At 40.6% G+C, this 72089-nt stretch overlaps 1 protein-coding gene and 2 long non-coding RNA genes across 3 annotated transcripts in view; 2 read left to right on the forward strand and 1 right to left on the reverse strand.

Annotated features, from left to right (window-relative positions):
• Positions 1-5669: 5669 nt before the first annotated feature.
• Positions 5670-7921, reverse strand: LOC118163267. Its single transcript, XR_004748957.1, has 3 exons — positions 7373-7921; positions 7133-7216; positions 5670-6626 (listed from the first exon to the last, which is right to left on the reverse strand). It is a non-coding gene; the product is annotated as an uncharacterized LOC118163267 (long non-coding RNA).
• Positions 7922-32583: 24662 nt separating this feature from the next.
• On the forward strand, positions 32584-55969 carry RAB12 (RAB12, member RAS oncogene family). The gene is made up of 6 exons (XM_035318035.1): positions 32584-32833; positions 44954-45014; positions 52307-52445; positions 52976-53065; positions 54038-54142; positions 54670-55969. The coding sequence occupies exons 1-6, from the start codon at positions 32584-32586 to the stop codon at positions 54781-54783; spliced, it is 759 nt and encodes a 252-aa protein (XP_035173926.1). The 3' UTR covers positions 54784-55969.
• Positions 55970-67890: 11921 nt separating this feature from the next.
• LOC118162508 overlaps positions 67891-72089 on the forward strand; it is an 11418-nt gene continuing 7219 nt past the window's right edge. The window contains exons 1-2 of the long non-coding RNA XR_004748490.1: positions 67891-68716; positions 69805-72089. The exon at positions 69805-72089 is cut by the window's right edge and continues 7219 nt beyond it. This is a non-coding gene — a long non-coding RNA (uncharacterized LOC118162508). The remainder of the gene's footprint in view (positions 68717-69804) is intronic.

The following is a 72089-nucleotide window of genomic DNA, read 5'->3' on the forward strand; positions in this document are numbered from 1 at the left end:
AATATGCCTAAACAGTTCTAAATATGGCCTTGCTTGTCTTAAAATGAATAGGGTTGCTTACTTGCATAAAATTAAGCACATGATTTAAGCATGTCATTAAAATAAACCTAAATAAACACCAAAGTCAAGAGTCTAGACTGAGAGCGTCAGCAAGGCATTCATTTATAACCAGGCCTGGAGGCAGGCTGACCCATTCACTTAAAATAAGAAAGAATTGAATTGAGTGTAGCAGAAAATTTGGGGATGATACTTGGCCTTCTCTCTATCCACACAGTATTCAGCAGCTTTTAAGTGTTATCTGTAACCGGCAGTTACTACAACAAAAGCTCTGCTTGTATTTCTGCTCTGCCATGAATGAACAGTACAGATGCACAAGAGCCCTGCCTGTGATCTCCCAGACCTGCATGAGTGTAGATGTTGTACAAGGAGGTGGCATTTGACCCTGACGAGTTGCTTCCCCAGAAACTATTAACTTCAGATAACTCAGAAGACAGAGCACCATGCTGGATCACGTATTTAATCCTCGCATTACTCATGGGGTTAGTAATTACAGCCTCTGAAGGAACATTGGGACATATCCAACCTCGACTTACTCTCTGTGCTTGTAACTTTTAGAGGTTCACTTGAACTGACAGAGAACCAGCTGCTGTTGTGCCCCCTTGAAATTCTGATTTATATGGCATATAACAATCAGCCTGTAACATAAAGCCTTCTGGGGATGAAAAGTCTTGGGAGTGAAATATAGTTACTGCCTTGCCACATGCGAAGCGGGATTAAATTTGATGCTGGTCCTTGAAGGCTTCATTATCCGCGGGTCTTTGTGTTCTTTATTCTGTGCAGGTCGGTGCGAATGCCTGTGAAACTCTCGCAGAGCCAGGCATAAGGAGAATGACCTTTGTTGGCCATGTACAGGAATTTCATCGGCATTACACGCTACATAAACCACAGTGCAGCCTGGACGTTACTCCGTACGGCCCGATGGTACCGGAGGAAGGGGAGGGGAACGGCACAGATGCAGTTGGTGGATTGCAGCCTTGTGTTTGGGAATGGTTACAGTCTCTATCTGAAAACAAACAGTTCTTGAGGAAATCCTCAGGGACAGCACCACTAAAAACATCTGCCAAAGGCTTTGCAACTCTTTTGCTTCATTATTTTCAATTTGTGTATACATTGGCCTTCTCCTGGTGAAATATGAGCAAAGTACAAGCCATTCCCCAAACCAGCTATTCGCATCCTGGTACGGCTAACGCTCATGTAACAATCTCTGTCGTGATCTGGCAAGAAGATAGCACATGCCCAAATCCCCAGCTCTTTCAGTAACAATAAATGAATGACCAGTTTGCCTTCTGCCTTCTCCAGGCTGCCTCACATGGAACTACACCACTGTCTGACAGCCAAAAGGGGCAGCAAGTGAGTGCTGTTGTAATTGATTTGAGTAAAAGCTTCTGGTATGTTACACTGCGCTGCCTTCCTACCAGATGACAGAGCTTGTTGGTCACACTGTGCTGGGGCCCCCCCCCCCCCCCCGGTGTGGAGTCCTTCCTTCCTCACCCTTGCCAACGTCCTCTGTTGCCAAATTGCTCTGACCCACATTCTGAATCTCTGAGTACACTTCAAGGACCAGTTTGTGGTCATCTCGCGTCTGTTTCAACAAACAGCTTTGCCAAATGTTTTTTCTCCAGCTAGGGCCCTCGTTCACGCTGACAGCACCGCTCTTCCTCCCGCTGTCCCACTGCACTTGTCAGCAGGCAGCGCATCGGCTGCTGGAGATGGACAGGGTTTGGCTGGTTCCAGTGGCGTTCACCTTCCCTGTCCTTAGACACAGCATTCCCTCCCCTCCCAAAATCTCCTCTGTGAATACTCTCTTTCAACATTCATGCTTGCTGCATGAGGTTTATGTTTAGTTGCAATGCTTGTGAAGAATTAGATGCCCTCCACCAACTGGTACTGCAACGACAACTGTATATTTATTTGTTACACTTCATCTCAGCTACCCAGATATAATTTAGTCCAACCTGGCACATAAAGCTACTAAATACTTTTTGTAACCAAGCAGTCAGAACAATATTGCAATGTAATTTTCCACAATCAGCTGTGTCAATGTGCTGAGGTTATGCTGGTTACCTCTAACGGCGTCCAGACAAGAGCAGCATCTTCCCATTACAACTGATAAATGGCTACATGATTTGGCACCAGATTATTCAGGCAGACAAATTAACTTCAAATATTAATACATTCAGCAGCCAGGCAAATAAATTGCTTGTTCTGCTCATGTCAGAGTGGTCATGGGAAGGGGTTGCTTCTGCTTTCAGGAAACCTAACCTTCAGAGCAGAGCTCAGCCAGGCCAGCAAGGCCATCAATCAGATAATGAAGTTGGCAGCCATTAAATGGATCTTCGTTTCTCCCTGGAAAAAGAAAAAAGAAAATAATAATAATAAAAAAAGACTCAGCCAACCTGGCTGATGTGTACCAGGACTGTCAGAAAGCTGTATTTCAGATGAAACACACGTGCCGAGGCTCTGTCCGAGGAGCCTGCGAGAATCTGCCTACCCTGAGCCTGTATTTTACACCTAACTTCTCTCAGAAATGATGAATAAAGGCCCAGTGGATAAATTTAAAACATCTCTCCATATGGTGATATGATTTAAACAATTGGGAAATGGAGTAATTAAGCGACTATACAGAAATATATATCTATATAGTTATATAGAGTTCAAATTTGAAATGCTGTGCTCAGCTGATGAGAATGGAAAATCCCTGGATAACTTTAACTCTTTCCAATTTTCAAACTTTGGCACACTCATGTATTTCTTATCTAACAAAAATACTCTCTTAAAGCTGCCAGCAACTGAGTTGAATATAGAATTGTAAGCCAGTCTATCAGCGTAGCATATCGCTAGATCAAATAAACTAAAAGGAAGAAAGACATTAGCACACATGACATGATACTGGCTGTGTTAAGTAATTATTGTGCTCTTTGTACTCATTTAATTGTCTGGTTGTAGAGCTTCAAAAAATACTTCTAGTGAGGGAATATTTGAAGAAAGCCTTTAGGGGCGAATATAGAAGCCAAGTTGACTGTTGTAACACAACCAAGATAAGATTACAGATATAAATTCTGTGTTCAACAGGCGGAAAATGTGTTTATAATTTTATCATTGTACTCAAGGCTTCCTTACAATTTATATCTTGGTTGAGTATAAATACATTTTATATACAACATATGGCACTGAATTTAGCCAATCAGGAGGCATCATTTGTGCTGTGAGTACTAAAGCAATTTCATAAATTATGCAATATATTTTGTCAGTAAATGTATAGATGGGAAAGTCATTAACATCACAAATCACCCCTTATTGCTGTATATGTTAGCATATTTTTTATTACAACTCACAGGTGCAAAGCTCTAAATACATTTTGCATGGTGATGAGGTATTTCAGTCAGATTCCGGAAGACTTTTAATGGGACCAACCTACTGGCACGGGCTTGTTCCACCACCAGACCTGGAATTACTTGCACTGCTCCTCCGGATCCAGAGGTAAGCTAAAGCACACCATGCTCTGCAACCATGGGGTGCATCCGCATCACTGACCGGTGCCACTCACCCCATGCCACCTCCTGGGGTGCCATACAGGACCCTCAGGGAAGCCCCTTGGCCAACTGCTGGGTTCCTGCTGGGGTGGTGGGATGGGCCCTGGCCACCAGAACCTGCCCTAATGAGCCCACGGGGACACACAGCTTGGCCCAGAGATGAAATCAAGATATCTCTCCCCACGATCTGCCATCCAAGGACCCCGCTGCAGGTGACTGTATTGTGTTTTTACTTGCTGCTGCTCTGGGGTGGTGGCAACAAAGGCTGTTGACAGGAGCAAATGGGCAAAATGGACATCGCTCAAGCTTCAGAGGACAAGTGCAAGTGCTTGGTGGCATACCCAAGCATATCCAAGATGTGAATACACTTTCAGACCTTGACCTTCCCTTGTCCAGTGCTATAGCAGATAAATAGGACTAGGACATATATGAGAGGTGTGTATCTTCTCCAGACTTGGTCCCACACTATGGATTTCTTTAATTTAGGAGAAGTAAACAGCAATGATGCAATGTTACTTTAAACAAAGAGCTTTTATATCTCTAACAGCAGGGATATAGTATAGAAGATCTAATTTTTGAACAACAAATGGTCAATGTACACATTTAATTTGATTAAGAGATTGCCTTCCCTCAGGATAGACTGAAACAAGGCAAAACCTGAACTCTGCTGATTGCTTGAGATCAGAAGTGCAGTTTGGTGCCTCAGGAACATGGATGTAGTGCAGGGTGTGGTGAAGAGCTTTGAATCTTCACAGCCCTTTTGCTCTCTCCCTGGCCCAGGATCCCACTTGGAGAAAGCTGGCCAGAAAAAACAAAGGCAAGTCACTGCAAATACCTCCCATCTTGCTGAAGTTCGTGCTCGGACTGTTAGGACATCGCCTATTCGGGATGCTGTTGCAGACAGATCTGGCTGCGGGTTGCAGGGCAGGCCCTGCAGGCCCACGATGCAGCCCACGAGGCACAGGCCCACGGCACTGGCACATCTCCTGTCACAACAGTGGGCAGCAAGGGGACCGTGGGGAGCTGCAGGTCCCCTGAGGGCTCCTGGTGATTCCCGGGATCAGGGTCCCAGCAGCAAGGCTAGGACATGGAAAACCATCTCTTGCTGCTGACCCCAGCGGCACTGGTGGCTCGTCATAAAGCAGAGGGTGGGGAGGAAATGCTGCACACAGCGTGCGGACTTTGTTTTCCCTTTGTGGGGTTCATGCCACTCGCTGCTGTTCTTCTTGGCTCCTTCCCAACGTATTTCGCCAGCAGCTATGCAGATGCTTTGTGGAAATAAGGGGTAGCATCCAAATTAAACTCTCTCTCTGCAAGGTACCATAAATTGCCCTCATCCGCTTGCTGGCATCAGACTGTGTAGTGCTGCCATTGTGGGGTTCTTTAAATGCAGCTCACTTACCCTAAGCACATCCACGTATATCTACATTTGTTTTGACATAGATTTTTTTGCTTATGGAAAAGGGCAACTGCATATGACTAGTTTAACTCATTTGTATTACTTGCTGCCCAGACAATTCTTCATAGATTTGTTTAAAAAAATGTTGTGACTTCTAATATTTATTTCACAGGAAATTATTTTTTTTATATATGGAAAATATATTGTTATATATTATTTTTGTATATATAACTATATTTTCCACTGCACACACCCTTACCCCATCTATTCTAGCCCACAAACAGGTTTTATTTCTTGTTTGGAAGGAGGACCCCACCACCACCTCCACCATTCTTGAAACTATGAGCAGTGTTCAGAATTTGATTTTAAAGAAAAGGCAGTGGGGAAAAAAACTTGGAAAATTTTCAAGGGAAAAAAAAAAAAAAAAAAAAAAAAATTGCAAGCACCCCCCTGTGGTCCAGAATTACCAGACTTGAGACGAGCTCACATTTCTGACTTCGTTTCTGGGAAGCACCAAGACAGCCTTGCTCTTGTACATAAAACCCAGAGTTGTCAATATTTTTTCCAACAGATATTCATGGTATTAAAGAGTTTTAGAGAGATATCAATCTTCAAAGCCTGGCCTTCATCAGTGAAATGCATTTACAGAAGTAGCCACTTCTCTGATTCCCCATCTCCCAGGTTAAGTAGCTTTGAGCCTTGATTCGAGGCAAGAGGGAGGTCAAAACCACCCAGCTTCATAAGGACACTTTACCTCACTGTATTGCAGAGTGTTTGTAGCTGATGCCAGCACGCTCAGCTGGAACAGCATCACTGATGTGAGCATTGTGCTCCTGTTTGTAAGGATTTCTCTGAGCCTCTGACAGCAGCGAGGCAGCTCGCTCCTCAGTGTGTCCCCCCTGCCTGAAGGCTGCAGTGGGCTTCACTTGGTGTTGCGGTGACCCAAAGAGAGGACATCACCATTTGTTCAGCCTGAAGCGGCTGCAGTGGGTTTGTGGTGCAAAGCACAGCATCATGTGCTGGGCTTACTGACCTCACTGATGAGTCTGATGAGAGGCTGTTGGTGCCGGCACTCGGCACGCTGGCACCCGCACCCTTGTCCTGTGCAGCAGGGCAAAGGGAAAAGATTCCCCTCTCATACACAGCAGAGCAGGAAACACTTCTGCCACTCTGAAGGATGGCTTTGAATGATAAATGACATAAGCCAGAAATGTTGGCAAATTAAAAAGTTTAATTTATGATGATGCATAATTCTAGCTGTTTAGCAGGTGCAACATTGCTGGCTTATTTGCAAAACGGTCGAGGTAAACTAGATGGAAACGTGCTTTTCAGTGAGGTGTTAACCAGGACAGACCCCTGGCTCCTGCTGAACCCCGTATTCGCACCCAGTGTGCTGTGCCACCAGTGGAGCTCACCGTCGACCCCACAGGCTCACGGCCACCCACAGGGGCTGCTCGCCTTGTTGGCTTTGGCTGCAGCTGGCAGGTCTTCAGCTAGCCAGCTTTCTCTTGGAAGGGCTCAGCTCCTACAGCATTTTCCCCCAGCACAAGAGCTGATGGCTGATTCTCAGCAGGAACTGGCACGGCTCCTTGGCTTATTCAGTATCCTACAAATAGCTGCTGAGTGAAGCGATTCTGGAGAAAGACAGAAAATAACCGTCTGGAGCCATTCCCTCCCAGTGTCACAGCAAAGTTCATCAGCCAAGAGATTTCTTTTGTATTCATAAAGAATAACATTAATCTTTGTAACAGAAGAAAATTAGTCTCTCTGTGCAGCAAGGTTTTACTGTCACTCCTGGTTGCTTCTATACTTGCTCAAAAATCTAAAAACACCTGAAAAAATGAGTCACGAGAGGTCCAGGACCTTCAGAACATAAATTGCTGCACCACTTATGAGGAAATAAAAGGCACTTTCCAGGTCTACAAGTGGCTGTAGCCAACCACACTCCAGATTAAGTGTTAATATTGGGAGGAGGGAGGGAAATAAGTGCTTATAAGAAGCTAGAAGAAGCTGGCATTGACAGTTCATGTGAGGCATCAAGGGCTCAGGGCTGTGCTACAGACCCAGTCGGGTCCTACACTTTGGTTATTTCACCTCTTTCCTCCAGCTGTAGGACACAAAGAAATAAAACACTACCTACCCTATTTAGTAATTGCTTGAGAGAAGCAGGTAGGGCAGATGGCATATGCACAGCAATGAGATATCTTTAATTCAGCAGCAGTGACTGCAGGAAAGAGCAAAGCGAAGCAACCACATGGCATGGTGTCTTCCCCTGGCAGGGAGCAGGTCAGGCACTGCCACCCCACCAGGGCTAGCTGAGGATGTGGGACACCTGCGTGCTGATTCGCAGCAAGTGCTCTTTCTAAAAGATGCAGCTTACCTGAGAAGTGGGTGGGAAGAGGATGCTGTTCATTATTGAACAGATGGAGAAATAAGAGCAAAAATGAGTACAGTAAAAGCTGCATTTGAAGTCTGGTTTCATCAGCAGTCTGCAGGCAGGACCTTCCTGTGACATGGTATGAAACATTCCTGCATCCTCCTTAAAATACCCTCTTTGTGTGCTCTGTCAGTTGCGTTGCTAATTTTCCTTCTCTTCAGTTCCCATCTCTGCAGGTCTCTGCTGGCTCCTCAGCCTTACAGGCAGAGCACCGCTGTCAGATGAAGGAAGCGTTGAAAGAAAGCCACAGCCTGGCACCCAGAGGGGGCCCAGTTAGAGGATGAGATGTGTCGAACAGGTGGTCAGCCAGTCACAAGGGCTCCTCTCATCCTCTGCACAAGCCCTAACACACCACTCCTTCCAGGCACATCCTGAAATGCTTCAGACAGGTGCACTTCCTTCCTCTGCACCCTACATTTGCTTTGGTTTTTGGGGATGCTGTCACTGAGTGAAGCTGAGACTGAAGGGAAACTCATCTTCCTACCAAGTCCTGCTCACATTGCTAACTCAGCTGAATCTCCTAATTATTGTCTCCTCCGCCTCCCATTAGCAGCTCCCTAGTAGGGCATGAAAAAGGAGTGAAACAAGCACTGGATTTTGGAGAGCTGAGTAAATTCCTCCTTCTGGTTTGTCATTGTCATTTATTTTTGAACTTTCTTTCCCTCTCTTTAAGTCCTTGATTCAATCCTCAGCTCCCATGACACTTTCTTTGCAGCCCAGATGGATATTCATTTTTCACACAAGATTTTGTGACACACTATATCAAATACCTTACTGAGAGCTCAGACTGTTTAATCGATTTCATTCCAACCATCCATTAATTTAGTAATTCTATCAAAAAACAATCTAGCTTGGGTGGTACAATTTGTTCTCTGTAAACCTGCACAGATTATTTCTTGGGGTTTTATATCTCCCAGACATTTATGGAGCTCTTTTCCCCTTAGTATTCCATTATTTAATGTCAGGCCGGTCCTAGACTCACCAAAAGGTACACTCTGACAGCTCTGGCAGGTAAGGAGAGGTTGCAGTATCCTTCCCATCATTTATCTGCAGTATGGTGGGAATCAGCAGACTCCTGACTTCAAACAAATGATGTCCTACAGCACATGGGGAATCCAATGGTTTCAGTCCTGTCATCGCAAGAATCCCGATTATTGTTTTCTCTCCCAACAGTTTTATATCGAAGTCCCCCCTGATTTTGTCACCATCTCCTGAAATCCAAGCATCTATTTCACAACACGCTACACAGACTTTGCACGTAATCCTGTAGAGTAACACTCAGTGTTCCCAAACAGCAAAGCCTCCTGGTATTTTCATCAGACTATCAACAGATTGCAGTTTCTAAGAGGAACATTTTTAAGGGGAAGTAGTTTTGTTTCCTTACACTGAGAACTGGAGCGTACCAAGACAGGATAAACACAGTAAGCTTGCAGACATATTTGATACTCTTGCACACGTTAGTCAAGGAGCTTCCATTTTATCTTCTAGGGCAGAAAAGCAGCATAAAGCCCGATGGTGCAGCTGAGCAACAAACTGCAAATAGGCACTCTGCTTCATCAGACTGCAACATTTGGACTCTGTTGTGGTATGGGCTCTTCATTCCTCAGCCAGGGTATTGAGCAGCTGGGGTGTTTCACAACCAGGCTCTCAATGGTGCTCACCTGTGACTGCACGCACTGTCACGCACTGTTGGCCGCTGAGCAACTCAACCTGCAGTGGGCTGTGTCTGAGCTGTTTTCTTCTGGCAGCCCTTAGAGAACCCACTTAGGCAGGATTAACAATTTTCAAGCCCAGTTACTCATGTGGCAGGTCTGAAATGCAATTGTTGGAGGGTGAGGGTTGTGTTTTATGCTCCCTTTAATGAACAGGAGCTGATCGTCACATTGACACATGTGGGAACAGATAGGCCTGGGGCTTGGATCTTGCTCTGAACTCTGCTGGGTGAGGAATTACAAAGCTGAGTGCCCACTGTGAGGTTCTCAGTTTAGTCAATAAGAACACTAGAATGACTCCATGCCAGGTGTCTGGTTTATCCACCAGCTAGAGGAGGACAATAAGGGCTTTTTGCTGAACACAGTCGGAAAAGGACAGATTTGAGGGGCCTGTGATCACTGCTCCTCCTGAACAGCAGGAAGAAAGGAGGTCCTGCAACTTGTTTGTTGGCACTGCCTTTGGGCTGGTTTAGGGCAGGCTGGCTGAGGTGCGGATAAACTCACTCCTAGAGAGAGGTTCCTACAGTTCCTCCTGATCCAGAAGCAGGTGGCACAGGTTAGTGTGGGCTTAACAGCTCAAGTCAGAGTCAGCTTAGGGACCGTCGTGCTCCAGTTTTATTGGCTTTAGTTCCTTTCCCCATTTTATTTATTTATTTACTTTTAATGAAGGTTCTAATAGCTTAACAGCCATATGGTTTGCATTAGCTACATTTTTTCTTCACACGGGACATCCTACATCTCTATTAGTATGGGTAATCAAGTACTGCTTGCATGATGCCATGGGGGACAGAAAAAGTTGAGAACAAATGGTCTATAAAGCATGCCTTATCCCCCCGGTTCCCTTTGCTGTTTTCTGGTAGCAGTCCAGTTTTTTTTTTTTGCCCCTAGCTAGATATTTTTGAGAACCAGTCAACTTGAAAAGCACCTCCAGCACGGTGACTTCAGCCTGGCAGAGGCTGAGGATTATAGAGAGCTGAAAGATGGAGCGGGGGGAGGTTGGGGGGGAGGGGGGGAGGGGGAAGAAAGTGTAATGTATTTCTCAACTCTTACAATAACTGGAAAAAAAAAATGGGCAAAAAGATAGAAACTGCACTTGAAAAGATCTGTTAACATTTTATTTCCAAGGTAGATTTTCCCCCACATCTTCTTCTGACAAGACCAGAGATGGTTCAAATGTACCGCAGAGTCTGTGGTCACAAATCACATTCATGCTGAACAACCATTTTGATTTCTGTGTGCTGTCTCCTTGTCATACAGCGACACTATCAACACCCGCATACAGACCATGGACCTCAGCCCAGCAGGAAATCCAGAGGCGTTAACAAATCTCATTTAGCCTCCCCAGACTTTGGTAGGAAGCTGTGATTTTCAGTGTAAATAACAAAATGGCCTATGCATGCTCTTTCTGAAATGTGAGGACAGCGAGACCTCAGAACTGGCTGATGCCCGGCCTGATGTTTGCTATGACTTTGTGTAAAAGATCCCCATCGGGAAAGAGATTGAGAGCCCTCTTCCTGGGAGCGAGCCATCACAAACAGCACACTCGCTCCTTCCTGTCAGCCAGCTTCGCAGAACTTGCCTTCTGAAGCTCTCGAATAGTTCTGCTCTGCTTATTTGCACAGCCCATCACACAGCATGGTGGGAGGCATTAACTATCATTTATCCTCCCGCTTCCCCTGCACCTCTGCAGCGAGGTTAACGCATGTCTGAAGGGCAGAACCATCCCCCTGAGCCTCGCAAAGGTCCCCACAATGACAAGAGGCATTTCCAGGCTGGGCTGAACTTTTTTTATCATTCCCTCTGTCCCCGCTGTCCTAGGCCATGGCCTTTGCTGGGCTGTGTGCCCAGAGACGGAGTTTTTCTCATGAAGGTGCAGACAGCAATGCCTGGATTTTCCCTTTTCATGTCAGAATGGCTCCAGGCTTGAAATGATTAAAGGTGATTATTCCGACCACTAAGGCATTTGCTGCAAGGTTGCCAACTGGATCCCATCTGATTTTCATCAAGGAAAACAAAGCAAACCACCATTTCAGTGGCTTAGACTGAGGTGCTGATTTATATTTATTTCAGTAGAAAATTTAAACCTTCATGAAGAGGATAAACTTCTGCTGAGACTGAGTGACAGATCCGAGCATAAGAAGCTTTAGCATTTTATTCATTTATAAAGTGTATTTGTATTCAGTGAAATGTGCAACAATTCCAAATAACCATCTTATTTTTTAACGTATATTTATTGAAATAGAAAAAAATACATTAACAGAAGCCTGTGTTCAGAAATCCACTATTTGCAACATATTTTATGCAAACAGCTATCTTCAAGGCCACTGTCTGGCCCGTTGTTCTTCAGAGGAGGGGAGAGAGCTGCTGCCAGAGCAAGAGGCTGAACCTGCCACCAGCAGGAGAAGTGGGGCCAAGTCCTGATTTCACCTTGGTGCAGCTGATGCAATGCACTGACACGAGTGCTGACAACCTAATGCAGGTTTAAATAGGTTTGCTAGCATTAAGAAGAGTTTCCCTTGCAATGGTATTACTATTACCTCACACCGTGTCTCTGCTCCAGTTCTGGCCTGTGTTTCCTCCTGCTGTTTGTTTCCTCATGTATTGTGGTTTATGACTAAATAAATAAAATGGGTAAATATGAAAGGCTTACATCTTTATTCAGCTCTTCAGAGGTGAGGAGCCAATGTCCTAACCAGCATCATCACACAGTAGTCATCTTGAGAAAAATGAACAGAAAATAGGAGGAAACCAATGTTTTGAAAAATGACCCATAACTTCAAAAGAACATCAATCTCCCTACAGATAAAAGTACTGAGGTTAGAGAAAACTGGGGATATTTAGTGGTTCAGTGGGAGAGCTTTTCAAAGCCAAAATTGAAGCAATTGCCTCCCTGACATTCATATTTATTATTATTGTTTTTATTATTGACTATTTGTGCTTCAAAATTTCCTCTGCAGTACCTAAAAGAGATGATGACAGACACTAAAGGAAGCCCTAAAATAGATATTTTAACTAAAAGGATGTGAAAAAATAGAAGCTGACTGCAGAAAATCAGCTACATCATCTTTTTTTCTCTGTGTGTGTCTTAGGTGCTGAGTTACATCTCCAAACTAAATGTCTCCAAAAGTTGACCGCAGGATGACACATCTGTTTTGTGGCAGCAGCTCTTCAGGTTGTGACATTTATTGTTGCTGCTGTTTTTTTATTCTGTACTAGGATAAAAACAAGCTGTTTATTCCGTTGTTTGCACAAAATGGAAGTGTGTTAAAGTGCCTGTTTTGAAAAGCAGAGTTTCTGGCTTGGCACGTGTGTGCAGCTGTGCTTCCTGGCGAACACAGCGCTGTCCTGGGGCATGGCTCTCCCTCTTGTCGTTCGGACCTTCAGAAAAACTCTCACCAAAACCAACACCTTTCTGTAAAACGTCTGGCTGGTGAAGCAGCCTATTTCCCGTATGATAAATGAATAGCGTGTCCTAACCAGCCCTAATGTGCAGGATATGGGTGAGTGGCTTGAAATTGGTATAAGAATAGGAACAAATGGAATGGACTGAGGGATAGGAAAAATGCCCATTTACAGTGCATTTCTTGTCACAAGAATAGAGATGGATTTCTCTAAGCACAGTGATACCTCTTCTTGCCCCAGTGATAGCATTTTTTAAGAGGGTGTTGCCACTGCAGTCCCTGATTCAATGGGAACTGAACGAAAATGACACCAAGCATATTTAAAATTCACATCCCAAATATTTTTCCTTTGCATATTTACACTCTTGATTGGCATTAGCATGCAGTCTGGTACCAGATGAAAGCACAGACTAAGTTCATCAAAGATAACAAGTAATTCTGAGTAATGACTAAATGGCACTCCCAGGTATCTACTTTTAAAAAATGAAATGAATAGTTCTGGTGCTAATTACCAACTGGGGCTCCATATACAAAGATAGCATTTATGAATATAGAACTAAGCTCTATTTAGCTATGCTAGGTATGTGTCAGTTTACTTTCCTAATGCAAAAAAAAATTAGTCATTATCACTAGAACTGTTTGTTAAAGTTGAAAGTAGATAAATCATTAATAGAGATGTCATTTATTCATTACAGTTAAAATATATATATCCACTTGTCACTTTGATGAATCTAGTTTCTTGCCTCAGCTTATTGACATCACAGATGAAAAGAGCTTCCTTACTGCATTCCTGTTGGAGCTTAAAGCCTTTACAATGGTTTATTGATGAACTACTATTTTGAAAATCAAGACTGCTGAGGCTTAAGATTGTAGTGACAATTACATGGTGTTTTGTTGCTAAGCTAACAATTTGCATGGGACTGATGATAGCTTGACATTAAGCAAATAAAGTATTATTATTGTAATTTAGTACAGAATTTTGCAGAAAACACTCTCTTGGACCAATGCACAGACGTCAACTACAGTGCTATGGTGTCTCTTTCATGTGAGAATTTAACCACTTAGACACCATTACACTTGGCGTTTGTAACTGCATGATGCAAATAGAGAACTGCTGAGTCCTGTAAGCACTGAGGCATGCAAGCAACTACTTCCAGGAGATTAGTTCTGCTGCAGGTTATTTATCTGTATAAAGCAACTTGTGCACCTCCATGTTTAGAGGCTGACCCTGGAAGCCCTGGTAGGAAGGTATTTGGCAGCATACGAGCCTGAAAGATATTGTTCCTAGAGTAAGAGGTTTTTCATATTTTTTTTAGTACATTTACTGCTGCCTCTGCTAATAGCTATATCCTCACTAGAAAACACCTCCAAGACATTAATTATACTGAATGTAATTTGATAGAGCACTGATTTTAAAAGTACATCTGATAACCTAGGCACAACAACAGAGAACCAGGCAAGACCTGGTACCTCCCAACATACCCAGTATAAGGTGTCATGAACGGCTTTAAGACACTCAAGGTAAGTCTAAAATATAACATATGTCTGTCTTTATATCTACTGATAAGAAAACAGAGGTACTCAATGCACAAAATATTGTGCACTAAAGCAGGATAAAGCCTAGGAAATTTGAACCTCGTCTCTTACACCTACAGTTCTTTCACTGATGGGAAATTCATGTTGTAGAGCAGAAAACATTTGCTCTTTCTCAGGAGATTCCGTTTGGGATTCAGTACTACAGCCTCTCCGCTTTTGATACATAACCCTCAGTGTGATATAGGCAGTCCCATTCAGTGCCAATACTTTTTTTTTTTCTCCTAGCTGGAGAGAGAAAAAACCATAAGAACATCGACCACGCAAGTGCTACTTACTCAAGACCAGTCTGATGGTGACGTGCACCTTCATGGAGTGCAATTTGATGTCTCAGTGGTGAGCTGGCAGTCCAACCTTTAGTATTTCATCTCCTTACTGAAAATTAGCAGCTCTGATGACTGATCAGACTCAATCGTATGAGGAGGTATAGGCATCCCAGGTTCCAATATTTGTCACCGGAAAATTGTCCATTCCATGTATCCTTGAGTGAACGTCTTCACTGATATCAGCTTTGAATTATATCTTTTAATTAAAATTGGGAATGTGCTTATGCCACTCCTAAGCAGTAATGATGAACAAAGAAGGGTCTCTGGTGCTCTGTCAGCTGTCTAGGAGCATAAGCTCCCCATGCAGAGCAGGGAAAAAACATTGCCTCTTCTAATTCTTATTAGTGGTATGACAGCATCCTGGAGACTGCCAGATCTAACAAAATACACTTTGATAAACCACATGCATCTACATAACCTCGTGTGGCACTGGGGGCATTTATAGATATACAAATCTCACAAGATGAAACACATCAAGTAATGCTTTAATACCCTGAGAAAATTATTCACCCCTAAGTAGTTTTATTTTTTTTTTTTAAGAAGGAAATATTTTTCTCAAATATGTATCTGTACCTTTGATCCCCACTCCATCTCTAAAAGCAATGAGGACATCTCCATAATTTTATTTCCTCTTGTTCCCCATTCTTTTCTTATGTGTTGATGCCATTTCTATGTTCTGCACAAAACGAGCCATTGTTTTGTGCTTTATCGCTAAAGACTTTCAAGTATCATTATGTGAGTCACAGAATGTAAATTTCATAATAAAGGGGCAATACCTTTGAACCTCACTGATGAAATTAGTGTTTTACTTTCATTTATAGTTAATTCAACCAAATAGCTGATTTGTGAGCATGCACAGCGTGTATTACTACACTTTATTTACAAGGCATTGTTACTGTTTTCATTATTAATATTCTATTATGCAATCATAATTTTAAAATTATTTTCCTTCATTTAAATCTGCGAAGATTTCATTTTTCCTTCATTTAAATCTGCAAAGATTTCTGAATTTTAACCTATTACAGGATTGTGAGATTTCTACTGTATCATACATTTTTCCGGTCATCTCAATGACACACCAGCTGTAATGACAATTTGTCCTGTCCACTCCAAAGCATCACTTGACAAAGAGCAATGCACCACGTTCCAATTGTCCAAGCTACCACTGTCATTTTAAGTTTCAATATAAAATTGATAAAAAGACATAAATGGAACAACAATGCAACGTATTTATCATGGCCTTTCTCCTTATCCTTCAGATATCAAAAAAATCCATTGTTCTTGTAAATGTATGGCAATAGATGGGAAAAGTCCATTTGGATTTACCAAAAATAAACACAGGAGAGGGCTGTCACATCTTAAAGGCAGCAAGTTTGCTTCGGATCACAACACAGTGCTGCAGCTACTGTGCTACATTGCAGCGACATCTGGGCCTGGGAGCCCTTGTGCAGCCTGTGCTGCATATTGTGTCGATGATCCAGCTGGTTACAAACTGCTCTGCTGGGTTTTTGCTAAAGTACTTTCAGGAGGTATGACAGGTAGGTGTACAAGTGGATGCAGGGGCAGGTGTCCAGAAGGAATATACAGTCTGATCTTGCAAGAAATAGGGTTAGAAAAGCCAAGGCTGACCTGGAATTGAACCTGGCGAGGGATGTGAAGGGCAAACTTGATGCCTTCTAAGCCTTGGTCTTTACCAGAGAAACCACTCTTCAAGGATCTCTGACCCCTGAAAACAGAAGGAAAGTTTGGAAAAATGAAGACTTACCCTGGTGTAGGACCAGTTTAAGGATTACTTAAGCAAACTGGATGTATGTAAATCCAGGGGGCTTGACAGGTGGCACCCATGATTGCTGAGGGAGCTAGCTGATGTCATTTCAGGGACACTCTAGATCTAGACACTCTCATGATCTAGAGTGCTCATAGCATTTGGGATAGGTTTCTGAAGACTGAAAGAGAGCAAGTATCACTCCCATCTTCAAGAAGGGCAAAGAGGACTCTCATGAAGTTCAACAAGGCAAAATGCAGAGTCTCCCACATAAAGAGGAATAATCCCAGGCACCAGAACACACTGGGGAGCAATGGGCTGGAAATCAGTTTTGCCAAGGTGTCCTGGGAGACAACAAACTGACCATGAGCCAGCAAGGCACCCTTGTGGCAAAAACTGACAACACTACCCTGAGCTCCATTAGGCAAAGTGTTGCCAGCAGGTAAGGTGATCTTCAGTCTCTACACAGCACTTGTAAGGCCATGCCTGGAGTGCTGTGTCCAGTTCTGGGCTCCACAGTACAAGAAAGGCATGGACTTACTGGAGCAAGTCCAGCTAAGGGCCAGTTAGATGATGAAAGGACTGTAGTGCCTCTCCTATGTGGAAAGGCTGAGAAAGCTGGGACTGATCAGCCTGGAGAAGAGAAGGTTCAGAGGGTTCTTTCCAATTTATACAAATAATTTACAGGAAGGAATTAAGATGAGTAAAACATGTTCCTCTCAATAGTGCTCTGGTACAGGATGAGAGAGGAAGGACACACATTAAAAACCATTAAATTCCACCTGAAAACAAGAAAACATTTTTTTCTGTGAGGATGGTCAAACACTGCAGCAGGTTGCCCAAAGAGGTCGTGAAGCCTCCATCTGTGGAGCTATTCAAAGCACGACTGCAAATGGCCCTGGGCAACCAGCTCTGGGTAGCCCTGCCGGAGCAGGGCACCTGGACCAGATGGCCTCCAGAGGTCTCTTCCCACCTCAACCATCCTGTGATTCCGTAACAACAGATATAATCCGCCTCATCCACCCCACAGACCGAGGGACCCTTTATGCTGCTGTACCACTAGATGTGGGCCATTTTCATCAGACCGAGTTTGCAACAGATTGTAAATGGATGTTATCCTTTTGATGAAGAGAACTATCAGGGTGTTTTAAGAGTAGTAGGGAAGGGATATTGTGTGGAAAATACAGCTGTGACTTCCAGTTTAATCCAGCCATTTCAGGGTCTCACTTGGTGTCAGCCAACAGACATAGTCTATCCCATGATTTCCCGTGGGCAACCAAATAACGCTCACATTATAACCATGTAGGAGAACTCTCCTAGCCTTGCTGGTAACCTTAGCTCAAGACAGAGCAGGTACCCCCGTGAAAAGATGATTTATCTGAAGGGCAGTAACAACAGAGGTCATCTCAGCAGCAGGAACCCGTTATGAGGAACCCGGACAGGGTTGGGGTTGAGGAACTGCAAGGCAGAGCTTTTGTCACAGTAATTTTGCCGGACTGCTCCACGGGGAGTAGCGCAGACTGCCAGGGAGTCTCAGAGAGTTTCAGTTCTGTGGATCTGTTGATGTTTATAAACATTTTGCCTGAACCAAAGTCTCCATTCAGAACACTGCTAAACTTTGGGAAAGTCTAGATCCCATTTTATGTGGCTTAGGACCATTTCTTATTAGAGCTGGGAAGACTAGATATAAATCTCTGTCCAAAGCAGTAATCCTCTTATATTTCATTACTAGCACCACAAGCCTCTGTGCAATGGTCTCTATCAGAACCATAATAACAATGGGTTGTGGCTAAGCTCTCTATCCCAAGTTCAGTCACAGCAAACACACTAACACATTGAATCTGTGCCTGCCTTTGATTTATTAGCACCCACTAAGCCTTTCCACACAGCTGCAGTCAGGTAGCAGACCTGAGGCAGCAGCCAGCAGCTGAGAGGGAAGAAAAACTAGATTCTACATCACATCTCTGCTATGCCTGACTATGGGAGCGCTTCATTTCAGGACATGTTATCTTAACAAGCTGCTGAAGATAGTTCAAACTAATCTGTTATTTTGCCTTGCTATGAATTGGATGGGTATAACTCTTAGCTGAGAGCTGTTAACTGACTACAAGGGCTCTTCTGCTCCATCTAGGGGAAAACTCAAACAGGTGAATTTAATCCATTTGATTTTTGTCCTCACATGGAACAGAAGTGCTCACGTGGGCAATTACTGAATTACAGCCAGCGGCCATGGCGAACAGGTGAGAAGCAGATAAGGACAATTTCTGGTTTTCTTCTCTTGGTTCTGTATATCCTGACCAGCTCAAACAAGAAGGGGAAAATCAGCCTTAGACGTTGAACCTGTTTCTTCTACTGCCCTATTAATTTTGCACATACACTCCAAGGTGAGTTCAGCTAGACTTGACTTGCCAAGTCAGACTAGATTCTTTGCCTTTTGGGTGTCCAGCGCTGGCATAGTGTAGACCTGAAAATGACCATTTTCTTTAAAAGAGCTGAAGTTTTTTTAGCCATTGCTACAGTCAGGCAAGTTCTGCTTTTAGGCAGTAACCTAAAAGATGAGGGATAAAAATAGAAAAGTTTCTCATCTCCAGCAAAATCAGTGTATGCTTTTGGGAGATGGCCTTTTCTAGTAGCTACTTTGGATCATACACACCTAAGACTACTACTGCACACAGCTGTGGTTGATACTTTTACCAGGTATTTCCTACATGCATATTATCAATCCACACTTCTGAACATAATTTCTGTGTTCCTATCAAGCAAATCTGGACATTGGTCAGCTAATAACTATGTATGTAATTTCAGTAAATAAATGGAAGTTTGGAACATGCTTATCTTCCTTTCAAAATGATAGTAGAGAACAAAATTGTATAAATTAAGAACAAGTATTTCATTTTTTTATTCACTCTACATTGGGCATAAGTTATTCTGAAATTATTCTTCAGCTAATAATGCCAATGGGTTCTTGTGCTGTTGCACTCAGCATCCACATAACAAATATACTCTTAACTTGTCACAGGTAGGTATGGCTATTTACCATTGAACCTCTGAGTGCTATTACATCCTAACTGCTTCCCGTAAGCAAATAACATCATGCAGGATGGGGGGGTACGGGCAGGGGTGGGGGGACGACACAACAAAATCAATGACGCATTTGATATTGTAGGGGTAGCTAAGCTGTTTTTCCTGAGTTCCAACAGCACCACGCACAGGTCTGTGCCCATGAACTTGCTCCCAATCAGAGCTCAACAACTGTTTTTAAAACTAGCTTTGGATTTTTTTATTTTTTATTTTTTTGACTATTTTTGTTGCTAGAGAGCCATCTTGTGGTGCATCTTATTAACAATAAATAAAATAAAAGTCTATTATGGTTCAGAAATTGTGGTCTACAAAGACTCTGGTGGTTTTGCATCTTCCACATATCCATTTTTCTCAAAGCTCCTTTTGAAATGGAAATAACCTAATCTCAAATTGCATTTCTGAGTCATAGTAATATTTGTTAGGGACTGGGGAGGGTGTCATATTTCTCTTTGCTTTTTAAAAAAGCTGATTTGAAAAGATTTGGAGTGCAAACAAATAGCTACAATTTACAGTACAGATTTATCCCTTGCCTAACAACTAATGTATTGATCAAGGAAGGAGGCAGATGGTCTAGGTTTATTAAAGCAATAAGTAGAGGGTTTTTTTTTGCAGCCAAAAGACTTATTAAATATTCCAAAAACTGTTTAAATTCAAATACTATCTGTTGTTACTGGAGTTATATGAAAATTTGATCTTTTAAAATAGCAAAAATGCATATTGAAATGTTATTTGGGAGGCAGGTAGATTGCAAGAGTTTTCCAGCAGCGATAAAACTTTATATCATTCTTTAAATTCCTGTATTTCAAGTCTGTGGTTAAGTAAAAAAGATAGATCCACCTGAACAAGAGCCAATAAAACAATTCCAAAAGTGCTTTGAATGTTGGTAGATTTCTCCTTCTGTAAGATGGAAATCCACACATGACATTAAATAACACAATAATGCAGTGTGCAAAATGTTACTGAGCCTCTGAAAAAAAAAAAAACAATGTTCAGAGGAAAAACAAAAAAAGTCTGTCCATAAAACAGAATGCATCTACACATTGAATGTTTTCCCTCTGAAGCTTTGAATAAGATGCTAATGATTTTTTTTTCTGTATGTATATAACAGTTCTCTTGTCCATTAATAAGCTATAATTATCTTTTGTCCTTTCATTGAAAGGAAAAAAGCACTGTGTAGCCAAAGATCATTACTGGTCCACCCTCTGCTATCAGTTAAGTCACTGAAAATGAAAACGTAATTACAGAGTGTCCTTAAACTAGTATACAATAATTAACACCTTCTCTTAAAAATTCAGGTTTAAGTTTTAAATGCATAATATTATGCAGGTGCTTCTGCAGGACTTAGCTAATCTCCTTTGCTCATCTTTTCTGTTGTTTGTTCTAGGTAGACAACAGGCTTTCATAAAAAAAAATATAAAAAAAAAAAATCACAAGATGAAGACCATTTAAGAATCAAGTAAGAGAAGGGAAAACACAAGGAAAAGGAGCAACTGTGGGGTGAACTCTAGAAAGTTGCTTTGGGACACAAGTTGGAGACTGGACAGATGTGATTCTCAGAAAAATGCTGAATTAGCTCGAACTTTTTTCTAACCAAGTAATGAGCAGTCCACTCAAGTGAAGCTGTGAGATGGTCACTGGTAGAAAGGCATTCTGCTTTCTTTCAAACTCCCTACAAGTTAACAGTTAATAATCCAGGCATGGATATCCACAGAGCTCATCGTAACATTTCCAGTTGGCAGAGGCACCCAAAATCCACCTAAAGAAAACAGAAAGGAAAAGAAAGCTTTCCGAGATAGATCTCTGAGCTGAAAGGAAGACCCTGAAATGCTGGAAGAAAGATCCTTAAATTTTCTTGTTGCTTAAGGAACTGAAGTCCAGCAGAACTGTCTTGCCTTCATGGCAATGGCTAAGTGAAGAGCTGAGGAAATGTAGATACGGTGCAAAATACAGCAGTCCTTCAGGATGTATTTCTGTGGTTCTGAATAACCAAGAATATGACAATCTCTGTAAGAACAATCTCTGCTGTCTTAGAGGATTCTTTGAACAAAGAAAACATGTTCTACTTGAGGCTTGGCTTTCTATATAAAGTCTAATAAATTACCTTTCTAGTGTATAAAATTACAAAGCTAAGCCATTTTATTTAGGAAGTATAAATGATGAGAAGCTGAGACACCTCTTACTTGTGCTAAAGAACTGTTGTAGGGCATTCCATTGATGTATGAAGTCCTGGAGGGAAGAGGATCCTGTTGGTGCCAATGCTGTAAATTGGCAACAATTCTAGTTTATTCAGTTGTTCAAACCCATCTTTTCTGAGTTAAGTGGAACTCAGGGTAAATATGTACGAAAGCACACATAACAAAGATAATTCTGTAATATGATCCATTGTTCTACGCAGGTTTGAGAGGCTTGGCTCCAAAGTTTTGAATGTTGCGTTTGCTCCATTGTGAAGAATCTGAAAACAGACTATTATGTTTTTCACCTCCTAGATAGTCTAAGCATTGAGTATTGCTCAATATTTTTCTGGAATAAGTCACCTTCAAGGGTACAAAATGCTTCTAGCTTCACAGGAAGGTAAGAAGGGATGTGTGCTTGGGTGCATGAAGATAGACATGCAGTGCCGATCCTCAGCCAGCAGAATGGCCTCTGCAGACTGTGGCAGAAGGGGTAGGTAGTATCTAGAGATATACATGAGCCATTTCCTTCCCTTACGGTCCTTCTCTTTTTGCTCCTTCTTCCTAAAATCTAGCATCAAGACTTGATTTTGAGATGATCACCTATAGTGAACTTCAACTCTTTTTCAAGTCACTTGTCTATCAACAGAGAGAGTAAGCAACCCTGCAAAATGTACTACAGACATACCTGAGGTGGCACCTAAAGAGTTAATTTGAATACTAGAGACAGCATAGCCAAAAGCACAGGGCATCCAGCCAAGACTAAGTAGTCCTCCTGAAGAGCAATCCAAACTGGCTTCAATTTTGCTGTGCCCTGTAGTGACTCCTATTTGCAGATGTGGCTCTTCTGAAACATATTTTTTTTTTGGCCTGAGTAACTGCATTTAATTATGTAACTGAATCCTCTTTTTATAGCATCTTATTAATACTTATCTACTTCCTGGACAGTCTCTGTCATCTTTAAACCATTCAGGTGAAGGTTCTGCATCATCATCTACACAATCGATTTATTTATTTTTAATCTATAGAAAAGAGTTGTTTTGATGACCTCTTCAAAACCTGCTGGAGACACCCAGCTCTGTCAGTTTGCTACCAGTTGCACTTCAGTAATCTAGTTTTAAATGTATGTGCTGTGCTTGCTACTTGTCCAATATGAAGCACATCTTTTATTCAGAAAGTTTGGTGTTATATCAAACACACCGGAGAAATCAACACTACTGTATCAATACACATCAAATGCATAGTTCACCATAAAACAAACACACCAAGTTTGGTTGGAAAGAAAGATCTATCTTCACTGAAAATATGTTTATTGACAGCTTTTAATGTTAACAAATCAACTGTCTTGCTACTTTGTATAGGATTTAATCAAATAAGTAGAACCCTGAATTCCCTTCACTTTCCCTAGAACAGTGCTGGAAATCCTCACTAATATGTCTTCAGAATTCTTAAGATAATTTGAAACTTGGTGTTATTTAATTACATTTCAAGAATATATTTAACAGTGCATGAATTATTGATATAAATATGTTTAAGTTTAGAAGATGCTTCCAGTTTGTTACAGTGATCTTACCATCACTGTCATAAAGAAGCCAGCTTCACTACAAAGAAAGGTCTGAACCTTGTAACTCGGGCAACAGTGTGATCAGACACAAGCCTGGCATTTAAACGTTAATCTCTGAACAGTGACATGCACTAAGCAGGTCCTTTGGTCAAGCTTGTCATGTGTAACTGAAAAATAACCCACTTAGATAGCTGATGGGTTTTCAGGAGCTTGGAATTTAAAGCTCTGACACCATACAACTGGTCATTGTTCTTTGGCCACCAGTACCTCTTCAGGACTCCAGACATGATGTAAAGCTGTTTTTTTCTGGTAAATAACCTAGAGAAATGAACGATGTGGACAATTAGAGTCTTCCCCAAATTATGCTCATCTTTAGAGCTGAGGAAGAGAATGTGCGCTACAATAAAGTAGTGACATGGAACAGATGAGCTTGACTGCTCCCACCTCCAGTACATACCATTTTTCTTTTGTCCACCTTTGTATAAATGTCACGCAATGCTGCCAGTATGAATAGTTGATGCCAAGTCTTTTGCTCTGCAAAAGGAGAGAACATCTGCAGCAGAGAATACTGTGACTGCGTGGCCCCAAACCTGGCTGTAGCTTTGAAAAATGTGAAGTGTGGTTGGGAATGTCGTCCCTGCTCCACGCAACCAGTAGCAGCCTGCATGTCTTATCCAGTGCTTCAAGTGAAAGAAAAGCCAAAGCAGTGATGGATGAGACCTCGCCAGACTGAAATCAGAGGTGAAATCCAATTAGCTTAAATGGAGGTGGGATTTCTAGCAGATAAATGTAACATGGAATGTGTTATGATTCACATTCCAAATCATAGCATCATTCAGAGATGTATGATTTCCACAACACTATTAAAGAGAGGGGGGAAACTGGAAGCTGAACATGCAGGATTTTATGTTTTCTAAACTTGGCTTCAGAATCTTACCTGTGCTTTTATTGTTAGCCTGCTCTCCTGGCTGTTCGGTTGCTTGATTACTTATTCCCTTCAGACAATCTTTACGTGAGGCATTAATAGACAGATTTTTTACAGAGGTGATAAATCTCTCTACCCTAGCTACTAATTTACTGTATTTATTGTTTACTCAAGTATTTCTTTTCCAAACCTTGCAAGCAATGTGGGTACAGCTTCAACCTTAGTATCATTCTACTGGCATTGAGAAAACAAGTCTTGCAATTTTTTATCTGAATCTTTTCATAAACTTTTGATAATGCTTGGTCTGTCTTTCAACATCAGTATCGCATCTCCATTATTCTTGCTACTGAACAAAATGGTCTCTCTGAATCAAAGGAACAATGAAATGTCATCTCTTCCACACTAAAAAAGAGAATAGTGATATCAAACACACAAAACAGCAATAACTCTGCTTTCTTCTTACTGCATGTTTTATTTCAGTAGCAGTTTCATTTATCGTAATATGCTAAAATTGACACACTATCCATGCCCTTATTTCTATTTCTTGTCCCATGTTTATTCTCAACACAGTCCATCTTCTAGAAGATAGGAATATAGATTTGTTAAGAACAGCAAAACCACAAAATATTCCAAGCTGTTTCAGGCAGCTATGAGCTTCCATTTGTCTGTGGATAGGTTACTCACATGTTATGACTGCTACCGGCATTTAATTCTTAAGCATATTTGCAACTATTATAGGCAGGCTCCTTTAAAGCTAGAGATTTGTACTACTTCTTTCTGTTATAGCCATGCAGAAAAACTTCCTTCTTCTCTTGCTGCCTGTCCTTAATCTGCAGTTGCATGTGCAGAATTAGCAGGTAATGAAATATATTAGGAAGGATTGAGCGTTAACTGTAAGAACCCAGCTCTTCGCTTGTTATTTAAGAAACAATGGATGTCACATTTAAGATGATAATGAGCGTCAGAGCTGAAGTTAGATTAGGAACTTTTAAGTGAACCTTAATTACATTTTTCAATTTTCAGTAATCGCCTGACAGCAAATCCCTACTATGCCAGTCAGACCAGAATACGAGAGGGCTTTTTGTGTTTTCCTTTCTTAAAACATTGGGAGGGCTTTCTGCAGGATTTTCTTGATAACTTTTATTCACTATGTCACTAATTAAGGGTTCAAAACTAAACGGCTGAGAAAATGCCTCCTCTAATTACACATCATAAGCCTTCTGCTGTATTTTTAGCTTTATTCTCAGTTTTTCAGACTACATTTGGAAGCAAAAGGTCTCAAATTCAGTTTGGTACCGTGAATAATTCACATACTTCCTCTTACTGTAAGAGGCTGCCTAGGTTTAATATACTGCAGTGAATAGGCAGCACCTAGTGGTCTCAAAATGCATAAACATTGCAAGTTCTTAACAGTTCAAGATCTTGAAATATTGATTATCAAACCTGAGATCACTTCTGTTAAAATGATTTTTTTAAAAAAATAAATAAATAAAGCTGTCTAACAAATAGCTCCCTGGAATTGCTGGGAGAAGAACAGAAAAATATAATTAAAAGGAGAAAACTTGGTCAGTTAAGCTTATTATAAAAACCTGAACTCCATTAGATTACATACCTTGAAGGTATGTTCCATGTTTTATCACATTACAGTAGTCAAAACATTCACTTTAATTTTATTCCAAGAATTTGCTTGAAAATCCTTTTATCTGTATGATTTTTTTCTCTCTACTTAGTTTCTCACTTTAATAGCAAGTGTATTATATCTGTGTCTATTTGAAGCATTGCTGGAAGCAGGACTGAAGTAAATAGGCTTGCATCTGCAAAACCATTCTTTACATTTTTCAGTGCTCTTCTCAAGTTTATTGCAAACTTTGATTCAGAAAAAATAAAGCATGCACCCATATAAATCCAGTCTGATTCCACAGAGGTCAATGAATACAGCCTCTGCTTCCATTTTTGGGTACCATGGAGTGGCCAAGAGCAGAGTGGTAAAGCCAGCTTGACAGGGACAGATAGATGAATGGGTGGAGTTTCATATTTCTTTGACATATACTGAAGCTTTCAAAAGTGCTATCTTCTTTTAAAATGAAACTTGTTACATTTAAAACAAATATAAAACTGGAAGACTGAATGTACAACATGACTACAGAATTAAGGCCAAAACTGAAGGCACCGTTTAATTATGAAGTCATTCCACTGAAACCAATGAAAGGAAAGATGTTGCTCCTTTATGACTGTAATTCTCTGTGAAGCAAGGAATACAGCAAAATACCTTTCTAAGATGCCTTTTTGTTGGTGTTGGGAGCTGCTTGCCTTTACAAAACAGTCCACAGTTCTTGTGGCAGACCCTACAAATCTATAGCAAAAGCTAGTGTATTAGGTGTTCTGCCTTCCCATATTCATTAAATACAGGGACTAAGTACCTGTTTCTCCTATCCCTTTTCTAAACAGTGTCCTACTTAGAATCATAAAATCACAGAATATCCCAAGTTGGAAGGGATCTGCAAGGCTTACCAAGTCCAACTCCTGGACTCGAGACCAACAGGGCTACCTAAAAATCAAATCGTATGTCTGAGAGCATTGCCCAAATGTTTCTTGAACTCTGTCAGGCTTGAGGTGAGGCCATGCCAGTGCAGAGCAGAGGGGGACAATCCCTTCCCTAGACCAGCTAGCCATGCTATGCCTGATGCACCCCAGGGTATGGTTGGCCCTCCTGGCTGCCAGGCCACACTGATAACTCATGTTCAACTTGATGTCAACCAGAACCCCCAGATCCCTTTCTGTGGGGCTGCTCTCCAACCTCTCATCCCCCAGTCTGTACCTACAGCCAGAGTTGCCTTGTCCCACGTGCAGAATCTAGCACTTGTTCTTTTTGAACTTCTTGCTGTTTGTAATTGCCCAGCCTCTATTTTGTCAAGATCTCCCTGAAAGGCCTCTCTGCCCTTGAGGGATTCAACAGCTCCTCCTAACTTAGTGTTGTCTGCAAACTTAGTATGCATTCGAGTCCTGCATCCAGATCATTTATAAAAACATTAAAGAGACTTATTTCCTTCCAGCTCTCCTGAGGGTCCCCACATGTATAGAAATCAATCCTGATCCCAGGATGATGTGGAAATCTGTGGCATTGCCCGTTCACTCCTGCATAAAGAGATGTATGAATTATACGTGTACGGCCTGTTCTCTGTCTGCATGAGCTGCATCATCTGTTAAAGGAAAACTCGTGCAGAAGTGAGCGATCAGAATATAACCCATTAACTCTCACACCAATGGTAGTAGTGAAAAGGCCCTCCCTCACATAAAATCCCTTTATTGTCTTTGTACAAATTTTGAGGTGCAATCAAGAGGCCATCTCATACAATTGATTTTTAACCAAACTCCCCACCAAAATCAATGAGAAGACCTGCTTAAAATCAATAGTGCAATAAAGACTGTGCAGAGCTGTTTGCAGCAGGACTTTTTCTAATTTTTGTTTGGTTTCTACTTTGATTTAATCATACTTAATCTGACATGCTGATACTGGATGATAAATATCCCATGTGCGTATGGAATCTGTCAAAAATGAGAACAATATGGATGCAATAATACTTATATTGAATTTTCAGAGAAAAAAAATATATCAAGGAACTGAAATACAGTGTGACATCCCTCAAAACTGCTAACCTTTCCAATCCAAGAATGGGTTCTGATAGCCTAGGAAACAGGCTCTTCCAGTTCACTCAAACAGTAAGTAAAATATTCAAGTCTGGAGAAAAACAAACATATTAAAAAGAGGTTTTATTGCTCAGAATAAAAATCTTTTAGAAAGTGTATCTCAAATTCACATGAGAATAACATCCCTGTAAAATGATGGAAAACTGTTTAGAGTAGATGAAGTTTCTGAATATAGGAAAAAGGTAATTGGTAAATTCCAGCCCTCTCACTCCACCCCCCCCCCCAAAAAAAAAAAAAAAAAAAAAAAAAAGTTACTGAAAGACAGACTGTTGATATCTTTTCACAAATTTACAGAACAGATGAAGTTAACAGAAGATAAGATTCAAGCTTTCAATACAGAAGTCACTGACTTCAGTATATGTGAGAAAAGATTGTCCATTAAGCACTCATTTGTCTGTAAAGCACACTTTTTTTCTTTTTCTTTTTTTTTTTTTTTTCCAAGCGGAACGCTTAGGTTATTAATCTAGGAGGGAGGATCTGGATTCTGCCTTGGACCTCGAAGAAGCTGTCTAAAATTTCATGTGTGGAAGAGATGCTAGGGATACTTCCATGCTCAGCCTTTCCTGCTGAGATGCTCAGAACAACTGTTTCTTGGATTGATCTTCTGAGGTGCTATAGCTTTTACCACATGCTTCAGTGCAAGCCTTAAAATCCTGGTTTTGAACTCCACTCTGGTGGCACGTGCAACTAAGCTTGTGGCCCCTCTCTTGTATTCATTTTGACTGCCATAGTCTTAAAAAGCATTTTGCCACCCATTCCAAAACAGCAAGTTCCAACCAGTTTACAATGGAAACCCTCAAGACTTGGCAGATAAAATAATCACCTAAAATTTTTCAAGTCAGTGTAAAATGGTCCACAGCCAAAACACCAGTGCCTCAGTCTCCCATCTATAAAATAGGCATAATGATACTTTAAATAGGTATTGAAAAGATAAATGAATTATAATAGTAACATAGTTCACATTAAGTATTGCAGAGCAGACTATGGGAAAGATTGATTAAATATACATATAAATTAACTGTACTACTGTCCTCAATTGAGTAGCGAGAGTTCCTGCCACTGGAAAGACGACCGGTCTGTCAATAGTCCATCAATATCCTCCAGGCTGAGCGAGGCTGGTTTTAACATCCATTTAGGCTGCTCTAGCTAATCAGCCCTGTTCTCCCCCCACTTCCCAAAAGAATCCTTCTTTATGTATTTTCTTTTAAATATTTCTCTTGAAATAAATTCAACCTCGATCAAACCTGAAAAAGCATGAGATATGGTGGAAGGTGAAACAATCTGCTTGAAAAAAAGAAAAAAATAGTCAAAATAGCTGAGGCCTAAAGGGTGATAGATAACATATGGGGGACATACACTGATATCTTCAAACACCTCATCACATTGCAGCCATTCATCTGTCACATCTAAAAACATAAACACATGTACTAGCTGCACTATGGTGTCTGGGATGTAGAGGAGGGATGGGAGTATTAAATTTGTACTACAAACACAGCGGAAAAACATATTAAAACAGCCTTTTTTTCCATACTTAGTAAGAAAATTGTTTTGTTTTGTTTTGCCTTTTTTTCTTTTTCATTTTGCTTCTTTGCTTTTTAAAAGGTTGGAAGCTCTTGTTCTCTGTCAGCCATGTTGCTGTGCCAATCCTGTGAGATTTGCCCCAAGCTTTTTTCTGCTGGCCAATACCAATTTCATTTGTAATGAAAACATTGCAACTCCGACTGCACTGCCTACTACATATTGATTGTTTTTCACCAAACAATTATGAGGAAATCAAAATTCCATCTCTTTCTCTGCCTTTTGAGCTAGCTTTTGTTTGTTTTCTTTTTCCATGTTGGTATTTTACTTGTGTGCATAAATGAGATGAAGTGTAGGCCAAGGTATCCATAGAGGTTGCTCAGCTTTACGGGAAATTATCTCTATAGTAATATCAGTACATTCTTCTGGTATAGATATGATTCTACTCATGCACGTATGCTTAATACATCAGACATGCATGCTCCCATTTAGGGAAAATATACAAACAGTACCAATACAAAACTCTGTAGCAGTAAAACAGTATCCACAGTATGAATGGTAACAATATTAATAGTTTAAAAAATCATACCCTCAGTCAAATCGATGTTATAGCTGTGTGCAATTCAGATCCTAGCCTTTTTTTTCTTTTTTTTTTTCTCTGAAATCAAAAACAAATGTTTAAAACTTGGAAAAGTTAAAGAATCTTGCCTATGATAAACGGAACTAATTAAACTTCCATTTAATCCTAATTCAGAATAATCTCTTAATGCCATAGAGCACACTTTGCAGTTCCTACAAAGTGTCATCTACAGTTCCTAATTCCCATCCCTTTTTGGCTCAGCCAACAAAAACATTCTTTGTGTTTTCGATAATGATTTCCACTAATGATTGCTTTCTTGTGTGGGTAGGAGAGAAAGGGATCTAGATGAAGGCATGAGCCTCAGCTCTCATAGCCAGAGCGATCAAAGTGCTGATCAGGTCACCCAAAGATGGCAAGCAACACCAAAAAACTAATATTGTGGAATATGCAATTCGTGGGATAAGGAATTATATTGCAAGCAATGCATGACGTTGTCTGACATACAGCAGCAAAATTCGGACCATTTGAAAGTCTGTCCAAAGTTCTTTTCCATCAGCAACAACTGATCGACTGTTTTTTTAAAGAAAATCCAAGCCTAGCAATTCAATTAAAAAAAAAAAAAAAAAAAAAAAAAAAAACTGCAGTAAAAATACTTGTTTTGTCTGGAGTAAAATAGAAAATACTTGTTTTGTCTGGAGTAAAATAGTTGAGGAATGACAAACGAATATCTGCAGAATTGCAGATTGTCCAGGTGCCTTTTATTCTGCCTCACGTTTGTAGTTTGACCTTGACAAAAGAGGACATATTGCTATACCCTGTAGTTGAGTACATGTCTCTGAGTGGGAAAGCTGAAAACAGATGCTGAAGGAAAAGTTTTGGTGCCTCCAACTCGCTAACTTGAATAATTTTCACATGCGTGTTGAGATTGTCCCAAGAAGTAGCCAGAGACGAATAAAAAATAAGCTAGAAAACACATGGCAGATTGGAGACACAAAAGCAGGCACTTGGCTCGTGTGGGTAAGGCACTGCTGTTGACTACCCAGGAAAAAACTCTCCTGCTGAACAGAACTGCACAAAAAATAACACGCACACAATTGAAACCTGGTATTCCCAGCTTGGTTCCTCTAACGAGGGACTGAAAATGAGCACTGATGTTGCTGACTACGTGCAGGTACAGAAATAGAGCAGTCAACCTGGATTTGTTTGAATTACCTTGTTTGAATGTGAGTTAGTAGGGCATAAAATAATACGTGGAATTGGGGCTATTCTAATGACTGATAACGGATGTGCGGAAACAGACTACACAACACCTAGTGATCAGAACAGTTTAGGAAAATTCGAGCAATCTTGTGAATCTATCAAAGTTAGAGATGTGCCAGAGCAAACGCCTGATTTTGGAGAAAATTATAATTCTAGAAGAAGGGCCTAAGAGAAAAAATGAAATAAAATAATAAATAAGTAAATATATAAAATAAAATTGTTGTCTGATATGATGCTCTGCTTGCTAGATTATTTCACTCTTGGTGGTGGATTGCCCCTTTAAATACCTAATCATAGCAGTGGAGATGATCAATAAGATGATGGGAGGAGAGTAATGCAAAGGACGTGCTGGGATCGATGTGTTAACTGTTGTGGTTTGGTTTTGTTTTAAGTTTTAGTCCTTATTTGCTTGTAGAAGTGCCACTATTTCCAGTGATGTAAATTGGTGGAAATTAAGAATGATGTTAAAATAGTTCTTGGTCTCTTTTCTTTTTCCTTTGTTCTTGACAATATAGCCTCACTGTCAAGCTGTCTCGTTTCTTCAGGAAAATTAGCTCTTGAAAAAATCATTCCTGTGCAGCAATGGTTCCTTAAGTGTAAATCCCACTTTGTTATCCCCTTCTGGAATTGTGTAATTTTATAATTGCAGTGAGAACCAAGGAAATGGGAGTAAATCTTCCCAAATACCCACTAGCTTTGGGTGCTCTTAACCTTGACGTCCAGAGGAGCACGGCACCTACCCGTGGGCCAGTTAAAGCTCAATTCCCCACAGCCCCGACAGGCAGGCCTGTACCTTGGTAGGGGGCAGTTTGGAAAAACCCAGCTCCTGTAACCTCTGAACAGTTAGAGAAGGTGAAACTTCCTCAGAGTTATGGGGAGCAAGCACTTGTTATGATCATTTACACAGTTTATGGCATTACTTCTCCCAACACTTTATTTTGTTTCCTTGCAATTTGTATTGGAGATTAGTGAATTGGTGCGTGTTGCTGGAAGAGGTTCGTGCCTACAGAGGTTGGGCTTACAGCGAAGCCCACCCCGGGCGAACATCTCGGTGCCGGGACGCGCAGGGAGGGCACCGGGCCACGTCCGTGTCGCCACCACAGGATCACGCCCGGGGCCCGGCTCAGCCTGCAGCGGGCTGTGGCAGAGCCCACCATGACCCGTGCCGGTCCGACGGGGACAAACGGAGCGCGGCCCGGGCTCCGCGATCAGCCAGGCCCCGCTCCGTGCCCTGCCCGCGGGGCGGAGCCGTGCGGGCCGCCCCCCGCCCCCGGCACTGCGGCGCGGGGCCGCGGCTCCGGCGCTGTAGAGGGCGCTGCGCGGCCGGGCCGGGCTCGGCGGCGGGGCCGCCACGGAGTTGTTCCGTTCCCGTTCCCGTTCTCGTTCCCGTTCCCGTTGCCGGCGCCGCTCCCCTCGGGCCGGGCGGCGGCGGTGGCGGGGCGGCCGCGGGCGGTGGTGGCTTGTGGGCGAGCCGGGGCTGGGCAGGGTACGGGCGGAGGGCGGCGGCGGCGGGGAGGGGGATCGGGAGCGCGGCGCCGCATGCGGCGCTGATGGAGCCGGGCTCGGGGCTGCCGCAGCGCAGGGTGGCGGGGGGCGGCGGCGGGCTGGAGCTCGGGGCGGGCTCGGCGGGGGGGTCGCCGGCTCTGTCCGGGGGGCAGGCCCGCCGCAGGAAGCAGCCGCCGCGCCCCGCCGACTTCAAGCTGCAGGTGATCATCATCGGCTCGCGGGGGGTGGGCAAGACCAGCCTGATGGAGCGCTTCACCGACGACACCTTCTGCGAGGCCTGCAAGTCCACCGTGGGTAAGGCCGAGCCGTCCCGTCCCGTCCATGCCCCGCTGCTCCCGGGCCCACCCGGTGCCGTGTGGCCGTGTAAACACCGGCCCGGGCCTCGGATCCTCGCCCCTTTTTCCCCGCGGCCACCACCGGGGTGGGTTGGGGGGCGGTGGGATACTCCTGGGGGGCGTCTGCTCCCAGGGGAGCCCCTGCGCAGAGCCCTGGCGCCAAACTTTACGGTGCTCGGTTATAAAGGTATGGGGGGGTCCTTGGTGTCCTAGCAGGTCTGGAGAAGGTGTGTGGCACCCTGCTTCGTTCGTGCTAACAAAAAAACGCAGTTTAAAGAAGATAAATGAGGGGTGGTTGGTGAAACAGGACGCTGTGGTGTTGTGTGTAAGGAAACAGGAGTATTTCAGGAGCTGGGGAGTCGTGCAACACAAGCTGATGGGACTTCAGATGCTATTCCCGGTGATAGTCCGATTAACTCCAGATTGTTGTCGTACCTCCATCAGAAAACCCTCCACAATATCAGATCGGAGGAAGCTAATGGTTTGTTTCTTGAAGAACACCTCTTGAACATACTGCATGTTTTGCTCCAGTACAGCAAACCGGAGGGCAACCTCCTAGCGTTGTAGAGCAGCGTCTTGCGCGTGGTTTAGTCACCGGTGCAAGCCTTTGAGGTAGTGTGATGCCTCCTGTCTCAATGCCTGAGTGTGTACAGGGCGGAAAACAAGCTAGTGAGTCCGTGTTATTAGAGACCAGCTCTTGGGACTGAACTCCTGAGTGTGGCAGCAAGGTGGTTGTTAAGTCTGTGTCATTGTAAAGGACGTGTGCGTAGTTTAATTGCAGCTTGAAATGTGGGGAAATGTATAGCATCTGACAGAAAGTGACTGTATTGCCTTTTAGAAGCTAAATTGTTACTTTTCAAGATGATCTTCTTCCTGTGACAGAATAATCTAGTTACCCGTATTTTAATGTGTGTTCTGTCAGTTCTTTTGTTCTTATTCTTTCCTAGGTCCTTTAAAAATCCAAATCTGATAGAGCTGTGGCTCCTCTTCTTAGCAGCCTGTTAGTGTTGACGTATTTAAGCTGCTAACTTAACTTTTCAGAAGTTAGAAAGAAGTGATAGCATGTCAGAAACATAATCCTGAAGTGATGTGTTGCCATGAAGAAATGTTGAGGACTTGTGTAGATGGGCTGGTTTGGTTAAGCATATGGTGAGCTAGGGAAGTAGAACTGACAGTGGACGGTATTTTTTATAAATTCTCCAGGATTATGTATTGTTTTGAACTCGAGTGCATCTCCTTTGGGCTGACCTACATTCAGTGCTCTTTTGGGGCCGCACTGCTCTCTGTTAACTCGGGTTAGTTTCCTGACGCGGATCTTGAGAAGTGAGAGGACGCGCCCTAGACCCCAGTCCAGACTTGCAGTCTGGTGCCTTGTAAGCAAAACTGATTTGCTAGATAACCGAGACAGTGATTGAGGCAGAGAAGCTTCCTTATTTTACAAAAAAATAAAAAAATAAAAGCACAGGAAATAAATGGTGGTATGCTGCTAGACAGAAGATTACGTAATGTTTGATGTACAAAGCGTGCCAACATAAAGCAGCATAGGGAAATCAGCTTGTGCCAAAACACGTGTAAGAAAGACTTGACAGTAATGGCATTCTTGCAAGGCCCTCTGACTAAAGTTGAGAGCTGTTGAGATTCCCCCAGATCCTTCAACTGCTAAATGAAAGAGCTTTTCACAGTCATGACTGAAAGCTTGCACCCCGCTGTTTTGCACCATAGAGTAAGAAAAAGTAACCTCCGCTGTTTACGTGTTAGGTGGATGGAAAATAACCCACACTCAGAAATGAGCTGAGGTCAGACTTTGATACGCAGTTGAAATCATAAAACTCTTCCTTCGTAACTACTTAATGCAATGATTTTCAAGTGTAAGTGTAGAACGTTTTTTTTAAACGTTATTGAAAACAAAACAGTGTGACTGATCTAATTCTGAGAAAGTTACGTAAACAGAATATACCTCGAGATTAAATTTGAAAAGGCTTTATTATAAAAGAACAGTTAAAATCTGCTGTATCTACCTATTTTATTGAAGATGTAACTCCCTTACCTTGTTATTAGTAGTCTCCACCTTACTGTGTATGTTTTTACTAAGCCTGTGGAAGTATAGGCCAAGCAGTATGATATTTAACACCTTAACCTCTTGCATGAAAATGTGCAAGCTACTCAGAAGTCTTCTGTGACAGTGATGTCCAAAAACTTTCCTTGTCCAAAGCTTATTAGAAGTGACTGGCTGACTTTTGTCCCTAGGTGCTGCTTAGGATAATAACGCCAGGTAATTGGAAAAATGGAGTGTTTCTTCATGAATGGGGCGGTGTGGATTCAATTAAAAAAGATTCAGTACTTCAATGTTAATTTACAAGGACTAAATTTGCCAGATTGGTGAATAAGTTCTGCAATAAAAACAAAACAACGTCTTCTGTCTCATCTCAAAACACTGAAGTTCTTTGAAAGTGTTCAGAAATAGCTTGGCAGATTTTGGCACATTATTCATAACAGCACACGATGTGCTGTTGATCTAAAATTCTTTTGATGTATTTATTTTGGGCATTAAGTTGCATAGAATATTATGTCTACTTAATCTGCTATTTACATAGCACTGAGAACGCTCACTGTGCTCAAATATTTACTGACTTTTGCACACTGTTGTCAAATGAGAAATGGAGGCTGCTGTTTACAATTTTACACGCTAGGTTTGAATATTCTTATTATTAGGTTATAAATTATTTTTATTATTTCTTTGGGCAGAGAAATTTTCTTTAGAAGTGCTGCTCTGTATCTACAGTGATGTAAAATTGCTGGGTTCATCCCAGTGTAAAATCCAAAGTAGTTAAGGTAACTTCCATGGAGGAAGAATGTTTATTCAAAAGTAATACTGGCATTATGTTAATTTTGTCAACAATATATATATCTACACACATAGACACTTCATTTTAAAATAAAAATCGTTCCCCATTTATGAGTCTTTATCTGATCTCCACGCACCTGTGTTTTTCACAAAGGAGAAGGATCCAAGACTATCACTTGGAGGTTTTTCAGACAGTTTTTTTTTTTGACAATGAAAACCAAATTCGCCAAATTAGGCATAAAAAAGGGTGATCTTTCCAGAGACAGTAGACAGATACTCATTGGCATGGTTGTGAGGAGGTTTGAAGATGGGTGATGAAGGAGGAGTCTTTGCTTTTGCTTCTTGCCCCGCTTCCTTAATTTCCCGAAAGTACTTTTTATCCCCAAAGAAATACATCCTAATTCAGATCTCTGTAGTGATGTTATTATAATTACTGTAATAAAGAGTCCTTTTATTTTTCAAAGGCCTCTGTGTGCCCTCTAACCCTCACGGCTGCCTGCCCTATCTGTATCTAAGTCTTATCTCCATGCTATTTTTCTTCCACGACAGATCTACAGAGCTCCTCCTGTACTCAGTATTATTTCCTCTCCATCCTGTTTTGCCACAGGCAAAATTCTGGTTTTAATCTCAGAACCTGAGGTTCCTGCTCACCCAAACCGGAGGCCCTGCACTGACTCACTTCTCAGGCAGCTGACTCTCCTGCTCCGCCAAGTCGAGTAGAGCTCCTCTGCTTGTCTTTTCCAAGCTGGCCAAGTATGTAAAGTTTCTGAGGCCTAGTCTTACCCTTCAGCAATCCTCCATCATGAAAGCATCCCAGGAAAGAGGCCTTGCCTTCAAAAATGTAAGAGTTCAGGTGCCCTGGCAGGCTCCCTGCCAGCTCCTTTGAGCAGCTATTCATGGGACACCACAGTACCACTCCAAGCAAATGCTAAGGCTTCCTTCAGTCCTTTTTTTACAAGCGTAATCATAGCTCAAGCTACTCGGCCAACTTTGTAATGGGAAGTTTTGTTGTGGATCAGGGTGGGAATGTTGCGATCCGCTTTGGACTAATTGTAGCCTGTGGGCATGCAAATGTGCTGCGGTGAAAGATTCCTTTGACTTCACAAAAATTGCTCTTTGACCCTGTTTCACTTTGCTTTAATGTTAGTGTGAAACGGTATGTTGGCGTGTGTGCTGGGAGCTCGTTAGGTTTATAGAGCTCATTAGGTGTATAGAGCTCCGGAGCTTTTTCTTCCAAGCAGTCTTTTGAAAATACACAAGCAAAATGCCTAACTTCCACAAATAAGCAACAGCAGACTTTAGGTGAAGACTTTAGGTTAAACTTCTATCAGAACAACCTTAAGCAAGGCATCTTCTGTTTTTGATACATAGGCATGATAGATGAGTACATAGGTACACATAGGTATGTGTGTGTATATATGTTTTGGTTTTCTGTCACAATTCAACCTCCGTCATTGGTTCTTAGTCTTTAAAAGGTGGGCTAACAACATTCACGTGTAGTTTTAATTCCCCTAAGTTTTTCATATAATGTTAATTATATTCACTTAAATGAATGGCCTTTTTTTAATACAATTGTTCATTTTTTCAGAACTGCCCTTTAAGTTGATCCTTAATTTTTTTACTTGTCAATATTTTACAGTCACACATAATGTAAGCGTAGCATGTCCTATTAACTTGAAAAATAATCTTTCAGTAAATCATGGTGAAACCTACGTTTTAAAAGCAAGTTTAATAATTCCCTGTATATGAGATGAAGAACAATCTACAGATGATTCTCAGAAAAACCTCCTGCATCAATTAGAAGAGTAACATTTTTGTGTACGTTTTTGCTACACTTGTACCTGTCCATGAGTTCTTTCTGACAAGTGTAACTCGTTTTAATTTTTCTTTGAAGATTTTTTCCCTCCCTTAAGGTGGCACTGAAAACTTAATTGGGGCGGAGAGAGGGAAGAAAGGGTAGAAATAGACGTCTTTTGCTTTACCACATCATGATAAAGTAGTGATCAGATAGCCTTTTATTGGCTTTATACCCCACATCAGTTCTGTACTCATTCTGAGAAATCTTTGCTGTTGTACAAAACAAAAGGAAGAAAGCTTTGATCAATGATATTAAATATTTATGTGAGAATTAACCCTTATCGTCATTTTTCCAGGATATTAATGTATGCCTACTCTTATATGCAGGTTTTCTGGCTGGTGTAGATTAGCATAAATAAAACTAACAAATATCTCATTAGTATTGTGCTGCAGTTACTTGACAAACTACAAATAGCAGAGAGCGGGAGGCTGGAAACTCGCGCAGAAAACAATTTAACCTTACACAAAACCTTGAGATAATTGGGGAGCGTGTAGTAACTCGCATTGTTTGTTTTCAGCTCTGTAACCATGGGTTTAGGAAATGCATCTTTGAACAGAAGCCCGTGTTCTCTGGAAACTGCCTTCCACCTTTTAGGAGTAGTGCTGTCACTTGTAATCGAGCTGGAGACCACAACTGAAAGAAGCTAGCAAGTAATTGTTTGCTGAGTATGTGTCAGCTAAGCATATTTTATAGCATCTGGTGGAGTCAGCAGTTATTTTCCGTGCGTAACCATCTGAGCCCTCATATGGGGCTCAAAACTGTATTTTAAATTGGGAAAATGTAGTAGCAAGATGTTTTAAATTATCAGGGTTCAGGAGCAGTGTACTGGGGAGCTTTTTCTTTTTTCTTTTTATTTATTTATTTATTTATTTATTTATTTATTTTGAATTACCAAGGAGTAAATTTTCAGTTGATTTGGTCATTTGTAAACCAGTTGCTGCTCTAAACTGATAGAAATGTTCAGCTACTGGGTTATATCAACACTGCAGAGCTCTCCAAATATCTTGTGGTCCAGTGCCAGTGCGCAGATGAGAATATGCAAGTAAAAGAACAGAAAAAACGAAGAGCCCACTTGAGCGGTGTCGCATGTGGAGTTCGGTTTGGAAGGAGAGTGGAATGCAGCTGTCAAACCCAGTCTGGGCTGTGAACAGCTGAGAGTGTCAGGAGCAAAAGGAAAAAAAAAAGGGGGGGGGGGGGGTTTCATGTGATTCCGTTATGGACTTTCGTATTTCTTTCTGGAAGTTGTGAACTCAAATGTTCCTTCGGTGCAAATAGCGCACGCACTTTGTAGAATGCCTGTGTTTTCAGCTGAACCATGAAAAGGAGGAGACTCTGTGGAGTGCCCATGGAGACCCGACATGTCTGAGAAGCTTCTTCTCTAGGCTGCCCTTAAATGAGGGAGAGGATTGACATTCCCGCTTATTAAGACTGCACTTATTTAACAGCATATAGCAATACTTTTACAATTTATTTCTCCTGGCATCTAAGGAGTGGAAAACTCAGTAGACAAACCAAAATCCTAAATTCAGTCCCATTCCGGAATAGATTCAGCCTTTTTAAAATCTGGGTTTCTATTCATTAATTTTTCTTTCACATCCGATTTTCCTTTCAAGGTCAGGTAGTTGTAGACCAGTAGCTCACCATGTTTTTCCATTCTATAATCAAGAGTTTTATAATATTTTGTCTTCAAGAAGGCCCAGAAAATCTTACTCGTTCCATTTTCCCCTTTACGTCGTTCTGTTTATCAAAATTTTGGTCCATGCTTTGAAGTTAGCACTGTAAGCAGTGTAAAAATTTTACGCTTTCTGAAGGTCTTTACATTCTCACAGACAGTAAAATCATAAAGAAATTACTTCCTCTGTTCTCATTGAGTTTGGAAGTACTGAGCACCTGAGATGTTCATAAACAGTATTTTAGGCATTCAAAAATCAGTCAGATTTCTAAAAACTCATTAAAACTGTACCTTTAAAATGTAGTCACTGCAAGTATGTTACTTTTTTGTGTGTTGTTGTGTCTGTTTCGTTTCAGTCTGTGGCGCAGTTGCCAGTTGAGGTCTGCGTAGACTCTTATTTTAGGCGAGCAGTCTCAAGTTTCCGCATGTTAATGGCTCTAGAATTACACTGCACAGCTTTATGGACGGCGTGCTTTACCTGCCTCTAAAATGATCTCCAAACTGGCTCACATCTGACTAACACTTAATGCTTCCACATCTCTTTATGATCTTTACTTTTCTAATGTGCGGCTTGAGAGTGGTACTTCCACTTCGGTGGTTCTCAAAATTACCTGCCTGTCTTCCAGCTTCAATTAAAATAAAACGTGACGGTTTATTTTTTTCCAAAACAATTTCAGCAACCTTCCTCCGCTCCCGTGTACCTTGTTCTTGTCCCTCCTCCTCCCCCAGCAAGAGGGTAGAAATGAGTACCAAAGCCACTGAGTGTCTTTTGTTTGACTATAGCAGTTCTGGAGGCTGTAGGTACGAGAACTACAGTGTGATTAGTATTCAGTCACAGAGCAGGACTGGATTATAGCAGACACTGTGCAGACTGGTAACAGGGCTGGTTCTTGCCTCGGGAAGCCCATGACCTGAGCCATGGTTTGTAGGGAAGCAGGAAAACTCCGTGCAATGCTGTCAGATGCCCAAAGTAAACAAACTCACCCAGTCTTTGAATTCGGTCGCTTTTGGGTGGTTCTTTAGGACACAAACTCTAAATTTTTAAACCGATTGTGTTTCTTCAGATATGGTCTGATTACTTTTCACTGATTGAACGGCTTTGATGCGCACAGCTAATGGGCCTCTGAAAATGTCATCTATTGGAATCGATTTTAGCTGGAGGGGTGTAGCGTGCTCTGTTTGCATCTGTTTTCCCAGCTCCTGCCTGAACTTTGTGATCAGGAAATCTTGGCCTCTTAAAAATGCACTGTGTGCATTAAGCAAAACGGTTTCCACTTCCTTTTTCTGCCACTTAGGCAAAAAATAATAATAATAATTAAAACTTAAATGCAGAATGCATTGTGAGAAGTTTCTTTACTATCTGTTTTATCTCTGGACAGAATGCTTTAGCTTTAAAGGGAGAAACTAGACACAGTTGTGCGTGTTTCAGTTTATGCTTTAGTAGGTAACTTTTCATTCCTGTTTGGGGCAAGAAATGTTAAAATCTGTGTTAAAATCCGGGCTAAATTTTTACTGGATTTTTTTCAGTCTGGAACAGTCTCAGGTTTGGGGCATTGACAAGATACGTCATTGTCACGGACTCGCCCTTATCTAGAACTTCATTAGGGCGCTTCTATTTTGAGTGCCTCTTCTTTCTATTAGGGCTGTTTATTGTGGAAGGGAGTGCAGACAGTTTGCTTAGCTGTGTGTTTAATAGACTCAGTCAATTAATAAGCAAATAACCCCCCCTATATTTGCCTTGTGGTCTAGTAGCCCTTTATTTTTCCTGGAAAAAGCATTGCGTCGGTTGAGTGCTCTTTTTTGTATGAAGTATACTTTTAATCCAAAGTTCACGTGCTTTCACCGCAAAACCGCTGCGCTTTGTATAAAATTTTCAAAATACCACTAATAAGCTACAGTGTAAGGTGAAGAATAAGATAAAGGGAGCCCTTTAAAATCCTGTGCCTCTGTAAAATGCCTTTTTCAGATTTGATGCTGTTGCCAGCAGTGATTATCGATCCCTGGGTTTTCCTGAGCTGTATGTAACTGGGAACAACTGTACAGTAGGAGCTCTTTGAAGCAAGGATTTTCAAGAATTTATCAAATATTCTTGCCATCAATACTGCAGTGTTACAAAGCGCTTCCTTTAAAACTAAAATAATAAAAATTTAAGAGCAGACTTATTACCTGCTCTGTCATTAGCTGAGTGGAGGAGCTTAAAAGGACTGCCAGCAGTTATTTTTCTGAGGAATGGGAGTAGCATGTTCTACAACTACAGGTATCAGAGCACCCAAGACTGCTCTTCATGATCGGTGTATGTGAATGGGAAGACCCTCTGTGCCATGTGTGCCTAACAAGTATTTGTTGTATGTAACAGTGGAAAGCGTGAGCTTCCTGATTGACTTCCTGGGACTGTTAACAGTTTTTCCTCCGGTTTTTAGTAATTGGAGAAATTAAGTGGATAGCAAAGCTTCACATGTAGTTTTATATTCATTAGCTTTAGTCAAGCTCACTTGTTTGTTTCATTGAACTTTTTCTTATGATGTTTGAAATTAAAGCGGAATTCAAACGTGTATTATTTTAATTAAATTACGAGTTTGTTTGTAAACTCAAAGCAGGTATATGGTAAAACACGGTACTGAAGACTGACAGGCTTAGGGATTTATTTCTTCATTTGCAAGAGGAAAGTTGCCAGTCTTTTCCTTCGGTGTTGGCAGACGGAAAGCTTCGGTATTGTGTTGATGCTTGCTGAGCATTACTAATTATAAAAATCAGTTGAGCAACTTTTGCTTAGCGCTGGCAAGCTGTCTGATGTAAGTGTTAAATGATTCAAACAGTTTTATAGAAGAATGTGCTTCTCTAAAACTTACTAGTTTGCATTGTCTGATGCAAAGTTAAGTAGAAAAGAATTTTTCATGATATGGCTGTTAAAATGATTAATAGAAAGACCTGCCTTCAGGTCATTTTAGGTGAAATAAAAATACTTCTGAGATAGTGTTTATTTTGAAACAGCCTTTTTTATCTGCAGGCGTTTTTCTGCTTGATTTCATTGGTGTAGGTTGTGCCCAGTGGTCCCAGGAAATTCTGAGTTGAAAATTGCTTTTATTAGAACAGTTGTATGTTCTCTCTCTAGTTTGTTACCTATTTTTCCTTTAAAAAAAGAGGGGGGAGGGGGGCATACCTTCATATCTTTTTGTTCCTTGGTTTTACAAAATGATAGTGTATAAACTAGTTATTTAAAAATATGAGATTTTGATAATGGATTAGGTGAAACTTGCATGAAATTCCCATGATGATTTTTAATGCATCAGAGCTATCAAAGACTTCTTTTGTGACAACAGGACTTTTTCTGTAGCAGAAACTATATTCTCTCTGACCTTGTGCTTAGGTCAAGCTCCTCTACAAGTACAGTTGTTAAGCTAAGCCAAGTCCAAGTACGCCACCTGTATGGGTATGGTAGATTCTTTTTCTATTTAGATTTCAGCAGGATGGAGAAGCTAGACTTACTTTATTTTAACCAGAGGTCTCAGATGAATGGCAGATCGCATATCATGCTGTATGAGATAGCGGCAGTGGAATTCAAGGTGAGATGTTGGGGCGGCTATATTCCAGCTTCCTTGAGGAAGGGAGAGGTCTGAAGCTATTTCAGTTAATACTGATTACCTCCTCTGCAAGTAAATCAGCTGTCTTCTTGTAGACAATGTTGTGACCATTCAGACAACTGCGTTTTATTGTTTAAATGAAATTATGTAGAGAAAAGGCATTTAGTAGTAGAAATAGTTAACATTTTCACTAACACAGCAACATTTACACTAACAGAAATCTTGATTTTTCAAAAGTGCAAGAAAATATTTCTTAAAGTTAGGATTAGTAAATGTTCTGAAACTTTAATAATTGTAATACTTTTTCTCAATTTGCATATGAATGCTTGAAAATTGCTGTTAAAATTGTAGACCGCATAGTACAAATCAGTTTATTACTTTGGTTCTTGTATTCCCCAAGAACCCCACCGCGGTATGAATGGGGTACATTTTGGTATGAGGAGCATACATACCACATGTCCCGAGCAACTCTAGGAAGTGGTAACTAACTGTGCTAGAGACTTTTAAGGACGTGGAGGAGAATAGCTGTTGTGGTGATGACCTACACGTTTATCGCTGTAGTACGTAACTGGAGGCTGGAGGGATTTTTGTCTAGGGGAATGAAGATCAGTGATCCTTTCACATATTTAGTCTAGCTAAACAGTGACAACCTGTTTTGCAAAATAAAACTAGAACCAAAGCTATCTTTATTTCCATTAGTAAAATTTAACTAACTTCTCAAAACTTGGTCCAGTTTATTGCTGCAAAATTATTATCTGATTGACTTATCTCATGCCAACAGGTTTACAGACACAACTATAAAAGCACTTTGAAATAAATGCCAAGTCAACAATGTGTAGCTGGTTTTTGGGATGTAATATGAACTTTTTTTTCTTTATAATTAAGTTTTTCAGGACTTTTGGAAGATTAAATAAGGGCCAAATTCAGTTTCTTCTGTAGAAATGATAGTCTGGTCTTGATTCTAGCAATATCAGTAGGGACACTTGGCTGTTAACCAGGAACAGGCAGTAGGAAAAATGGTATTTTTTTGTTGGAGGAAATAAACATCTTTTCTTCCTAATTGCTGTGATCCTTTATGCTTGGAATACTCTCGTATGTGAAAGAGAAAAGCGTTTCCAACACAGTATGCTTCTACACTTCTGTGTGAGTTCAAGGGTACCAATATGAACCATGTTCTCTTGTCTTTTTTATTTCCTGATTTAGCTCTCTTAGAATGGATAGTGTTCCTCAGGAAGAACTGAGGCAAAAAGCTTTATACAAATATACACTAAAATGATCAGGCAAACAGTTCACAAATACGGTGATATTCCAGGATGTTTTTATCCTGAAATATTTTTGTGGGAGAGGTGGTATTCTTTTGTGTCTAGATATTGTTTGACCATAGTATGTCTTATGTGTTGATTGCCAGCATTTTTTGGACTTAAAATCTTTCTGTATAATAAGGTCTTCATGATTCTGTCTCTGATATTTAGCATCCATTCAAATGTGGCTGGAGTTTTGAGATGATGGGTGAAAGTACTGCACAGGTATAAAAGGAATTTTAAAAGTCTCTCTAAATCTAAGCAGTTTGTTTTCTAAATACTTGCAGGAATTAAGACTGATGGTGCTAACAAACTGCATAAAACAACCACAGTTCCAGCACTTGTGCTGCAGTGCTTCACAAACGTTAAACTAAGCATCCAGCTTGGGATGGATGTGTATTGTTCCACGTCACAGACAGCAAAACTGCTGCGGAGGGATGGGGTTTGCTTCATGCTCCAAGGCGTCTGCGCCAGCTGAAGGTAGAGCAGGCTTGCCCTTGGCAGTCAGGGTGAATAAGGGAGAAACGACCAACCATGCCCGTTGCTTTACTGTTAGGTTGGGTTTACCAGCTGCTGGGAGCGTTGCACAAAGTGGAGGGCTTATGTTGTGATGCTGCCAAATTGGATGGCTCACAGACTGTACAGCGGTTGTCAAATCCCCTTGATGTTCCTGAGGTGACCCATAGTGTTGCAAACCCTTCTGCTTGTTCAGACTGTTTAAATTTGATATTAAAAAAAAATCCAATAATAATAATAATAATTACACCCTCGTTACTTTTGCTTCTTATTCCTACTTTTCTGTTTACTGTATTTTATTTATAGGTGTTGATTTTAAAATCAAAACAGTAGAGCTAAGAGGAAAGAAAATTAGATTACAAATCTGGTAAGTAAATGTGCAACCAGCAGTATGTATTAATTTTTATGTTATAGCATGAATCAATATGCTTGTCTAATACTATTAACTGTTACAAGCTGGTTTAGCTCTTACCCTTTTGCTCCTCTCCTCTATTCCCATGAGACTCAAGCAAAACCAAATAGCTTTAGATTTTTGTGAGGATAAAGGAGGAGAAAGATAAAATTAGAAATAAGACATGAGTCTAACTACTGAAGTGCTCATGCATCACAGAGGACTCGAGCCCTTTTTTCTAAAAGTGTAAAATTGTCTGCACAAGAAGTAGGAGTTCTACAGACAAAAAGAACCATGTTAAATAGATGCTAGATAAAGGTTTTTTTTATGATTTTTTAATTTATTTTTGAATTCTGGACCATTCAAAACCGACGTTTGTTATAAAAGCAATTATAAAGCAACTGTAAAATATTTCCTAAACTATCTTTATAAAACTTGGTGTAGGCAGTGCTGTTTCTTTGACGCTGGATTAAATAACTGAAAGTGAAGGGCATTCAAGACTAAGTAAATTATACCCACTATGAACAGCACTGAGAAGTCAAATGATTCCATACAACTCAGACCGTACACGTTAACTAGAACTGATATCCTACTGCAGAAAGCTCAGTGTCTGAGCTCAGCTGTTCTTTTCTGGAGTGGGTTACATGTTTCCTCAGAACAATTCCCCATGCCAAAGATTAAAACAATTTACATTGCTTAGGAATTTTTGAGCTTAAGAGCTCCTTTGTTTTGCAGAGTAGTGCGATACATAAGCGTTGTTATGAGAGAATAAACCAGCTATGTTAATATACATTAATCTTTTATGCTACTATGTAGAAGCTTAGCTTTGTTTATTAATAGTGCTTGATGCATAATTGGCATTGTAGTTAAGCTGTTAAAGCTGCTAACAATCTATAGAGGGGGAAAAATATCTAAATAACTCTTTGATGCACTTTGGGGATGTTCTGGTGGTTTCTCATTCTTAACTACATGGATGCAGTGAATTGAGCTTACTAACTCCTCTTGGCAGGTCACCATCAACTCTGTTTGTCACACCATGTGTCTGTCTTGCTTCCCTCTGAGTTAACTGCTGCATCATCTTTGGTGTCATCAGTCACTTAACACTTGAATGTTACTGGCATGTCTCCATCCCTCACCTGTCCCTGTTTGGAAACCTGTGACCACAAGGCTGGCAGTTGAGCCAGCAATTGTTAGCCAGGGTCTGCTGAAGCTGACAGAGGTAACAAAGAATTTTGATATGGAAATGCTACCATATGCCTAATATGAAATTTCGCTGTGAAATGTGCAAAGTTTGTCGATTGATTTCTTCATGTTGAATAAATACTTTATAGAAGAGAAGTTTTGTTGGAGAAGAGATGTTTAAACCATTATTTTCCACATATTGAGAATATGCTAGTAGGATATAGGAAACCTAAACTGAAAATTGATAGGTTGCTAAAATGTGACCAGTATTCCTGTGCAAAGCCCTGCTAAAATGGTGAGCAAAACACATTGTAAAGAGAAAATATTTTAAAGTACTTTAAAATCCATGAGTACGACTTCCTGCTCCCAAGTGCCACGTTCTCTCCAACAGTTGCTGTTAAAATGCTGTTCTTATAGATAACCCTTAAAACTGTCATGGCATACTTGTAAAATTTTTGAAAAGCAATTAGTTAACCCGTCCTTTTGCTAATTTGTCCTGAAGTATGTTGTATATGTTGCTGGGCCTATTTATTAACTCTTTCTGTACTTTCAGTTGTTAGATGGAAAGAAGGAAACAATTTACGAAGTCCAACATTAGAAATTTTAAAATGCAGACTTGAGTCACGCGTGGTTAATGCAGCCTCCTTTCATACCTACACAAAGGCAAGGTTGCCTCATATTTCCTGGTGGTCCTTACGTACAAAGATCACAGTAACCACTACAGAAACATGTATTCTCCAGTAAACAAATCACTTATAATTTTTTTTGCACATCTGTTTTCTAAAAATGACTAAGGTTGCATTTTGAAGCATCCAAGTTTTTTTTTGTTTTGTTTTGTTTTTTTAGTTATGATAATTCTACTTCAAAAATCAAATAGGAACAGCTTGGGTTTATTTTTTGTTGTTTTATTTTTAGTTTCCTTTTGGTATTTCAGTACTGCAATTGGGTTTTCAGTGGTCACTCGACCTGTCTCTTCACTGACTGCCCTGCCAGCAGTGTTCTCAACAGACCTCTGCCACTTAAAGTTACGAAAAAACCAGCAGAGAACTATGTTGAATATATCAGTCAACTAGGTGTGCAAGACATCCATTTGAAAGCAACGTTCACCTGTTTGCTGTTAGTACAGCAGTCTCCCATGTTCCTTTCCAAGTGGGTACTGTGCACTTAAGGATCACCGAGGCTTCTGCTCTTGCCTCCAGCTTACTTGTTCCTGTCCAGTCCCTCCTACCTACAGTACCTCTTCCCCTGTTTCCCTGACTTTCAGTCAGGAAACAACCTGCTACTCTTTAGGGGCAGCACTGAGGATGCTAAGTAGCCTCTGTCTTCTCTGTTCCACCTGAAGGGCAGCAGCGCCCCTTGGGCTGCCAGAAGCAGCAGATGCAGTAGTTCTGCTTCTGTGCTGCAGTTCTGGGCTGAAAGGAGTTTGTGTTCCCTGAGAAGCAGTGTGTGGTGCAGTTAGGCTGTGGGTAAAGTAACTGGAGTGATCAGCTGAGTTGTGAAGCGAATCTGAGCAGCTGTGCTTTTTCAGAGATTGAAAACTGGAGGAAATGTAGGAAGCGCACCTTCACGCCTGGAAGCATGGTGCGCCAGGAGCTGCTCAGGAGGACAGCAGGGGATCTGAGTGTGCCCTGTCCCCTGAGCCATCTGGGCACTTGCCTAAAGCAAGGAGCAGCCAGCCCTAGCTACCTGTCTGAAGGCACCTGGCTGCTGAAGTGGCGGTGCCATGCTGCTGTGCTGCCATTTTGCCAGAGGAGCTCTCTGGTATCTCTACAAATTTACTGATCTGGCAAGAAAGCTGTCCGATCTGCTTCTGAAGGTAGTTTGGGCTGCTGCGTACTCATAAAGAGTTCTGATTCTGCCAGCTCAGGGTTTCCTAATGGGCAATTAGCCTCTTGGAAAATTTCTGAGGAAAAGATCTGTCCTGAAACTTAGCAGAATGTAGTTCCTGCTGTTTAGTACCTCTGAAATAAATTATTTCATACAATAAAAGGTTGTAAATTTGTATATATTTTTTTTCATTTATGGGAAGGAAAAGCTCAGCTTGACAGGTAGAATTAACCTCTAAAAGGGCATAAAACATTCTTAAAATGTTGCCTTCGAGTTCCATAAATGCACAAAGCAAGAGAAAGTGTTGTTCTGTTTAAAAATACGTCTCCCTCTATTGCTACTTCACACCACCACTCATTAAAAAATGAATCTAACTTGAGAGCCAAAGACAGTTTTGAGTCTGTCTTTCAAGCAACTATTCTAGATAGGGGACATTTATGTAAAACAAAAATTATCCAAAAGTATCTTAATTAAGATCAGCTGTATTTGTATTGTGTTGTATGCAGTCTGAAATAATGAGCATACAGCAAGTCAGCACTTGAAAATGGGCTTTGTGTGTTTGTTTTTTTTTTTTTAATTTGCTTTTGTTCGGTGTAACATTTGTTTGCATTTTTGGAGTGATGTCTAGTTTCTGTTACTGAAGCAGAAAAACAAGCGAGTTTTTTTAATTAGTTTGTAGTTGGTCAAGGAGTCATATGTTGTGTGTTTGTGATTGCGATTTGGAAGTATCTGTGTTTTTTCCATTAAAACAAGTTCTTGAAAAATCAATAAAAGAAAACTGGGTTTTGTATTAAAAGAAAAAAAAAAAGACTCAGCTGTTGTATTTTCTCAGTGATGCCAAATCATTGGTCAAGTTGTAGTAACATATTGTTTGGACTTGTGGTGTTTGAATGAGGTTGGACTGAGTGATTCTTTTCTGTTGATTCTTACCAGAGAAAAAAGGAACTAGCGGTGCTTAGTATCATTCATGAAATTCACAAAGTTGCATACTGTTAGTGCAGTTACATAATCCTTGTCTTTCCTTGCAGCTTTCTGTTGGTTCTTTATTAGCTGTCCTTACTAAAATGCTCTGGCTGTGGGAGTGTAACATATTGATGAGAACGGTATAACAAACTTAATTTCTCCAGCACAGCACGTGAAGGGAAGGCATTTAAGGTGGATATGCTTTTAACATCAGCTCTGCTTTAGGACTTTTTTACTCAGTGATGGAAGAATTTACTGCCTCTTTTTTTTTTTAAAAAAAAAAAAAAAAAAAAAAGAGACCATAGCACCTGGTAGAAGACAGATGTTTCCACGTGTAAGACTTGTTTACTCCATCTGCAGTTTACTCAGCCAGCTTGGGGTTGCATCGAAATTAACTGCCCACTGTTGATTACTACTTATTCCACAGATAACTTTCCAATTTTCTCTAACACTGTTACGGTAATGTTAGATGCCACGAATTCAGCTTATTTTCTTTCAGTTTTTGAAGGACACAAGGGTTGTAAGATCATGCTTGCAATCAGAAACCTGTTGGCAGGTTTCACTTAAATTCGATGCAGCAGTCAGTGCGTTGGTTACGTGAAGTGTGTGGAAGTCTACGGCTGCTAGAGCAAGGCAAGGAAAGTCAGCTATGATCAGTACGACTGGCAGGTGACAATTAGTGGCCATCTGGCCATTTAACACATGTAGTGGGCTGCCAGGCCGTCTGTGGGTTTCTTGAACCAGCCACAGCGTGCGGTGTGTCTCATTTAGCCAACAAGCCAGACTACAAGGTGTGGGATATTTCGAGGAGAGCAGGACCTGAGGGTAGAGCGGCGGAGAGGAGCAGCTGCTGGGGAATGCTATAAACATATCAAGCACCTGAGGTTGTGGGGTGAGGAGAGGCTGATAACGCCAGATAGACTTGGAGATAAAGCACTCAGCAGGCTGGGGGAAACATGGGCCTGGAGACAGCTGGAGTGGCAGAGTGACTGCATAGTTGACTCCATCGGTTACACCTCAGCTTATCTAACGTGTTGATTAGTCTCTTCTTACAGCGTAGTTGAGCTTTAGTGTATTTATTTTCCCCCTGTGTTTTTCTAATGTATGAACGAGTGACTTGGTACTTCAGAAGTAGCCCCTCTCTGATGGAATTGCTAAAAGTCACTGACGTGGACCTGCAGGCCCAGCCAGGCAGATCTGACATAGCTCCTCTAGTTCTTTGTTCTGAAAAGAGCACACAGAAGAGGGGAAGACTGGCCAGCAAAAGAGGCAGCTTTCTTCATTAGTCTGGCCACAAGTAGGCTTGATGCATTCCTTCTTCCACATGGGGAATGCCCTGCCACCTGCCAGCCGGTGTTGTCTGCGCAGAGCGATGGAGCTGGAGGGATGCCATCCCTACCACACTTGGTCGGTGCTCACCACACTGGGTGAGCAGCAGCGGGCAGAGGCTGCTCTACGAGATCCTAATTCTGACAAGTCTGTTCATAAGCAGTGAACTGAAGCAATGTTATCCATATGTGGAAAATCAACGGTTCGTACTAGAGTTCTTAAATCCTTCATGGAAGGAACTTCCAAAGGACCTGTCAAAACCAAATCAGACCACAGCAAAGAAGGGAAGAGAAAATCAAATTACTTTTTTTGAGTAATACTTATCTGTGTGACTTCAGCTGCCGGGACTTGCATTGCTTTAATAAAAATGCTTCATTAGTGATAAGAAAGCAATTTTTAGGTTTTGTAATTCTTAGGTTTTGAGTGGAGAATGGGATATGACTAAAAATAAAATAAAAACAGATGCAATAGGAATTTGTTCTGTTCAGCCTCCCTACCCCAAGCTCCATATCACGATGACGTTGGCTTGCAGTGAAGTATTAGTCAATATTTTTCCACAGGCTGTGAGGCAGACATTTCAAGTCTCTTTCTAGTAGACAGTATTTACTTTGTGAAATCACTAGCAAAGTTTTTTTGCTATCAAGTACACTTGTGGCAATTTCAGGAGAAAGTTAAGTGCTTCATTTTTAAACCTGCTTATTTAAGATCCTTAAAGATTTTGTGAAGAGCAAGATAGGTTTGTAGTAGTTTATTCTACTGCTTGTTGTGCATAAACCTTAAAAGAATTCTTCAGGGCAATCAATGTGGCATTTTGTGAACATAACTTTTTTTTTTTTTTTTGGTAACAAGTGTTTTCAGCTCTCCATTGTTAATCTCATTCCCAAATTCATCCTCCTTTTGTCTAAAATGTGGCTGTTGAATAGAGTTCCTTTTGAGCTTCTGAGTCCCTGCAGATGCACGTTTTCTCCCATCCTCTCTGAATTTTGGCCATCTTTTAACTTACTCTTACAGTAAAAATAAAAAATTACCCATTAATTCTGGGGGCTGAACTCAAGCAGCAAATACTCAATCACTTTGTAGCATTGTATAACTTTCCACTTACGATAGCAGTCACATTTTAAGACTTACAGTATACGCCAGCTTTTTTTTTATTATTATTATTTTTTATTTTTTTTAGAATATCTGCCAAAAATCTTCAATAACAGTGTTCAGTAAAAAATAACTCCATATAACTCCGTATCACCTACTTTGGAATATAAACTGTAGCTAGTACAGGCAAAGCACTATCATTGCTGGAAAACGGTCTCCTGTGTAAAGTGCAACCTGATAGAAATGCCTATAATGATGAAAAATGAGGATTGGAAGTGCTATTCTAACACCTCAGATGAATAGGTCCAAGTGTGAAAGCCAATAATCTGCTTTCAGAAGCCATTCCATGCTGCCAAGCCATGCTGCTTGCTTCTTTCATTCACTTCTGCCATTAGCCTCTGCATTAGTCTTAGAACCATGGCTGAATTGTTGTGGTTGATCCAAAAAGACTCTGAAAGCTCAAATCATAATGATCGATGCATTGCTCATTTTATAGTTGGATGTCCAGCTGTATTAGTTTGATAAGCATGTTTCCATTTCTTTTCTCATTTTGTCAGGGATATTAAAAAATAACAACAACGGCAAAACCCACAAAAACAGCTCCATTTCATTGGACAGCTTCATATTCAGAAACATATAGAACTGTCTGGTGGCCTTTCTTGTTGAAGTTAGTAGGGTATAGTAGTTCTGATGTGAAAACTTTTTGTGATTGAAGTTACTGCTCCATTTTTTAGCCTGAAATTCACACATATTGAAGGATATCTTCAATATAGTGTCTAATGAGTGGGAGGGGTGTTTTTGTTAAAATAGAAATGAAGTTACTGTGTACTTTGCAAATCAGTGAAATATTTGTGCCAATGTTTGCTGCTGCTTCTTAGGGACACAGCAGGTCAGGAGAGATTCAACAGCATTACCTCAGCTTATTACAGAAGTGCCAAGGGAATTATTTTGGTGTATGATATCACCAAGAAGGAAACATTTGATGACTTACCAAAATGGATGAAAATGATCGATAAGGTAGGCTCTAAGTGTTTTGTTTGTTTTGAGAAGCGTTTTCTGAAAGGAACTCTGTAAGACTTTTAACAGTTTATGTTTTGGATTATTAAACTAACGACTGCTGATTTGTGTTAGATTCTTTTAGGAGGAAGTTAAAAATTACATGTTTTATTGCAAAATGGTTGTCAATTCCTGCATCCTTGGACTGGAATTGTCCTAGTTAGAATTACCATTGGAATTCTGTAACATTATGCATTTGCCTATGCACCAGGGTATGAATAAATGTTTTATTTTGGTCTGTGAAATAAGTCAGTGTTTTCACTCATAAACAAACTGGAACAACAACTGTTTCTCAGTTAATATTTTAAAATTAATATTTAAAAATTGAAGTTGAAAATTCTTGAAATGTTTCGGAAGTACTTTGCCATAATAAACTGCGTACAATGAGTCCTTATATAGTAAAGGAATTTCCCTTTTTGTTGTTAATATTGTGTTGGCATTACGAAGTCTTATATTTCTGGGTTTAGTTAATTAAAATGTTTTACTTCCAGTATGCGTCAGAAGATGCAGAGCTTCTATTAGTTGGAAATAAACTGGACTGTGAAGTTGATCGAGAGATTTCTCGACAGCAGGGAGAAAAGGTAAGAACAAGTATAGACAAATTTTGAGTTACAGCTAAAAATAAAATTGCTGTGATATTCCTGCTGACTGTCCACAGCTGTTCTTGTTCAGACTGTTAGGCCTAAGGAACATACTGAATGAGAGTGGTGATGTTCTGTCAAAAGCCATATGATATTTACTACTTTTTATACAATGTGCAATTACATTCTTTCTTATTGGAGCAGTATGGCTTTGCTGTTTAGGAAAAAAAAAAAAAAAAAAAAAAACTACAATACAAATCTGATTGTTGGCCCAGTACACAGTAGTGTGGAGGATACCTGTCTTTGGCAAGTAGACTCTGAAAAAGGCTATAGCAAAGACTTGAAGTGCAAATAGCGATATGCCCATTCAGAACATCTTTGTCTTCTTCCAGACATTTGCTCTTCAATACTACTTTAGGATAGGCAAGAGTCCTACGTGATTACTTAGCTCATCTTTGCTTCCATGGTTTTTTGTTCTCTTCCAACTCCCAAAGTGGTAAGAAAACTGAAAAGAGAGTATGTTATACCATGATACTTACTTAGAGCACCATCTTGATCAAGGCACTATTTTATGGACCTATTTTCCTTTAGTTACCCATCATACATTTGAAAGTTAAGAATTTTGTTAAAGAGTCAAGGCTGATTGAGTACATCTGTACTCCCCTTTTCTGCATTTAATAATAATGTTGAGAATGAAGCTTCTCGGAAGTTAGTACTCTGACAATCTGCAGTAATCCATGTCAACTGAGGACAATAATTTATCAGATTTAAGTCTGGAAAAATGTAACACACTTTTCCTTAAACCAATTCTAAGTGAAAATTAGCTATATCTGGCAATACTTGGTGTACCTTAGAGATTCAGGGTTATTAATTGAATTCAAGTTCAGTCAGATTTCAAGAAAAGTTTTTAAGGGCTTTATAAGGAATGTATAGTTGCTGTTTGTGTAGTTACCGTATTTTCTCTTCCATCAGTTTGCACAGCAAATAACTGGGATGCGGTTCTGTGAAGCAAGTGCCAAGGATAATTTTAATGTGGATGAAATATTTCTAAAACTTGTTGATGACATTCTGAAAAAGGTAAAATACTGAGGTGGTAGTTTCTGTGGCCACATAAATAGTCAGAGTTTAAATACTGAATCGCTGATTGTATTTGTTGGGAGGACACAGGGTAAGTGCACGCTGTCAGGCGAGGCTAATATGTAGGGGGCATGATGCAGTTTGCAGACTCTGCTGTATGTTTCACTTAATAAATACTGATGTTGAATTTGGGAAACATCTGCTCCTATTTGCTGTGCTTCCTATTTCCTATAAGTTCACTTATATCAGTGGCTGACTGTACATTTGACTGCTTTCATGTGCAGGCAGTTCTGTTGTAATTTGACTTTTTTTTTTTTTTTTTAAGAAAGTGACTTTATTTTGACAGTGTCTTGCAACTTCTTTCTGAAAGAAATTGTTAACATAACTTGCTCTAATGTAGTTCACTAATTAATAAGAACCAAAAATCCTTAAATGAGGGCTTTGGCTGACTGAGCTCTTTAAGCTATCTCATCCCGCTGAGCTGTGTACAAAAGATTGTTTACAGGTGATTTTTTCTTTTTTTTAAGATGCCACTGGATGTTATAAGAAATGAGTTGTCCAACAGTATCCTGTCCCTGCAACCAGAGCCAGAAATCCCACCAGAACTGCCTCCTCCAAGGCCACATGTCCGTTGCTGTTGACTTGTTGCTCCATACAGAGTGAAAAATAGGAGTGGGAGGGTAAAGAAAGTATCTATAGTACTCTGCACTACAATCATTTGGCAGTTTCTTGTTGCACTTTGTTATTCGAGTCAGAGCTACACACTAACTTGTAAATATGCAAATAAGCAATCCTGTGTAGGATTCAGCTATATAACATTTAATTATTACCCCTCTCCCTCACAATGATGTTTCATTCATTGCCCCAGTGTTATAAATACTGTACAGTTGGTTGGGATTTACCACACTTCCAGTTGAGGAGGAGGAGAAGTTAAATCTATACCTATTCTTGACATAAATGTTGTAATAGTACTTGTTATTATAAACAGGCAGGCAGAAGCTCTTCTGGTATGAAGATAAGTATATGGTGCTTTGCTAACTATTTTAAAGACAAATTTTTTTAAAACAGAGGACTTTATGTACAAAGCTTCCATAATCAGCATTATATTTCATTTTAATGTAGTGAAAACATTTTTGGCTGTAGCATCCTCTGCTGACTGGATTTATTGAAAGCTAAGTTTAATTTTTGGCAGCCTTATTTATTTTGTTTAATGCTGAACCCTTTCTTTGTGAACTAAGACATCACATATGGTGCAGATCTAAGATTGCACTCTCAAATTGCATATGTAATTTTCTGCATAAGCATAAACTTAATTGCAAGAATCAATTATTTTAAATAAAAGAATGGAGAAATATTCAAGCTCTAAAAGAAGGTATAAAAAGCAATGCTGCTGTCCTAGACAAATTCTTTAAAAAAAAATACTAAGGTAATGCATTTTCCTGTGTTAAGGAATATATGTGTGTATTTGTCTGGACATCTGTAGGGTTGGGGGAGGGGAAATTAAGGTGAAATGATTTTCTTTCCTAATGGTGGAAAATATTCCCATCAAGCAAATACTGTGTTAGGTTTTTGTCTGATAATGAATTTGTGAATTATATCTTTGGTATATCTTTTATTAAAATGCACTGTTTAGTTTAGCTGTGGTAAATCAGTAGTTACATATTTGAATAACTTGGTGTGTCCTGAATGTTGTGGTATTGAAAAACATTGTGGTCTTTCTAAACTAATGAAGTGCAAATAAAATTTTGTATTTATGAATGACAGTGGAACTGCACCTGTTATTAGAATGGCAAGTATCAAATGATGGGTAAAAGGTAAAATCTGGAATATGGAACGACTCTTGTTTTAATTTCCTTACTATTTAACTTTGACAGTTCCTTTAGGTCTAGTTAAAAGAGCAGCAAGCATTAGTTGTTCACCTTGATACTTGCTGTTTTGGGATGACCTAGCCCAGCCGATATCTTCAAGTAGCATGTGACTACTTGTCATGCTATCTTAGCAGGTGGTTGCAAAACTATTAATTACACTGGCAACACAAATATTAACCAGTCTTTTTCACACTACAGCTTCTCTACTTCTCATTCTCTGGTGCTGGAACCATTTTGTCACCTTTGCCGCTCCTCTAGCCAAAACACTGGCACTGAACAGTAAGCTATACCACTGCCTGAAGCAGCTTCTCTGTGTTTTATGGAAGGAAAAAAGACACACAGAACTGTAAACATTTTAAAAAGTAACAATAGATTTTTTGATCCCTTATTTTACTGAGTGAGCTCTGACATTCTGAATACAATACCATGCAGGTCTTTTTAGCACATTTTGATTTAGACTTAAAGATTAAGGAAGCATGGTTGATATTTGTGCTTACGTCTTCTGCCACCTTGTGCCTAAACGGTTTGCTTTTTACATAGTAAACTTATGGTTTACTATCATATTGATAAGATGAAATCAATTTCTAAAGCACTTGTAGGATTTCTGATGATACTGTGGGCAATAGCAGGGAAGGAAAATTTATGGAAACTGAGTTTTAATTTGACAACTATTCTATTTTAGCTGATTTGTTTTTATATGTACTTAGAAACTTGTGATTTCTTTCCTGCAGTTTTTTGATTTAATAAAAATTAAGAAATCTGACTTAGATAAACTTTCTTCTGGTAATTATGTTCTCTTTGTATGTAGGTAAATTGGGATCCCTGTCTCTTGTATCAAAAACGAAAAATCATTGCATTTGAGAGACCTATTTATGTAAGAGTGCTTGTATGTGTTTATTCGTTGGAAATCATAAAAAGTTCAGGACTTGTTTGCTTCAGATCCATTAGGATACTATCCTAAAGTGAGTTTTGCCTCCTAATTTGATCTCTGCAACTTTTACATGAATCAAAGTTCATTTACATCCTAGCAAGCATTTGCAGTGTGGCATGGAAATATGGGTGGGGGGAGAAATATTATTACTGTCTGTTTCCTTGTACAGAAGTTCAGCTGTCAGCCCAACCCTTGTTGACCTCTAATGATGGACTGCTAGAATGGCCTGCACAACTATTGAGAGATCACGGGAGGAAAAAAAGGGGAAGCTGAGAACTAGCTGCAGTTGTAAATCTGTTCTAGCTTGTGCTAGCAGATCATGGTTCTTCAGGAGCCATGGTTAGAAGTAACCCATTTCTGCACTTCCAGGTGTTTGTGGAAATGGTTTCCTTCTAATACCGAGCCCAACATGTTTTACCACTACACTTGTCAGATGCTGCTAGGTCCACTAGTATCCTGGCAGTTTCTTCATGCAGATGAAAATACACAGCAGTGTCTCTTGGTAATCTAGCACAGCAAGCAGAAATCAAAGACGTGTCCGAGACAGGATAGTAACATCTGCTCCAAAGTAGCAGTGGTTTCTTGACTTTCATGAAAAAAGGGGAGGTGGATCACGGCCATGTGTTTTGCCACTGATTTCAGTGTGGTTAGGATTTAATCCAGTAAGTGACTGAAATGGCACAACTTAAGTGGTACATCCAATTAGCATTGTCTTCTACCAAAAATGAAGTTCATCTCTATCAAGAGACTGATGTGATATTCGATGGTTTCTGGAGAGTTTTAGATCTGCCTATAATGGACGTTCAACCAGTGGGCTGAGTTAACAGGTCATTTCTTTACAGATGAATAGATGGAAAGTAGGAAGGCTGGAAATTTTTCTGTTGTGTAATAGTGAGTCACAATACAGGGAAAAAAAAATGAAAACTGTTGGCTTACTAGCACGTCTTGATTTACTCGATAGGTGTCATGGCTATTTTCTCAGGACTTGTATGGTCATGCAGGAGCAGTGGCAGTTGCTTCTGTTCACCAGATCTTTTGCCTCTTCAGAACAGGTACGCAACTGATTTCAGCATTTGCAGCCTCTAAAGAAGGAGGAAGAGAAGGCAGCAGAAGAAAGGACTGGGAGTTAAAAACCAGGGTATGGTGACTTTCTAAAGCAAACTTAGGACTGCATGTTTTTGCCATTGCTGGAGACTTCCACATTCCTTCATTTCTGTCAAATGCTTGATTTATGTCACTCTACTGAAGGGGCAGAAGTTTCTGGCAGTGAAGGCTTTGCCTTCGTTTGCCTTTTTATCATTATTTGTGAAAGTGATTCTGTGATCTGATCGCTACTTGAAGTGCTAGATTGAAGCAAGACGGAATTTAGTAGGTCCGAGTGTGTGAAGAATTTATTGTGAATCCTTGGAAGCCAATAGTTATCGTATGGACTACTGTTAGAAGTTGTCTGAATGGAGCTTTGCGATCCTTTTGTTCGATGCATTTACCTGCCTGTGTGTCAAAATCTTAGTGAAGTGGGAAGATTTATAGCAGCTCCATTTCTGCGGTGGGAAGGTAGATAGGAAAAAAGGAGTAGAGCAATGAAGCTAGTAAAGAAAAAACATTAAAAGAAACTTTTGCCTGAAGGTGAATAGGCAATGTGGACCATTACCAGCTTGGTTGCTTTCCTGTATTGAGAATTTATTCACACAAGTTCCTCTCTGCTGTTGGTGAATGAAAGAAAGGGATTGCTCCAACCAGCATAATCTCCTTCTCCCTCCTTATGTTTGCAGGTTTTTATTCAATGCAAATAGTAGTAGTTGCACTGAAGCAGAGAACCCTGCTCCAAAACTGCTCATTGCCATCCTATTGGCAGGTATAGTTTCTTACAGGAGAGAAGGTAGAAGTCTTTGCACCGTATCTTTTTAATTACTGCTTTTGTTTATAAAGACTTGATTGTGCTGATTGCAGATCTTCCTTTTAAAGTGGTATAAATGGATCAATTCAACATGTTGATTAAGCCTTAACTTTTTTTTTTTTTTTTTTTTTTTTTTTTTTTTTGGAAAAAAAAAAAACCAGTCTGCTTGTTTTAAAAATGTTGCATTAGTCTTGTCTTAACCAGTCATCAGAAATTAAGTGTAGGGTTTGTTCACCTATAGCCGTGTTCTTCTTAATATTTGAAATAGCCAAGGTATGAAGGTGGTATCCTAATAGGTACAGTGGTCCTGAATGGGAGCTGTAAATATGTCAAAGTGCCAGAGTTTAGATTAGGCTGAAACAACAAGTTTTCAGTATTGTGTGTTTTGGCAGCAGCATAGCTTTGGTTTTTGTTAGGGGCAGGCGCACTGATGGAAGTTGTCCATTAGGGGTCACTGAAGCTCCACCAGGGAAGAAGTCAGAGACCTCTCCCGTAGGGGTTACCTGCTGCTGCTTTCTTCCTGCTCAGTAAACGTCTGCTGCCCAAACTCGTTTTTCAGAAGCAGCAAATGAAAGTATAGTAGTAGTGGGCACTGAAAATATGCCTAAATAAATGCATTAATGTGTTGCATTGATACCAGGAAATAATTATTTGAATGTTTAAAAATAGAATATTTTCTTTCTATATTCAAAATTGTGTATGCTTAGGCATCATCTTTGATAGAAAGGATACTTTAACTTCTAGTGATCTGTATAATAGAAGTAACTTGTTTAGTTGTACTTCTTGAGTGCCTGCTTCTATAATTTCTTTAAAAAATAACAAGATTTCAAATCCACTTGAGCTTTAATTTTCTAATAAATGAATTGAAACATGCCTCCTCCCCACAATGTGATTTATACTTCTGTATTATGACTCCTAATAGAAACACACACACACACACACATACTGTTTTAGAGTTGCCTCTAAAATCTGTTCTTTATGCTACTAACTTGACTAGGTGTTTCATGAAACTGTTTGTACTTCCAACTCTGGCCACAATATACGTGAACGTTTCTGGTGAAGGGTGTTAATTCTTAAAACCATAAAGGGCAAATTTTGATTTTTTTAGAGGCATTTCAGAGGTCCAATTGTTTTTTTAAGGATGTTTTTCTATCATAGAGGATCACAGGTTCAATGCTATTAAAACAATTTTTTCTGTTGGTCTGGGTAAGTGCCAGCTCTAACAGAAGAATCAAGCTTCCTGTGGATCCTAGCAGATAGGAAACATTTAGATCTATAAAAAATACTAATTTCTTATTTCCTGAAGAGGATTTTGGTCTCTTAAAAATGAGAATTCCTGTTTGGTATTTGGCTATGATTTTTTCTTATGAGGAAATGAAGATGTCTTTTTTAGATTAAAATTGGTTTCCTCTTAACAGAGAGTCCTTTATCACATTCTCTAAATGTTGCACTTAAGAGTTGTGAAATCTACCGTGTGTATCTCAGTGCGCTAGCACTCACAATCCTACAGACATCTTCCCTCGCTGGGTCTCTAAAAGCTGGCTAGTACTTAAGCACCCAGTCAGTTTTCTTTCTCGGGGACAGCGATGCAAATTCCCAGTAGCTATGTGAGCACAGGCTTTATGGAATTGTACAAGCCTGCATTAAGAATGGGGGAGAAGGCAGTAGGGCAACAAAAATGTGTTACCTGACGAATTATGAAATGACTTTATTCTACAAGCTTCTGACTATAGTCACCTCTCCGTGGAAGATGCCACAGCTGCTTCTGGTGGGGTTTCTGGTGGTATGTCAGGAGGAGATCTCTGATAACAACCAGAAAGAGGAGACAAACATCCATCTGCAGCCCGTGGTGACACATAAGGGAGTGGCTTCCTTTGTTCCAATACAGCTTTGATTTTTTTAAGAACGGGGGATTGGAAGGGAAGACTCAGACTGCCTTAACTCAGTCCCCCATGATTATAGACAAACATAGAGTTGTTGTTTTGTTTGTTTTGTTTTGTTTTGTTTTCTTCACTGCCATCCCCTAATAGACAAGGATTAAAGTAGTTTTTTCCCAACTGCACGGGACAACTTGATGATGATACTTCTGCTGTCCCTCACCTGAAGTATCGTAATAGCACAATGGATTTTTCTTCCAAGAACTGGTCTGATCAATTGTTTACAATTTTTCAGACCCATGTAGGTTTGATACCTGCAATGTACTGTAGTTTTACAGCGTAACTATACACTAGGGAAAAAAAGTGCTTCTCTTTATTTTGGACCTATAAGCTTCTAATTCACTTCATTCCCCATCTTTCTCCCAGTGGAAGAAACAGTGAACAATTGTTTCCTTTTTACCTTTTCTAAGTGACCTGTAATTTTAAGATCTTTTATCAAGTTTTTCCATCCGTCATATCTCTTTCTAGGCTTGACAAGTCATAATACGTTCTTCCTGTTATTGAAGTTATTTCATTCCTTTAAGTGTCCTTAAAGCTCTCCTCTGTACATTTTTTTTATTACCTTCTTTTTTCAAGAAGGCTTGGATTGCTTTCAAAAATGTGGTTTCAGCATAAGCGTACACAATCGCTTCTTATCATATAATCAGGAATGTATCCAAGAGTACTCCTTGGTGGTTTTTTTTGGTTGGTTGGTTGGTTGGTTTTTGTTTGTTTTTATCCTGTGACATCTTGGTATATCTAAGAGCCTTCAGGGAGGGACGCGACTGAGTGGCTTTGGTAAATCCAGGCAGATTACATCAAGTGGATCTCCCTTTTCATTCAGTCTATGATGGCTGAATATCATAGATATTAATAGATCCTCAATATCATTTTATTACATGTCTTCCTTGATTACAGGATCTACCAACCTCCCAAAATCAGCATCAGTCTGATGAGCCTTAGAGAACTCTACTCGGTGGCATTTGCATGGCAGTACAGACAAGATAAAGGAAACCACAGGCAGGTTGCATTATTTCTGCCAATTTAAAAGCAGATTGAAAGCATTTTAAAAGCAGTGTGCAAATCTCCATGCTGACACATTTAAAAGTTTAAACTTACTTTTGCTGAACTTGTATGACTGGCATCATTCTGGATACAAATCCGAATCCAAATGACTGACTGTCAGAGGTTCCTGTGAATTCTATGCATCCATACAAATTATTTGAGATAGCAGCAAAAGAAGTCTTAATTTTAATCAGTTTGTTACTTCCAAAATCTTGTTATGGACAAAAAGGGGAACATACCTTATATGCAAAGCCAAGAATTTATTGTTGGTCTAATTCAAAACATTTATTTAAATAAAATGCAGTTGCTGTGATTAGTCCAGTTACTCTATTTCACTGTCCTCATCATGTAATGAATTCAAACTACATCCCTATTTAAAAAATCAGTTTAAACTTGCACAAAAACACATGAGCAGACACACAGGGTAGACTGATATCAGTGCTGGGACTTGCTCCGGTTCTTTAATAGGAACAGTGTGATGTTGGTGACTTCTTCACCACCCTAGGTTCCCCTGGTGGCTATTTTCATGATTCATACACACTGGCACATCGTGTACTTTATTCACTGGTCTGCAAGTGTCTTACAATATACACTGCATTTTGCACGTGTTGGATTCTTCTGCACTGTTACTCCTGAAACTTATTTTGTCCAGCTTCCAACTGTACTTCTCTTTAGTTGACTAGTGGCACATACTTACGTCCTGAGCGTTATCCTGAGTCCCCCCTGTCATCAGCCCAGGCCTGCGTTTGTCTGAATCACATCCAGGGCCTTCACTTCGGAGGCCTATGCTGTCATGCCGTGCCTCTATTCCTGTGTAACTACAATATTCACTGCATCGTTACATATGAGTCCTAAATATTTATTTCTACATAGAGACAGTAGTGATGTTTGTTCTATAAAAATTGGTATATCACATGGTTCAAATAAGCGTAAGTGCACAGATTGCATAGTAGCTGTCCAATCACTAGAAAAACAGTTTTTATACCTAGACAAGCTAAACCAAAGTTTCCAGTCAGGGTGAGACAAGTTCAGCCAAAGCCTGCCAAGCCTCAGTTGTGATGCTTTGTAGAAAAAAGCACCCAGTAACTCTGTGAGCCTAAACAACATGGTCTCAAAAACTAAGGGAAGAAGTGCCTAGAAAATGTATTCAAAATCCCCAACATCCCTTTTATCTCTTTTTTTTTTTTCCTACCCCAGAAAGAGTCTTATGTCACAAAAACTGGAATGTTGAGATATTAACAGGCAAGATGTAAGATACAAGAACCACACAGAAAAGCTCCTGAGCAGATAAACAAAGTATGCGTGACTTGCCTTAGGGAGATGATGGCTTCTAGGAAATCAGAAGTCTTTCTTTAGCACTCATGGGTGCTCTTCAAAAACACCTGATGACCCGAGGGGTCCTAGAAAGTTATATTCATGTCCATCTCTGATCTTGAAAAGAATAAGAGGAGAACCTCTAATGAGTCAAACATCAGTTTTAAGAGACAACATCATTTACAACAGTGAAAACATCATGTTGTAGATCCTTTGATGGTTCTTGAAAGGCGTCATCAGATTAAGATAGGAGAAAGTGGTACATAATTACATATGCTGTGAATGCTATGTCAATCCAAACAAGTAAAGAGGTCCAACATGAGCAGATCCGCGCGCACTTGGTGCTGGGGCTCTGCCCCACGCACATTGCTAGGGAAGGGATTGCTTTGCACTTGCTGTGGTCTGGCCCTGGCCACTGACTTCTGTCAGCAGTTGGAGTTTGTCAGCTGTGCTCCTGCAGATCATCTTTTTTATTATTATTATTTTTGGTTTAGTTTCCTGTCGAAGAAATCCATTACCCCTAACACAGTTCTACCACATGAACTGAAGTGCAGGAAGAGGGGATGATCCTGATCTGAATTGAAATACTCCCGTAGGCACGTCTTGTATGAGATCAGAACCCTGATGATGAAAGGTCTTAAGTGGCATTTTGTATTTCCTGGAGCATGTTCTATTAGCAAAGGGAGAAAGAAACAAATAGGGGCTGGAACCAGGAAAATAAACACGTTGAAGAACGTGAGAAGAATATGAAGTCACATAATAAATGCACTCAAGCAAATATTGAGATATTTCTGCAAGCACCATGATGAGATATGTAATGTAGCAGTAAGAGGCCACGGTCATCTATACTTAAGTTAGATCAAGCTTAAAAATGCAAAAGCTCTGTCCAGAGGCTTGGGAAAAATACACTGAGGGTTTAATGGGAGGGAAAAGAAAAAAGAAAAAAAAATGACACAGTGTTAAAAGACAAGAGTATTTAAAACTGAATCTCATTTTGCTAACTCCAGTCCTTATTTGTAATGTCTTAATCTCTTTCACTATAGCTGGAGCAAGATGGACTTGGCTATATAAAATGTAACCAAACACCTTGAATTATGACTCTGGGAAGCAGGGAGGAAAACAAGACCAGATTCTGTGGTGAAACCATTCGCCTAGAACATGCTTTTCAGTGCAAAAGTAGCAGTTGCATGCTATTAGCTGTAAACTGTAAACCTAAGCCTATATAGCATTGTGGTTATTGCCACTGTGTTCCTGATCATTTGCGTTTCTTTAATTTCTGCAGGTGCTGCTTTATGCATGTTCCTTTTTGCTACTTGCTGCCTGTGTGCCGATGCCTTTTTCTTAAGCATACGGGATTATCTTGTAGCATTATCTAGCGTTGGGTGGCATTTGCATGCTACTCATACGCAATTCAATTACTGGCTGTCCACAGGGCGGTAATTGCAGCTTCAGGAAGCTAAGGTTAATGAGTAAATTGAGTTTTGTGTCTTCCTGGGTCATAAGATACTGAAAGATAAAATGTGTTTGGGTAGAACAGATTTAAATTGTTGCAGTTGTGCTAGGCTGTGCTAGGAGCCCACAAATAAATTTTAGGTGTCTGGAGAAATTTAAAATAATGCTGGTAACAGTGCTAAAAGGAGGCTGAAGGAGAGATATTGGGACCAGTTAAACCTTTCTTTTCCCCATTAATGCAAACACCATGCAGTGAAGTCAATAAGACAAGGAGGATTACAGGTTTTCTGCAATAACATTAACTTTTGCATGCATTGCACAACTCTAAATAACTTGAGTAAGTAACTATTAATGTTTGAGAGAGAAAAGGCTTACAAGATGGTTTTGACTCAGGTGGTAGACAGTTGCCTCCAGGTTCCTGGCAATATCTGAAGAGGTCAGAGAGCAGTTACAGAGGCACAGAATGGCTGAGGCTGGAAGGCACCTCTGGAGGTCATATCTGCCCTGATTCACCTGAGGCATTCCTTGCCTGGTGCTTTCCTTCTTCCCTTACATCCCACCTGCCTCCTTTTGAGTGGCTTCAGTGATGGTGACCAGAGGGAGCTGGGCCTGTTGCCTTTCTCCTCTACATACGAGATGCATCTGGTCAGCCTGATTTGATCTCCCTTGACACTCTTCATCAGAAAGCACGTCTCAGTCATAGCTAGCACCTTGACCTCTCTCCCCAGCACGTGGCCCATCGTGTCCCCTTCTTTCTCATTTAACTCCGTACTGCAAAGGAAAAGGCTGTTTTAGCGAAGCCTTGCGAGCTCAGTAACCATTTATATGTACTTGAACTTCTCAGTGTGCTTGGCCACTCTTGCTTCTTGCTGAAGGCAAGAGAATTAGAGGTGTATTTGGGGAGAAAACAAAGAGAAAATGGAGACTGGATATGAGTACATCACCAGTAGATTGAATGTGACAAGAGTGGAATTTTGGGAGCAAAGGGAGAAGAAATGCGACTAAAGAAGCAGATATTAATGAGATACTGGAATGGGAAATTGTGCTTATTAGTATTAAACCAGCATTGTCAGCCTGTCAGATCGAGCGGGGGTGATGCCTACTTTGTCAGCACGAGCTGAGCTGAGCTGAGCTCCTGGTGTGCCCAGATGAGCCATCAAAGCGGTGTCTTGCCAGTCAGAAACAGTAGCAGAGCACCGTGCAAGCTGCACACAGGCACCCCCCAGCACCTACAAAACAGGGTTAGCAGGAGCCTCCAAAGCACCAGTGGATGTCAGACCATGAGGCTTTATGAGATTTCAGCAAGGAAGGTAAATTAGGGATCGTGGGGCAGGGGAGAAATAAATCAGAAAAGTGTGTAAGAGGCATGTCTTGGGAATATGGGGAGGACAAAAGTGGTGAGAAAGTTCCAATGGAGCACTGTAGAAATGGAGGTCCTGTGGAGTACAAGTAGGAGGCATGCAGCCTGGGGTGGGATGAAATCTATTGAAAAGGGGAGAAGGGGATTAGAAGGGATGGAGAGGGATGGATAAAAAGGAAGACAGAAGCAGACATTGAAATGGAAGAGAACCACTGGAACAAATGAAAAAGGATATACTCTAGGTCTTGCTAACAAAATTATTAGTTTATCACTGGAAGCATCTTTCAACTAGAATTCAACTGTACTTAACGTTTGTTGTTTCTGAAGTATCTATGTAGGGCTAGACCTCTACTTTTCTTAAAACTGTGCCAGTAACAGTAGCAAAACCTCTTTTTCTAGCATTGCAATATTTGACTTGACATCCCATCTGCTGCACAAGACAGCAGAACCAAAAGGGAGTTGGATTAATGTAGATAAGTATTTTCTGCATGGGATAAACCCACATAATGCCGTTACATTATACCTTCTTATTCCTCCCTTGTGGATACACAACCACCTAAACATATGTGAAATAATGTGAAAATGTTGAGGCTAATCAGAAGGGCAGTGTCCTTGACCATTCACCTCTGGCAGAGCCATAAGGAATTCCTCAAATTCTGAACTGGAATTTAAACTGCATTTTCTCCCATTTATTTGTATTTTATGGTACTACAACACAAAAAAATAAAAGATCTCTCTTGGCCTTTCTTTGCCCTGCCCCCCCCCCCCCTTTTTTTCTTAATTTCCAGATGATATTGCCTATATTTCACAATTCTCTTAGCATGTGGTCAGATGAAGGTGCTCTTTCTTAATGACTAGTAGTTATTTTCTAATAACCTTAATATTTCCATATCTCAGATGGATGTTGCTAAGGGAATGACTGCATGAGTGCTTGCAGCTGTGTTCAAAACATAGTACAGCCAAGCACGGCTGTAAGTATGTGTTACACACCCAAAACTCAGTTCCAAACAGTGCTGGGGATGCATTTCAAGAGCTCATTTTAGTTTTTAGACCTCTCCATGAAAACCAGAATTCTTGTTTTTGCATGACTAATCGATGTTAAGACCCAGATGCAAGGTGCCTTTCCTCCCACTGAAACTGTGGGTGGAGATCTGGGTTCACAACCTTATTAACTGTTCTCTGTTCTTGGCCAAAGCAGAATGGATTGGGATTGTGATCCTGGACCTGCTAAATAACTGTTTAGTAAGGTTCTGGTTTTGTCATTGTAGACACTAATTTCAGATCTGGGGTTCTGACGGGTGTGGAGCTCTTTCTAAGGCTATCTGTGATTATATGAGCTCGTGACTGTAGTCCTGAAGAGAGTGTAATTTCATCCTCACATTTCAAAAGGTTAATCTCTTCTCATTAGCAGTAAGAGGTCACATCACATGGTTAAAAAGTAAATAAATAACATACATCTGAATTTCCTACTTGTGAGCAGTGGAAAAATGGAGTGAGAAGGAGTCATAGTGCCATACACTTAACTCATCTAAATCTGAGTGCTTAAATTATGTTCCTACACCAAGTCCTTCTCAAGGGACAGATCTCATCTCTTTCACTGTTAGGAAAGTCAAGAGAGATTGTGCTCATAATTTATATATCCAAATATTCAATTATATTTGATTATATATCAAATAACTTCAAAGGGGCTGCGTGTACCTCTTCTTCTTCCCAGTCTTCAACTTCTTAAGCTGCTAACTTACTGATTCAGCTGACCTTTCAGAAGTACACCAGAATGTCTTCTCTTGGGCTCTCGATAAAACATGACCAACAAAGAAACTTCAAGAAACACAGAAAGGTGATTTTTTTTTCAGAAAAAAAATCCAGAGCTGAAGACAAGGAGCCACAGGTATGCCAACAGCCACAACAGGAGCTGCTGTGGTGGGAGGTTTCCCTCATATTTCCATGAGGGAAAGGCACAATTCTGGCAGAGCCAGGCAAGAGGTGCCACAGAAAGGGCTGCCGAGCCCATGGCCCATCCAAGCAGGTGCCCAGTGTTCCCTGTGGGGCTGTGAGGGACCCTGTGCTGCTGCAGCTTCACTGCTGCTGGCTTCAGCAGCCCCAAGGCTGCAGAAACCTTTAATATGTCCCTAGCTAGATGAAAGCCGCTGCAAGTATACCTAGCCACGCTTGTAATGGCAGCTTGGATTACAGTACAGGTGTCTTGTAAAATAGAAGATCTCGATGACTGAGGTTGGGATGTGGTTATAAGAATTACAGGCTTTCCCAAAAGCACCAAGGAAAACAAAAACAAACCGAATGAGAAACCCATTGATTCTTCTGTTCTAATCCTGGTGACCAGCTGAGTCAAAATACGTGCCAGGAGCCAGCCCACAGTAAAGGAAACCCCATGCGGTGGAAGCTTGTGTTTGGTGAGTCCACAGGAGGCATCGGAAACCTTCGCAGATGAGAAAGGAGGTAAGGAATGTGGCACTGGCCTCGTTGCCTCTCCTTTGGCAAATGACTAGCTCTCAGAAAGCATAATTAAGGTTCTGTCTTCAAAATGAGATTTCCATTTGCTCCCTGAGTTTTAAAAATAGCGAAATGATTTCAGCAATTGATTACGCTCTCAGCTAAATTAAAGCATGGGGGAATTAGAAGTTGCCTGTGTTGGTTTCACTTAGTAATGGACTGTCCTTTTCTTCTCGCCCTTGCAGCAGGACACTGCCCTCCCAGCCAGCTGCAGCATGCCAGAGAGGCCAGCCACCCACCAGTGGTGCATGGTGCTCAGAGTAAGTGTTCTGATGCTTTTTGATTCACGTAATATTTGGGGCCCTTAGACCAGTTTTACCCAGGGGCCTGCACCTCCAGACCTTTCTTGCCTATGTGGTCTTGTGAAATGGAAACCATTTTGCCTTTATGGACATTTTCCACAGCACTTTAACTTGGCTGGCTCCAGTGGAAATCCTCTAGAGTTGCACTGCTGTGAACTGAACCGGGCTCAGGGGATCCATGCGTGTGGGTTATGCATTGCTTCAATGTATGTGGGCAGTGTTGTCCTGTGACTCAGAAATATCTCTGTCATGGGGAAAAAAATAATATAACAAATAATAATTCACACACATCACCTCATTAATGTTGCCCAACATTTGTCTTAAAACAATTGATGGGAGAAATTGATATTGGATGTACTGGATATTGACATTAAAAGGTTTATCAGTTGTATCCAGTGAAGGCCATGAATGACAAACACACGTTTTATCGCTGTATACTAATTGGGCATCCATGTGATTAAATGCTCCCTAACTCAAAAGCATATCACCTGCTCTTGATACGACAGCAATAATAACATATCTGTGTACTGTGATTCTGGCACAGGTTCAGCCTTTCCACAGAACTTGAATCGTGACCATATATCCCAGTTAGCTTAGGCTTCGGGCTCTAACAGCTCACTGTGAGTAATGAGGAGAAAGCAATTTGATTAGCTGGTGGAGCTGACTACAAGGCACCTTTGTTACAAAGGAGGTAAAAAAAGGAATAAAGCTACACAAAAAGGATTAAAGGTATAATAGCAATAATAGTATCAGACTGCGTAACAAAGAAAAATGTTTGCCTTCAGCTGAAACTAATATTTAATAGATGGCACGGTGATGTCCACGGCTTTGTGTTCTTCTGTTTTAATGATCTTTACCACAGCTGGAGGTCCTTTGTCTTGTCCCCTTCTCCTGACATCAGCTGGAAGAGAGGGAGATTAAAACAAGGGTAATTTCCCCATGGTCACTGCTTGGCACTGTTTCTGCTTTGCTCAGCAGTGAAGTGAGGTTTAAAGGATGAAGTGCTGTCACTCAGACTGATTTTTCCCTCCACCCTTTCTTACCAGGGTTAACCACTCGGCCGGTCACCAAGGAGACGCGTGGCTCCCTTGCCCATCTTATTGCCACCCTACAGCCTCATATTGAGAACGTCACCATAATCACATTAAGGGGTTGGATTTGCCATTGAAGCTTGAATTCCCATGACAGGAGGGGAGTGGACTAATGCAATTAAACAAATTAGCGTTTTGAGCCATTGCATGATGTTTATCTAATGCCATCAGAAAAAACGAGGTAGTTGTCTTTCTCTGATGGAAATGTTAACTAAAATAATGTAAAATGCCCCAATCACTTTCCCTTATGTTACGTTCAGAGAAATACTGTAGCTCTCTCAGCTGCAAAGGCCTTTGCATATGTAAAGATAATTATCCACTTGACTGAAATCCTGAATTGTCTCCCCCTCTTTTTCACAAGCCTCCCATCACAGTGGTTCTGGTTATTATTTTTAGCTGTGTAACATTTGTGGTGGTAAAGGTAACATAGATAAAAAAAGAACTTTGGAGACTTTAAATAGTATCTAAATTATACTGGTTCTGTATCCCGGTGTGGCTTTGTGCCTCTCTTACGGTACATCGCAGTGGGCACTGGATCAGAACAAAGCTCCCGTTGGTTTTAAAACTATTTTAGTGTGAAGTGTTTTTCAAGTGCTATGAATTACTATTTTAAAATACGCCAGCTTTTCTGGAGATAAGGCAGGCATATTTAGTAATTCTGTAGAAATGTGGATTATTAAATGCCTGAGGCAGAGCTTTTCTGCCCTTTGTCGTGGGGTTTCAAGGCTAATCCAGTTCCCTCCTCCCTCCCTCTCCCTGCCAAGTAAACAAAGCAGCAAAGTGAACCATAGCAAGAATCAGGAGCCATAAATCTTTAATATCCTGGCATGTGAGTTTCAAAGGCAACGTATTTCTCCGGGAGCTTGGGGGAGGGATGGGGGCAGCCCTACCCTCCTGCAAATGCTGCTGCCATTCCTGTCGTCGTGTCTCTTCCTGGGAAGGTGGACTGCTGAGTGACAGGGAGAGGACCCAGGAGCCTCTTATGCATATCGATTACCAAGGAGCACAGGAGGCTACACCGCTGGCTGCTTGCTGTCCTCAGCTCCCAGTAAGAAAGGCAGCGATACCGAGTGCATTTCAGTAGATGTTATTGTGCTGTCACTCCTGTTCTCTCAAATAAATCCCAGTCTGCCACTGGGCGCTACGGACAGAAGGACTGTGAACATGGTTTATTACTAAATAAGGGCATTGGTTATAAGCTCCGCTTCATATAAAATATGGTCTATCTATCCTAAGCTGCTTACAAAATAGACATATATTATGTAGACAGCATACGTAGTCCCAAAGGATAATGTAATGGTAGTGGTCTTGCCTGAAAACATAAGTAACCTCATGACTGAGTCTGTACTGAGAATATCTGTCACAAAGTTAAAGGTAGAATACAGTACAGATATAATGCTGTGGTTATTTGAGAAGCATCATGGAGGTAAGTATTTCAGTGGTCACAAACTCCCAAATGTTAGAGCTGAAGGACAGAAGAGAAATGTACGTGCTAAAACAGAAAGGACATGGCTGAGCCTTACAAACAAAGTGAGCTCACCACTGTGATGACAATTACCATACAGTTGGGATTAAAGTATTTTAATATTTATGGTATCAGATTAGATAAAAAAAGGGGGGGGGAGGTTAATGTTTTAAAATATCTTTTCTCCTCCCAGTACCATTATAAGATAGAAATAATGAATGAATGATTTCCCATGTAAGTACTTATATAACATCAATATAAAGTAATCGTGTTTTGCCTATTTTTTTTTTCCTTTTATCATGTTTGGATTTAAATGTAGCCTTAATCCTGCATATCCTGCTTTGAAAAGCTTAGATCTGTAATGTGTTGTATAGTAGTCTTTAAAAGGTTTTGCTGTGCAGTGTGTGGTAGTCTTGAATTAACAGTATAGATTTCAGTTCTTCAGACTTGACAGTTTTGCTTGGATAATACTAATTTCACACAATGTAGAAACTGTGAATATTAACTAAGATTGAAAAAAAATAATAATACCTTTATTTAATATCACTTATTAGATGAAATGTGAAGTAGTAATGCAGCTTTATGGGTAAATTCACAAAGACACCAAAGATTATAAAATAAAGCACACCATCCCGTAATGCCATTCATCCTATGAATTTTTCCTGTATTCAAAAGAACATTTACCAAGCAGTCAAGACACGGTCTGTGAACGTGAGCTCTACCTTAAGAGCTGATCTCTGAGACTGCAGGACTGTTGCAGTGGGATCAATGTGAC

The sequence above is a fragment of the Oxyura jamaicensis genome, chromosome 2 (assembly GCF_011077185.1).
Source record: "Oxyura jamaicensis isolate SHBP4307 breed ruddy duck chromosome 2, BPBGC_Ojam_1.0, whole genome shotgun sequence".
Lineage (NCBI taxonomy): Eukaryota > Metazoa > Chordata > Aves > Anseriformes > Anatidae > Oxyura > Oxyura jamaicensis.

Excerpts from the sequence above, each read along its gene's own strand:
- RAB12 (XM_035318035.1), top strand. The coding sequence starts at position 32,584 with ATGGAGCCGGGCTCGGGGCTGCCGCAGCGCAGGGTGGCGGGGGGCGGC. Across the intron at positions 45,015-52,306 it reads AAAATTAGATTACAAATCTG|GGACACAGCAGGTCAGGAGA; the intron begins GTAAGTAAATGT and ends GCTGCTTCTTAG. Across the intron at positions 54,143-54,669 it reads TTGATGACATTCTGAAAAAG|ATGCCACTGGATGTTATAAG; the intron begins GTAAAATACTGA and ends CTTTTTTTTAAG.